The sequence below is a fragment of the Abramis brama genome (assembly GCF_963993115.1).
Source record: "Abramis brama genome assembly, chromosome: 4".
Taxonomy (NCBI): domain Eukaryota; kingdom Metazoa; phylum Chordata; class Actinopteri; order Cypriniformes; family Leuciscidae; genus Abramis; species Abramis brama.
The window spans coordinates 27,757,029-27,808,804 of NC_139966.1; the positions used below are offsets into that span (position 1 = coordinate 27,757,029).

The following is a 51,776-nucleotide window of genomic DNA, read 5'->3' on the forward strand; positions in this document are numbered from 1 at the left end:
ATTGTAAAACCTGCCAGGCTTCACCACCTTTTGAAGTCCACCTGACTTCAAGGGGAACAGCATGTGTCATCCAATGGGTAATAAAATAAATGCATAACAATAATTCTGTATATTAGCATACGAACTTATGAACTTAGGAAAAAAAATATATTTTAATAGGTGCATTTCACGCAAAACATGTTGTTTTCGTTATAAAAAAGATGTATATCATAGTCTCAAAGTCTCTATTCAGCTTAGTGAACCTACACACACAAGTGTAATTATTTGAATTGGCAGGTGTTCAAGATACATTTTCAATGGTGTATACATAGTTCCCACATGACGTCACAACATACGGGCATTTGCCGACCCGGCGCCATGCTGTGGGCAGAACATTAGACGAAGAAGCTGAAACGAGTTAATTTTGTGATAAAAAGTGAAAATGGTCATCTCCTGCTGGGTCAATGGATGTTCAAATTGTGCCGGAGATTCAGTTAAATTTGGATTTTACAGTATACCCGTCATTAGACTTCATGAATGTGACAAGACAAAGCTTTTGTCAGAACAACGATGGAGGTTATGGCTGGCGAGGATAAACAGGAAAGAAACTCCCTCAAAACACGCAAGAATTTGTTGTTTTTTATTGCGAGTGTACACAAATATAAGTTAACACTTCGCAGTTTGAATGATGTCCTGTATGTACAAAATGATGAGGTATTAAAAACATACAAAAACAACATTGTTTCCACTGTTCGATCGCGCCCGCGACTCTCTCTCTCACTCACACACACAGACACAGACTGACGCACACACACACATTCCAGCCTTGCAATCTCAGATTATGTCCCTAAAGAACCCGCGTATAAAGTAGTTCCGCATTAACTGTTACATTAATTTGCACGCGAGTTTTATTTATTTTCATACCGTGTATATTCATATTCATGCACATATTTCCAGGCTCGGAATTGCTTACATGTGTTAAAACTCCTAGCCAATACCAGATAATGGTACACATGGATAATACAGTATCTGAGCCAAAGCTGCAAAATCAGTGCTCAGTTTAGCGCATACGGATCAATACCATTTATGACTGAAATTTTCGCATTGTACCTCTCGCTGTCTTGTGTTAATAGAGTGTCTTTATAATCTCTGTCACTTTGTCTCTTCATGATTTTCGTAACATTATAAATAGGAAGAAATCTTCGAAATTTGCTTGTAAAACCTTGTAAACACAGCAGCTTATGCCCTCAAAGATGGCGTCTCCTGGGAGGTCACGTGACATTAATTGGCCTGTGGGAACTATGTATAGTATATTATGTATAGCTGAATACACAGTTTCAAATTCCAAACAAGACTTTAAAAGTAGTTTTTAATTGTAATCCATATACATTTTAATTCAATGCAAATACATTTTGAAAATTCGTTGTTTGTATGCATTGCAAACAATCCTGTGTATTTTATCTTATAGATATGTTCAAATGGGCACAAAGTGTGGACTTGGAATTCGCAGCCTACACTGAAATTTGGAATGCAAGCAGGAGACTTCATGATGGCCACTAACATTCTGCTCTCGGGAAATAACTACTACAAAGTGGCACACCTGTGTAATTACATGAACATGGGCTTTGTAGGAAAGAACACTTTTTTTTAATATCCAGGATACTTACTGCTTAGGAGCAATAAAGGACATGTGGGAGGACAAAAGATGTGCTGCAATTCAACGTATGAAGAGTAAGGATGGTGTAGTTGTATTAGGTATGTTCTATGGCATTTTTTTAAAATCTATGCAATACCTACATGTCATTCTATGTGCTGAAAAGTGTTATGCGTAATATTTTAAACATTTTTTAAACTATTATTACATTTATATCATTCTTCAGCCTCTTGTTTAATTTTTTTTTTGTGTGTATTTTTCTGGAATATGAAATCAAATCTCATTTATCGATTTATTGTGCACTACACAGCAGATAGACGAATGGATAGCCCCGGATACTGTGCCCAGTATTGCTCGTACACAGCAATGGAGAATGATTCTAAGGAAATCATCTCTGTTGTCACTATCGATAAAAGGCAGACCAGCCGTAATTCTGTCATAATGGAGAAAGAGGCTTTTGTAACCACAATGGACAAGCTTCTTAGCGAAGTGCGGATTTCAGAAATATGCACCGATGCTCATGCACAAATCGCATCTATTATGAGTAAGTTGGTAGTTCTTGCCATATTATGTACAAGGAAAATATAAATTTGATATTCAGCAAGTGTGTATGAATAGTCTGTTGTTTTGTTTTTCATTACAAGATCAAACAACTGGGCGATATAAGGACACTGGAGTTGTGCACTCATGGGACATATGGCATGGAGCAAAGAATTTAGCCAAGATGATTACTGCAGTATGTTTACTTTTTTAATTTTTATAAAATACTTGAACCTATATCTTTTTGCAGATTTGTTATAAAAATGTTTTTATTCTAAAATGTATTGAACCACATCTGTTATATGCATACTTAGGAGGCACAGCAATCTGGACAAAAGATCCTGCTGCACTGGGTCAAGCACATTGTGAATCACTTCTGGTTCTGTTGTAAGAAGGCAGACACGGTACAGCAGTTCATTGTAAGTAATATATCTCCCAGTAGTCATCTCTTCCTGTGACTAAATACAACAACATTTCCATGTAGCAAACTTGCATGCATCAAGTACAATGCTTCTATGTGCAGTGAGATTCAGTGTTTTAGGATAAGATTCTATTTGTGCACAGCATACTCATTATAAAACACATTACAATACCGACAATATCTAGGCTTTGTTTGTTCTTTGACTGTATAGTCTGATTACAAGATTTGTATTTTAGAAACTATGGAGCAGTGTGCTGCACCACGTTACAAATGAGCACGAATGGTATCTTGGTCACTGCCTGCACGGTAGCCTGCCAGAAATACAAGACAAGCAATGGCTGGAGAGTGGTTCCAAAGCTCACAAGGCACTGGAAGCGATAGTTCTAAAAAAGAGGTGGCTCAGAAATGTCCACCGATATCTACCTTTCAGGTAACTTATGGAAGCACCTTCATGTCTGTTTCAAAATGGAATTAGTCACCAGTAGTCATCACTGTGATCAATGTTTTGAATACTACTCGAAATATGAACATAGGCTAATTTATTTCTCCAGATCAACCTGTGAGCTGGAATCATTCCACAATCACTTGTTGATGTACGTCAGCAAGCGGTTCAGCTTCTCACCACTGGTCTACGAGGCAAGAACTCTCCTCGCAGCCCTGGATTATAACCACCATAGAAATCGACCGCCAATGCTCAACAACAATGGCCAAAAGATGTAAGATTTAAAAATATATTTTCAATCACTCAGAACTTTCTGTAGAACTTGATATTTCGTCCTTCGAATGTGAATTTTTGTCTAAAATACAAATTATTTTTCATTACAGCTTTCGCAGACAGTTCCAGAAGAAAACTGGTAGATGGACTGTATATGCCTTGAAGGTGGCAAAAGACTACAGTTACATTCCTGATCTGCAAGCGGAAATTGTGCGCACAAGACTCCAGGCTGATGTGGGGTTCGTAGGGTTCCAAGGCCTGAGGACCCCAGGACACTAGGCCTCCTTCCAAGTGTCCAACCTTCTTCGATTGACAGCATACTGGAGTCACATGTCAGTAGAGGCATAGGTATGTACAGCAAAGATTCTTAGCTAAGATGTCTGTCTTGGGATAATTTATGCAAATCTATATATACATTTAAAATAGAAGTTATTTATCGTAAGTTAGGACAGATTGTATGATAACTCTCTATTTTATTTACTAGTGTTATCGATCAGTGCAATGTTAGGCTTCATTTATAAATTGCACTTATTACTTTTCATCTAATTTCAAATCTAATTGCAAGCTCTACACTAGCAGAGTCAAGAGACGAGCACTGAGCTAAAACCTCAGCAATCTGAACCCCCAAGTTCAGAAGTCTACCTTCAACTGAGTCAGCCAAACTATTTTTGTAGTTTAATTTTATACTGAAACTTGATGCATATACCTAAAAATGTTTGTAACTATTACACCTTAGAAAAGTTATCAAATATGTAAATAAATTGTAAATCATTTCACACAATTTATTTTTATTTGTTGTTATAAATAAATCTTACAAAAAAACAAAAACAATTGTTTTATTTACACTATCACTCTTCTAAACAGGTTCTTATCAAGAAGGCAGCAAATAAAGAATAACATTCTTTATATTTGTAATACATTTTAAATTGTAGAGTGGCAAACCAATTTTTTACCAAACAGGTAAGACAACATATAAATAAAAATTACAATGTAACATTGAATAAATAAATAACAAAAAAATAAATAAACAAGTCCTTTAAACATAAATACCCGTTTATAGGAGAACATGACTAAGCAGCATGTTTCTACAACACAGCAGCGATGAATCCAGTGTACTGCCCATTTGGGTCAGGGAATTTCTCACGTACTCTGCGCACACAACAGCTAGGGATGACAATGCGGTTTCCCGCCCCAAGTGAACCACACTGCCACAAGACAAAATTTCTGTAAGCAGCATAGCGGTATTCCCGGTTGTCATCCCCAGGCTCCTGTGTGTCATGAATGGCATAAATGTCATTTCTTAAACGGCGTGACAAGCGCAATACCTGCGCATCCAATATGTATAACGACATGTGGGGCAACATGCTTACACATGTGCTGTCTGTCATGCCACAACATTTTTTTTCAATATCAGATGGCATTTCAATGCATCTTGTACAAGAACACCATCGAGGTACATCCTGTAATTGTTGTTCCTCTTGATGAGCAGGTGGTTGGAGGACATCAAAGATGAGGCCTGGTTCTCTATTCATGACTCTAAGCAAGAGTCCTTGAGCTTCAGCCACGTTCATATTTCCTATAAGATTCTGAAATTGCACATTACAAAAGTTAATGCCAAACGCTGAAACTATTTTGGATACTTGAAGTATGTCCATACTCACCTGTGTCATCAACATCCTGTCCTCTTGCAGCCTAGACACCCTCAATCTGTCCTCTTCACACAGTCCAGATGATGCAGTGTTTCCTCTTCCTCTTGCTGCCTGTCTTCCCCCTGTAGACCTTCTACGTCTACTTGCTGTTCTTCCTCTTGTTACACTGCTGAGTTCAACAGCTCTCGTTTTTTTCTTCCACTCTGTAAGCTCTTCCCATCCCTTTTCTTTTTCCTCTGTCCCCACCTTTTGTTCTTCCATGTGATGCTTCATGGCAGCTGCTCTGGGGAGGACTCCAAGTCTCATCAGTATTTGACATGGATACATCCAATGAGGATATATCTGTGTCTTCCTGCAACATAACAAATAAGCAAATATAAATAATTGTACAAACAGATATGACATGGCAGCTGACAATACATAGATATACATAAAAATAAACTTGAAAATGTATATAATGTATAATTTCACTTTTACATAGTTATGTGGAGTGCATAATCCTAAGTCACATAGAAGTTGCAATTCAGCATGCTTAATTTTATATATTTCAAATGTAGCATTCGGTAATAGTTATGTTTATGTAAGGAAAGTATTATTGCTTTAGGTTTGTGTTTAGTTTATTGATATTGTTTAGCACGTCTGGTGTTTATAGCCATGTAAATAAATATAGCATGTGTTATACATAAAGATTAATCAGTATTTTGGCAAATGATGTGGGTATGTTAGAATGTACTTTTACAACAATTGTTTAGAACACGTAAAACTGCGCAGCGTTATCACAACAATGAATTCAACAAATACAGTAACATCTATGATAACCAATTTAGAATTAAACCTTACTTTTCTTGCGGTTAATTCATTTGAATGAAACAAAAGCATGTCATTAAACGCAACATTTATAAAAATAGAACTTTACCTCATCCATGAATGATTTTTCGATTCCTGTCTGACTCAATATACATGGTGGATTTGAAAACGACAGTTCCCATCATTCCACGATCCTACACATCGTCATCAAACTACGCCCTTGTTGTTGTTTGGAATGTAGCGCCCTCTAGCGGCCAAAAAAAGTTGCATATTGTACCTTTAACCAAAGCTAACGACTGTGGTTACATACATCTTCCTAAACTCCATTTTAAAGGTTTAAGAGCTATAAGTGAAGCAGAACAAAAATCGATGAGCTGACTACTAGGCGGAAATTAGCCAAATCTGCACGCAAATTTACCTTCGTGGCTCATGGGCTTCCTTCTGCACCGAAGCATTACAGCTATTGAATATGAACAAAACAAGCCTATTCAAATGTATCTAACCTAACTATTTTCACTCGTTATTGTCTAAAAAACAGATCCAAAGATAGGCTTACTTGGCGCCAGTAGACAGCCCTTTTCTCCCATAAATAAAACCTGCTACTTGGGGTATTTTACATGCACAGTGCCAACTTCGAGTCAGTAAAATAATAATAAAAACAATTTAATGCTGGTATCCAAAAGATTTAATTCAGTATTATATTAGATACATTTTAAAACTTCATTGCACACATATAATAAGCCTAGTAATAATAAGCCTAATAATAAGTTGACATTTAAAATACATCACTAACTGATATCATAGTTTAACACAGATAAAATCAGAGTTAAGGCTTGCTTTACGTGTTGCTCGACAAGGATTTCTTAATCATTGCGACTTTCAATCTTGAGGAGACAAAATGCCGCGGAGTGAAGAAGAGGTGGAGTTACGAGGATTCTCAGACAGTTGAAGTGTCCAATGGAGTTAAGAGATTTGCTCTCAAGCTATTCACACTGTGCAAGTGATTTTTTTATATTTTATTACAAAAATCTTACATATTGTACCTTTAAGGCCAGTTGCAGTAGAGATAACTTCTGTTTCTGTTGCAGTAGATTTAACTTCTGTTTTAGAATTGAATCATTGTGAACTACTTTTAAATATACCTTATTAATTTATTAGCCTATTAATTTAAATATTAACTAACTGTTGATATTTTGCTTTATTGTTTCATTATAGACAGTCAGCAAGTGAGAAAAAAAGGTTTTAGCAAAGGCCAGGTTGACAAAGTTCAGGAAAAAAATTATACAGCAACCCAGAACTGCTCGAGGAGTACAGAAGGAAGGAGAGAGAGAGGTTTGTGTAACAAGTGTCTAAAGAATTTAACTATTTATTAATTAAATGAATTGCTGTTGGTGCAAATAGATTTATCATAAGATTTTAAAATTCGTAAAGGAGGTAGCGGGTTGTGGTGAGAAACAACAGACAACACAAGTTAGATGCGAACTGGTATGTAATTTGATTTCCAGTGAAAATAATAAACAGGTTAATTACAATATCAGGCAATAATACACAAAGTTCAAGCATGAAAACCTCCCCTTGAGTGCACTCTTCTTTTATCCCCCCAAACATTTTTTACAGACCGGTAAATGCAATGACAAAAGGAAATAAAATAAAATAAAATAAAATAAAATAAACAAAAAATAATGAATAAAGGAGTGGTTTCTTTTTTTTTTAAAACACTTCTCAAAATATCAATTGTTTAATTGAACAAGGACCTCAAGATGTCAATCAAATTTATGGCTATGAGTAACCATACACCATCAAGAGTGTTCAATGCTCTTCAAAGCACGGATCAGTTTCCTATCAGTCCCTGTATTTGTCAGTCAATCTCGAAAGGGAACTTAATAGTCTCTAATAGGAATTGTCTTTCTTAACAAAGCAAGACTGGAGAATGAAAGAAAGGATATTGTCCTCTTCTTTATGAATTGTTGTCCTTTCGCTGTAGCAGATTCGGGTGGCTCGGCATCAAACGTGAAATTTCACAGGATATCGCAGAAGATCACAATCCGTAGAACCAAGGAAAAAATAGAAATACAAAGAAGAAGAAGAAGAAGAAGAAGAAAGAGAAAGAGAAAAGAAAAGAAAAAACCTGGCCTGATCACAGACCAGAGCATTCATTTAGTGATTTCAGAAATAATTTCACATCAAAGATCGAAACAATCAAAATAATCAATTAAACATACAAATATAATGTTTTCAAGAAATGATATATTACACTAATTTACCTCTAGAACAATCCTATTCGTCTTTCTCACACAGGCGCATGTGACCAATAATGGCGCCGGTGAACTGAAATGGAGGAATAACCACGCGGTTCACTATGACCACACTTATAATAATTTAGAATGAAATAGTAAAATTAAACAATAGAACATAGCAATATTTTTTTTTTTCACAATAACTTTTAATCCTATATTAATCATTTCCCTCTATATAATAATCTCTTTTGCTTTCACCCAGGCGCGTCTCACAGGCACGCATGGCCAGCAATGGCGTCGGTGAAAGAGGAATACCCACGCGATTCACTATAAGCCTGGAGTAAAATGTGACTCAACAACATTTACTCAGCTTCTCCATACACTGCACGGCATGAAATGAATCAAATTAAGATTTTCTACTTTTCTTTTAACTATATACTTTTAACTTACTATACTTAACTATACTTTTCAACTCACGTCTTCTCTCCTCTATGCTCAGCTCTCTCTCTCTTCGTTACGCAGGCGTGTGATGACGGAGCGCTCTCATTGGTCAATCACAAATCAACTAATAATAACTTAAAACTTCAACCGTTTTACTTAAATCGCTTTTACACGTCACTTTTCAATCTTTATTAGGGAAATTAGATGTTAATAAATTGTGAATAAATTAAACTTGATTTCCTTTATTTAACCAGGGTTACATTTGGTTTGCAGATGTTACAGCAGGTGTACTCAGCTATAAACACCCTACAGAGCCTTTTAGCCACTACTATAACAGGGTAATATATTGATTATGTAAATTATATAACAAATAATTTTGTAATAATTATAACTGGTAGAATGGTAGTTCTGTAATGCATGTTCCTGAAAACTTCTGTTAGATCTACCTGAAAAACTTGAAGCACTCTTTATTTCAAACTGGCAAAAAAACGAAAACTGAAGAGCTGACTAAGAAGCAACATGAAAAAAAAAAAAAAAAAAAAAAAACAGTGGCGGGAGAACTCAGTGTTATTATAAAAGAAAGAAACAGCTTTACTAGACACAACACCATCTAGTGAGGAAGATGATTCACTTCAGCTTATTCAAGAAGCAAATGAAGTTCAAGAAAATCTTCAAGTAGCCGCCAACTTAAAATGTCAGGTTTTGTGGTCAGGCCCAACTAACAGGCTGCTGAGCATGCTCAGATTGTCACAGATGATGCTCCTGAATAACCTTTTTGTATTCATTCAGTTGTTACTAAGAATTAACACATTTTAGCTCTTTAGTGTTTTTTTAATTATATTACATTTTAAAGGTGAACTGAATTCTCAAGTTAGAGAAACTAAGGAAGTTCCACATCATTCTAATGTGATGTTAATGCAAGATTGAATACTTATAATTTTAATAATAGTAATTAAATTCAACTAATTCTCATAATTCTCAACATACACTATTATCAAAAGGTCTAAAGCTCTCTTTTTAAAAGTTTTTGAATCCTCAACTTGTGATTTATTTTTTTACAGTGTAATTCCATCAGCTCAACTCCTAAAAAAAATTTGATTTATATTCAGTCTCCAAGACAAATAAATCTACCCCAAAAGAATCACCTAAAATAAAAAAATAAAAATAAAAAAAACGATAAAAATTGAAGGGAAAGTTGCACCTCACAGAAGAGAAGCTTCTGGACAGGACTGAAGAGATTGTAAACCTAAAGAAAAAACTGAGAAGACTTGAGAAGAGGGAGAGCAAGCAGGTACTTTTGTGAACATGGAAAGCAGAGAGGTCCATAAAAAAACTAGAAAGAGAGGTCACCAGAAAATATTACCCAACAGCCAGAGAAGATTAATGTGCAGAATTGTTATTCTTTCACCAAGATAAAGTTTATTCTGTAATAAATAGCAAATCTGGTGAAATTCGGAAAAAGGGACAGATATTTTGCAAGAGAGCCTTGACAGACAATATGTGACCCTGGACCACAAAACCAGTCACATGGGTCAATTTTATGAAATTGCGATTTACACACCATCCGAAAGCTGGATAAATAAGCTTTCCATTGATGTATGGTTTGTTAGGATAGGACAATATTTGGCCGAGATACAACTATTTGAACATCTGGAATCTGAGGGTGCAAAAAAATCGAAACATTGAGAAAATCACCTTTAAAATTGTCCATTTATGTTCACGATTGTGCTGCATTTGCCCACAAAAAAATAATTTTTATATATATTTACAGCAGGAAATTTACAAAATATCTTCATGGAACATGATCTTTACTTAATATCCTAATGATTTTTGACATAAAAGAAAAATCGATAATTTTGACCCATACAATATATTGTTGGCTATTGCCACAAATATACCCGTGCTACTTGTGACTCGTTTTGTGATCCAGGGTCACATATGGCAAACCTTCATAGAATCTTCATAGGCACAAACTTTCCATGTCTCAGTTCTGTAAACTTAAGCCATTTTGGATTGTCCACCGTAGAGTAAAAGACAGAGAAACATGTGCATGTAAAACACATGAGAATTTTGGCCTGAAGATAAAAAAGCTGCACCAGCTTGGATTCATAGCCACATCCTCTCCAAATGACATTGTGCAGGCCAGTGTGTGTGTAGTGACAATGACATGTCCTGCATGTACAGGACATGAAGCAATTGCAAGTATAAGAAATTTCCCACAACACAGATCCTTCACTGACAGGAAACATCATAATATGGGAGGGGTGGGTTACAAAATCTGTACCAAGAAAAGGTACAGATGGGTCCACTGAAGAGAAGGAAGTGAGGAATGTTTTTCTTCAGAAGAGACATACTTCCATCGAAAAGCTTGTAGAACTGACCCAGGACCACCTCTCAAACTTCTCAAGACACATTTACAATATCAAACATCAGTATGAAAGAATGAGGAAATTGAGAGAGTTCCTTACCCAGAATGAAGCAGTAGTTCATGTTGACTACAGTGAGAACTACGCCTGTAAATATACCAGAGAAATAAAAGAAACTCACTTTGGAGGAGGCAACCAGCAGGAAACCCTCCATACTGGAGTTATTTATCTCAGTGGGGTGAAGGTGCAGTCCTTTGCATCGCTTTCAGCCTGTCTTCAGCACAATGCCATAGCCACATGGGCTCACCTTGACCCAGTACTGAGGAGCATACAAGAGGAGCATCCAACTGCAAGGAACATCCACTTCATTTCAGATTGCCCATGGGACAATGAGAATTCGTCAGGTGAGTAAACATACTGAACAACATTTTCAAACTAAATGCAAACAGGCTAAAGTAACTGTACCTAAAAAGAGAAACATTTTCTTTATATCAGGTTGCTGGATGAAATATCCTTAAAACTGTAAATAGGAGATGGTTTAAAACTAAGGTAAACTGAGTACTGAAATGTAGTTAATTACTGTATATGCTAGGAGTATGGATGCAACTAAAAAGAAACACAGTTATGTGGGTTCATTGAGGTAATCTCCTGCAAACTCTAAAAGAGAGATGTTTAATTTTAAAAGGTATGTTTAACATACACAATCTGTCATTTGATATTAGCATGTCTGTATTTAATATATGAGTTTTAATCCATCTAAAATTAACATTATTTTCTGCAATCCCGAATTCAGTTCTCTTTCACAGTTTATTGTGCTTGAATGGTCAAATACAAATTATTTATTCACATAAAGTAGATAAACAGTCTGTTATGCCTACGTGAGTGTAAACTGTTGGGAGCAACTCAGATGTGTAACAGTATATTAGATCTGTGGATTTGTTCTTAAAGGGAATAATGTTAATCCAAAAAACAAAACAAAAAATCAGAAAATCACTCTCTGCTTTTAACTGAATCACTTTGTATCTTTATTATTAATCCATTTATATTTAATTCATACAGTGAAGACTATAGTGTTTTTTTGTTTTGTTTTTACATTTGATTTTTTCAATTGCTGTAGTATTTAAAACATGTTAAATAAACCTATGCTATTGTACCAGAAAAACTTAGTTTATTTAATTTGTATATTTTTTCTATTGTAGTTCTCCTATTTATTTAACAGTTTTATATTTGCAAAATGTTTTTTTTTTTTTTTTTTTTGTATCAAGGAATTTTATGTACTAAGTAGTTTTTCTGTTTGTCTCTGGGCTGCCTTGCTTTATTACAGAAGTAACTAACTAAAATGGAAAGGAAAAAAATACATTTTCAAGGTTTACAATTAAATTAATTTTAATAAAAAAATCTACTATTAAACTATCTACTGTAGTCAAATAACTCTAGTGAAAATAAATGTACTAAAATGTATTTGAAATACATTTATTTTATGCTAAGTATAATACAAATATGTTAACATATGTACAGACCCTTTCCAAAAAATTCGAATATCATGGAAAAGTTTATTTATTTCCATAATTCCATTCAAAACGTTAAACTTCCATAGATTATAGATTCAGGGCCCACAACTTAAACGATTTCAAGTATTTAGTTGTTTATTTGTACATAATTTGGGTTTCCAGCTCATAAAACCCACGAAAACAGGATTTCAAAAAATTAGAATATTACATGAAATCACACAGTAATTACACAGTGATACCATGGTCATTGAACCAGGTTTTGGTTATTTTGGCAGTGTGGGCAGGTGCAAATGATATTCTATGATATTCAAATTTTTTGGAAAGGGTCTGTTGCAAGTATACTTTAGGTAGATTTGAAATATCTGATATTTAAAGGCACACTGTGTAGAAATTGTGTTTTTGTCAAACAGCGACCCCTAGAGTCGCTGTGGAATACTTGCACTGTCGTAAACACACACAAAAAAACTTGGACAAAAACTACGATAAAACCTGTTGGAAAGCATCTTTTGCAGTGATTTTTGTGTGAGCATATCAGTGAACACCCCTGACCACTCGGTGAGTTTCACGTCTTTGTAAACGAAAGTTTAATGCGTTTTTAGGAAGGATTGTTCCAGTGCCCATAGGCTGCCATTCTGTAGGTGGGGGGGAGAAGCGAAAGAAACCTAAAATTCTCGGGACAGCAGCATGTGTCCAAATTTTAATCTTAACCGTTCTATTTCATCAGAAACGATCTGTAAACAGGGCTTTAAGTGTAAAATACCGAACTTGTCCTTTAACAGCTCTGATAATCGAAAGCTAGCTAGACATATGTGGAAATTATTGGACTGGTCTAATTATCAGCAATGGATGAATGAACAGCATGTAAAAAAAATGACATACTACAAGCAAGCGCAACAACATACAACAGAATGCAAACAAGTTTACAAAGAGATTTATTTACTGGCCACTTCATGCGTTTTCTCAGATCGGATAGCTATCTGATTTATCAAAACGATTCCATTTACACCTGGTCACATAAATGTGTTTTTGCGAAACGGATTTAAATCCGATCTTCAATTCCCACACGATATGCAGATTTAATGGAGTGCACGTCACCGAAAAGCAACAGATATGAGCTGCATTTTATTGATCATCAGCTAAAATTTCAAAATCAAAGACCGCAATAAGAGAGAGCGGCAACAGCCCTGGTAAGATCATTTCATTTCTTTACTTTTAATGATGATGATTGTGTGTTAAGCGTCTGCGACTTACTTTCACTTTGATTTGCGATAGTTTGCACGTTGGCTTGATGAATATGCTCAGTTGCTCATCTGCGGTGATGCGTGTTCCAGTAGCGTCGTCATATCTGGCTATAACATATAGCATATAACACGCTCTCACACGTTTTTTTTTTTTTTGCATTTTTGGGAGGAGTACAATTTACATATGTGGATTCAACAACCAGATGCATTTGCACTTGTCCAGTTTCGTCTGGAATGCGGCACAGACCTCCTCCTGAAGTGGTTTGAGCGATCAGATTCAAATCCGTCTCGAATGCGTTTCGGAGGGCATTTACATCGGATAGCTATCCGATCTGAGAAAACGCATGAAGTGGCCAGGTGTAAACAGCCCCCATGACAAAAAAATACGCACGAAAGCCGAAAACAAACGCTGGTTGGCCTCTCACATCCAAATTTGAGGAAGTGGTGGGGGAAGTGACGTATGCCGTAAAGCAGTCAAATTTTGTAGTTCTTCTTGTGCTCGGGTTACTACCCGAACCCCGAAGTTACATAGTGCCAGTAAAAGCGATACAGACCCCGTCAGGCTCTGGCAAACGTGTCATTCAACCTATTGTAAGTCGATGTACCATCACAAGGGTCTTGGAAATATATTATGAAGGTTGAAAAGCTACATAGTGTTCCTTTAATGAGATATTATACAGAGATCATACCATTCTTACTAATAAGATAATATTAAAGTAATATTAAAACACATTTTTTGCTTAATATAAAGAAATGTGTATTGTGCATTAAAGAAGTACTCCAAATAAAGTTTAATTATAATATTTATATCAGGAAGTTTCAAGCAATATGTCAGTAAATATGTTAATGGATTTGTAGTGTACCTATAAAACAAATGTATTTTAAATAAAAAAATAAAAAAATCACTAGGGAAGTAACACAAAACAGTAAACTACAATCAAATTTATGCATATTTTGAATTGAGAATCAATTTTTAATTAAATCGTGACCTCAAGAAATTATATGAATCGAATCGTGAGGTACCAAAAGATTCCGACCCCTACCAGAAAATATACTAGAATTGACAGTATTTATTGAGCCTTTTAAAGAGGGGGTTCATGAGTTTTTCAAACATTGTAAAATTGCTCTTTAAAGAAAATTGCACTCGTTTACCTGTCAGCACTGCAGCTTGTGAGCAAAGTTTTTCTGTCCTTAAGCGCACTAAAACCTGCCTAAGAAACACCATGAGTGATGAAAGACTGAGTCATTTTTAAGGGGTATTGAGTGTAGAGTCAGAAAGAGCTTGAGGCACAAAATCCTGGCCGCCATTCTCCTGGAGGATTGTGTTGCTGTATTTGCCGCAACAGGAGAATAAAGTTGTTTTGACCTTGTTGAGCTGTGATGTAGTACAAATATGTGACCAAGTACAGATTACAATTTACATTAACAGTATAATCATAACTAATGTTTATTTATTTAATTAAGGTTTTTTTTGTGAAACTATGCAATATAATAACTAATGTGAGTTGTTCTTTTGATGTTAACTGTAAAATTGTGCACCCATGAGTTTGTACTATTAATTTTCATTTGAATTGAAGTAGCGTTGCTTGCATCCTTTATTTTCTTTGGATACATACTGCAACAGTATAATGATTGTTTTGATTAAATGAAGAGTTAATCCATGTTTTCACTTTGCACTTTGAATAATTTGCAGTTGACTTGTGTAGTCCCTTTTGTCTATTTGACTTGAACTCCCTCAGCTCTATACAGTGTATAGTAATAGCAATGTATAGTAATATTAATGCTAACGTTTCGAATTAGCTCATTAGCTGCTTGTTCTGAACTTCACCCTGTTCACTTGCTTAAAAACACTACGGTTAATTTCACATTTATGTTCTCTTCTTTTAGAAACCAAGACTGGCACTGGCAAATTTGAGTTTACCAAGCACTGCTCTGGCAATCAGTTGCCTATTTTGTATTTATCTTTTGTCTTCGATGATAGATGTTTGTAAGAGGAAGTGTTTTTTTGTTGCCACACTCTGATGCTGTAGAAACTGAAAATCAAGTTTTTAATGTTGTTTATATGTCTATGTGGTGTTTTTAATATGCTGTACATTCATGTCAACACCATTGCTGAGTATTTTCACCTTAAAACTGCAGTGAACCAAAGACAGTCTCAAAAACGCAGTCTGAAATCGCTGTTGTTTCTGACGTCACAAACTACCTTGTAACCAACCAGATCAACGTGTGATCGTCAACAAGGGGAATATTCATAGAACCACGTATACTAAATGAGGCAAGCTTGTAGAGTTACATTCAAGCTATTTTAAGGCATGCAGATATTTGTTTTCCATGGAAAAAACGCTTAAATGTGTTATTTTGGTGATCAAAGATGAGTTTTAAGGGATAAAATGATTGACTAAAGGGGGGCTTTTATAATAACGTTCAGTGAACGATTGCTGCACTGCTGCTCCTGGAACGTCTTGACGGACTGCATCCGGACTCCAACCTGTTAACATGGGCACGGAAAAACAAACACCGTATACACACTGCAAACGGATTATGTGTGAACCTGGCGTGAAGAATTTTCCCTGCCATTCATGCCATTTAATAACTGCTAGGTGGTCCACCAGTAATTCTTCCACACATTCTCCTCATAGGTTCTCCAGGCCCTCTCTATGTGTTAGGTATGAGCTCCTGTCTAGGCATCAACAAATGCTACACTGTGGTTCACAGTATAAAGCCTGTAACCTAGCTGGGGCAGAGCATGTCTGTAAGCCCTCCACTCATCACTGATGATGATGATGATACCTCTTGCCATGGTGAGCTATGACTGGAATCAGTTCTCCTCTGTTCCTCATTTCAACTGGAGAACTGGTTTTTATGATTTGTCTCCTTGGTGTGTCACTCCCAGTTTGCCAAACACCCACTTCCTCCTTTTCCATCCACCATCTATTCTACTGCCACGCACATACTGAAAACAAAAACAATGTCCAAAGAAAGAAAGAACACGTAATTTAAATAATTTTTAATAGATCATAGTTAAGTAGTAAAGCACATATTTCAATGAGCAGCCAAACGTAAGCCGTCCGCCATATTGGAACAGTCAACGCCGGTCCATGACACTTGAGAGCAATTTGACTGAGCATCTGCAACCGTAGTTGACACATGTATGAATATTTATATCTGCAATAGACTTCAGTAGATGATTTTGCTAAACTAACACAAAACAACAAGACTAAGGCGTCAGCTAACATGATATGAAACAGTTACCATAGTAAAAGTAAAAACATTAAATGTACGCTATTTGCGCAATGTTGTGGCGTCATTGATGCTTCCTGTGAGTGACGACACACTGACCGCTCCAAGATGGCGGACCGCAGACGTGTCTGGAGCGATTGAATTTGGCATCTACAAATACATATCTATGAGTGCAGCCTTATGATGTTACACCACCTGACCGTTCACATGCTGCTGAATTATGTAAATATATATTTTTTATTATATAAACATTTAAGGGCAAAACTGTAATGTTTGTGTGCAGAAATCATTTATAAAAGTTATCACAGTATTAATATTCAAAAAGATACATGTTAAAAACAGTGTATGACTTAATAAAGCAGAGTTCATATTATGTATCATTTTGGGGAAGGCGATATGACAAATCTTATTTCAAGATAAAAGACATTTTAATTTAAAATAACGCTAACAATATATCACAATAAAGATATTTTGGTTATTTTATTTTTTTGTTTCTAAAAATAAGAACAAAATGCAAATTACAAACAATAGGACAAATACAACAGATCAAAAACAGAAATATTTTTTTTTGTTTTACAGAAGGTTTCTTTAACAGAAATATTGGCTCATCTTTCAGGAAGGTCAAAGGTCATCGTATAGATCACATGTCGCTCGTCGATGAATGCTAGATGCAGAAGAAGCCTTCTTTCATACCTCATATATTTCTGAGTTATCTGGATTTAACTGATGATGATGATTTGACTCAGTCCTTGTTTTGATCTTATCTCAGATTTGGCAAAGTATCATATCTGAAATTTCAGTCCTGTTCAGGAGGAGATTTATTTAAAGTAAACTGGATTAGATTAGAATAATTGTGCTCATACTTTCACTGATCAAGGTGTAACAGGCTCAGGCCTGTGTACTACTACTACACTCCACCAGAGGCGATAGGGTGCTTTAGTGGATGGTATATAACCAGATGGGTAGTAGAACAAGTCAGATTTGTTGGGCAGAGGAAGCATGGCTTACCTGTTGTGATGCCACAAACCACTTTAAGTCCTGATTGGGAACCTTTGGTTTCAAGCTCAATCAAAGTAAGATTTATTTATTCTACATATTTTTTGGGTGTGGTTTCTGTATTAGTTTGTAGCCATTGCACATACTTTTTCTGTGTTCTTTACGATTGTTTGCTAACTGGGTGCACTGCTAATGTCAAGTTTGTATCTTTTTGTTGTTGTTGTAGAAGGACTCTTTGTAGCCACTAACCCTTATAGTACTGTTGTTCATCCATTGGAGATCAAAAGAGGATTTCCGTTCACAAACTGTTTCGTTACTTCACCTTGTGGATCGCTTGGATCTTATGCACAAGGATTGTAACGAGACCACCATCTTCATCTTCAACAGGCTATATTGTGTATCCATGGACTATACCAGATAAGGCTTTCACGTAACTTTGGACTTATGCTATGTGGTTGCACTGACTTCAGATCCATACCCCATGCTGTTGAGCCTGTTTACATCAAAACAGCTGGTTTTATTTCTTCTATACTCATTGTTTGTTTTGTTTTCCACATTCACCCAGGTCTACTGTATTTTTGGGTGGTTTACATAAACTGACAAAAACATATTTTACTGCCTGACTTGTTCATGTAATTTATACCTGGTTTAGTTTAGTACTATGTAAAAGTAAGTTGGTGGTTCCCTTCCTAAAAATCAGATTTATAGCAGTCCTAAACTTAATGTGGTTGAGGCAGTTATAAAGGGTTTACAGTACGATCAGATAATCTGGGTTTATATATTTTACATTTATTAATACAGAAAAGAGAAAAGCACAGATACACACCGTGACTCATCATGACTCACGAACACACACTGATCTGACTGTCTATATGAGGATTCATTACACATTTATTCTGAAATGTTATTTCAAAGACAGAAGTTCAGCTGTAGTATTAATGTAATGAAGAGAAAATAAGAGACTCTATAACATCTCACTGTTACTGATTTGTCATGCAGCTCAAAGCATTATGGGTAGAATCTCTCTACAGTCTGTTCTCATTCATCAACACAGTTTCACTGATGATCCAGGATAAACCCTAAACCCAGGATAGAGCGGTTGAGTGAATGTGGTCTGGACTGTGTGGATGAGGCTCATTGTGTCAGAGATGCTGTAGAAGGACAGAGTTCCTGCACTGTGATCCACATACACTCCTACTCTCCTGCTGATGGACTTTACAGGGAGTTCAGTCTTTATCTTATTGTGTCTGAATGAGGAACTGGAGGAAGAGGAGAACAAACTCCAGGACTGATCATTATATCCAAACCCACACTCAGTACCCGATCCCTTCCTGCTGATGCTCTTATATGACACTGATATACACACACCAAACAAACCATCACTCCACTCAATCTCCCAGTAACAGCGTCCACACACACTCTCTCTACACAACACCTGATACACATCAAATCTGTCTGGATGATCAGGATACGGCTGCTCTGTGTAAGTGTTAGTAATCACTCTGTTCCTCTCAGACAGACTGAGGAGTTTATTCACTGTGTTCAGATCCAGAGTGAGCTGATGGGAATCTGATGGAGAGAAAACACATCAGAATCAGGAATTATGAATCTGTCTGATCTTTTATTATAGCTGAACTCTTCATGTTCAGTATATCAGCAGTGTCTCAGTAGTCAAGTCACCTTTATCTATTTAGCGCTTTGATCAATACAGATTGTTTCAAAGCAGTTTTACAGTGATAACAGGAAAATAATGCAATAAAGTTTGTTTCGTCTGTACAGCAGATCTAGAGGAAAATAGTCATTGTCCAGCTTAAGTAAGTTCAGTGTTGATTAATTTCTGATGTAAAAAAGTTATTCATTTAGTTCATTTATCTATACAGCCGCTCTGGAGAAAACAGTGATGTCATCGTCCAGCTCAGTTCAGTTCTCATATAATGGTGTCAATGCAGGAAGAGCAATAATATGGTTTACTAGTTTACCAGATATCCTGTGCAAATCATCATTTACATCAGTGTATCATTTACTGTATATTAATGGTTATTATTCTGTGTTTATTATAATTATGCCTAATATATACACCACTCAAATATTTGGGGTCAGTATGATTCTTTTGTAATAATTTGATCTACAATGTTTTTAAGTATTCTAGGCCTATTGTTGGTGATTTTCAGTGCTGTAGCCTTTGGCAATCTTGAGCTTTCTTTAAATTTCTGTCTGTTTCCTCAAAGGTTAAAGAGATTTGTTACAAAATCCTGTTTAGGATAAATCCATAGAGGAATTTTTACAGAAGATATTTCAGTTTGTTCTTACTTTCCTGAAGCTTTTTACTACTGTGATTTTACCTCTAAATCTTGGATGAATGTTTCAGTGAAAAATAATTCTAGTTATTCATTAGTTTTAGAGGACATCCTGTTTTTGAAGAATATGTTGAATCCCCTGATTTACATCTTTGTTAAAGTCACGAGTCAACTGATTTTGCTTCCAGCGCCCCTCGATGTTCTCTCCGTTGAGAAACACTAATTTACATGATCAACTATAAAACTCTTCTGTCATGTTTTCTTTCACCTTCTACAGGAAGAACATGAAGACACTCAGTGAGTTTCTCTGCTGGTTTTCTTAGTGACTTACATTGTAGGAAGTCGTTCCTGGTTCTGGGAACAATGTTGGTGAAAGTGACTGTGGAAATCAACAGACATGAAGAGTTTGATTATCATGTCAAGAGAAAATGATCCCTGCATCCGTTCCTAAGACATTTCTAATATGATCTTCTACATGATATGAGATGATGGAGGATCATTTCTGAGAGCTGATGAATCTCCAGGACTTTACCTCTGTCAGAGATCTTCTTCAGCTCCTCTTGGCAGAAATCCTCCAGTTTGTCTCTCAGCTGACGGACAGATTCTCTCACGCCATCAAAAGAGGAGAGAGAACTGAAGGGATTGTCATTTACGTCTGTAGATTCAGGAGGAGCTGAGAGAGACTGGAAACTCTACAGAAAACAGAAATCAAAGCTCATCACCTCCACACTTCATCAATAACCTGCACTACTGTCAGATTTCAGCGGCTCTTGTTGATCTTTAGTAGTGAAACCGGTGCCATCAAGTTCATGGATTTCACATTGTTATAAAAAAAAGTGTTTAAATATTAATGAAGTTTTGAGCTGTTGCTGTCTGGAAGCTGGAAGAAACAGAAAAAAAGTTTCTTCTTCAGAAAAAGAGATTTCCAGACCTGAACTGCATTTGTAAGTGCGCCTCTTTCAATAGAAAATGATCAGATGAGAGTCATGAAAATGATCATGATGATTGTGGCGAGCGCCTGTTCCTCTCTTGATCACCACTGTCGTCGCTCCTTTTATGCTTCCGCTCCTCCGTGAGAGATACGAGACCGGTGCGTTGCGCACGTGTCACTCATTATCAATCATCAGGGTTCCAGATTGCGACCAAAATGGTCGCATATGCAACCATTTTTTGAGAATGTGCGAGTTAAAATTTTATGTGGTCGCATTTGTGCGAGTGCATGGTCATGTAGCCTACTAACATTACTCAGTTAAACGCATGAATTTTCCTACATTGAACTTGTTTTAGCGCCCGCCAAAGTGAATTTTTGTCCCGCCAAAGTCTTATTTGATCGGTGAGTAATGTAGATGAACTGCCGCGCTTGTGACAGGGTGCATGTTTAACTGAAAGAACGAGCAGAGAGAGAGAGAGCCGGTCGCGCGCGCACTATCTCTCTTCGGAGCCAGGCGAAAGTGTAAACAAGACTTAACCGTCTCCAAATTAAGCGCTGTCTTGCTCTCTCTCCCTTGCACATATTAATCAAAATAAATCGACACGGTGGTAAAAGGTCGGAAGACTGCAGTTTCATGTGGAGCATTAGGAGATTTTTTTTTTTCTGAATTACGGCTGGGTGTGAATTGTGCTAAATACGTTGCCTTATCTTCTCTGAAAAGCGTTCCGGACATTCAGCTGACATAAAACAACACTTTAATTAAACGAAAAAACTATCCAGTGATGAAATGTTTTCTGTGTTGACAGAAATCTTGGATGTCCATCATGTCCTAACTGCTGGGATAATCACACAACGCGCATGACACGTCCAATTCGCAAACCTTTGAACCGATTCATTTTAATGAATGGTTAAAACAACTGATCTTTCCAACAGTGAACTCAGGAGACGTCTGAATCGGTGTATAACTAATCAGTAACACTTTACAATAAGGTTCTATTTATTACAAAAGTTAGGCTACATAAAAAGTTTGCTTACTCAAGCTTAAAGTGTAAGTTGCAGGTTAACCACCACAGCCAATTAATGCGTAAATTAAAGTGCTCTATATGTATATATTTAATTATTTCTGTCTTAAAATGCGTTAAAATAACATTTATTGGGGTTTCTTCAAAGGTAGCGTGTTTTTTCAGTTACTGGGTGATGACGTCATAAGAGGAACTCGCAACCCATACTCTGCTAGATTCTTACTGTATTATGGCTATTTGGAGACCGACTGAGGATGTGGGAAACCATCAAATTCTTTATGGACCACAGCCCTACAATTTTTAACCGATCAGGCGTGAGAGAGGGGAGGAAATTGCCAGGACCCATGGCACTCAAAGAGTTATTAATGCTTGGTGTGAGGAGAATGAGTGGAGGGTTGGCCAGGTGTCCTGGTGAGTAGCTACGTTAGAGCTAGTCTAGGCTAGCCTGGTGCAAACTTAACCCGGGTAATATAACGGAACAAGCCAGTCTTTTCAAAATCTTGCCGTCATGTAGAATAGCAAGGAGGGGCAACGACTGAAGACATTATTTACTTACATGGTGTCAGTCCAAATCAGAGCTGTAGAGATGCACACACTGCACAGGCACCAATCGCTAGTCTCATCAACGCCTCAAACGTCATGTAATACCCTTCCTCAATCCACGCTTTATCAATTTCTCACGATTTAATTAGCGATGTTTATTGTCAGAAAAGAAAAAGAGAGATCGATGTCCCCATCACTGTGTTTGTGTGGGCTATGCCACCCAGTTGAATCAGCAGTGGAGAGTATGTGCTGCAGTGAGGTGAACGCGTTTTGGAGTTTAGTGGAACAGCTCGACCTGCGACCGGCTGATCTGACGTGCCTGAACCCGGTGCCTGAACCCGTTTGTTTTGCGAATAGCTTATTCTCATTTCAGGCAGGATCACGGCCCCCTTGAAGTCAGCACACACGAGTATGTTTACAGTTGAGGTATTTTATCCATAATTTTTTTATCAAATAAAACATACAACCAACTTTTCTGTAGTTATGTATAAGGCATCTATAGCTTTCAAAGAAATACAACATTGAAGAGTACCATACTTAATGCATGAGTAATTACATTTAGCTGCTAGCGTACTATTGACTATGCCGGTAACTCTACTAGTGAGTTCCTCTTATGACGTCACGCCTCATCTAGTGGAAGGGAGCGGGAGCGGTTAAAACCACTGTTAAAAGTGCCAACTTTTCATATTATATTCAGCATTTTGGTATAAAAAACAATGGTGGGCGGTTCTTATCTTTATGTTTAATAAACACATTACATTATCTTCGTGAAAAATTTAACCTGCAATCGACACTTTAAGCTTTAAAATAAATAAAACCACTTGTTTTTTTGAAAAGCATATGACTACATTTTTCCAGACAGTGCTATCAAGAATCGATAAGAGAATCGTTAAAGAATCGGATCGATAAGCAGAATCGTCAGTGGCATTGATATTGATAAAATCTTATCAATTCCCATCCCTATGTGAAGACAGTAAAATTATAATCAAACATTAAAGAACATACATGTTTTTTTTATAGTTTTTTTGAGAGTTAAAAGATTAAAACATTTTGCTAACATGAGGTCTTGTGTCACTGTCAGTCTTTTTACATCAGTGCAAAACTAGGGTATGCAGATTAAGACTACTATTCATCAGCATGCATTGATTAATCCCATGGCATGTAGCAAAAAAAAAGAAAAAGTGCGACCAAATCATATGCTGGTGTGACCAACTGAGAAAGTTGGTAGCATCAGTGCAACCAGTGGAAAAGTTAGTCTGGAGCCCTGATCATGCCACCGGCCTCGCGCCGTCCTCCCACGGCCCTCGACCTCGTCGTGCTCGCCACAATGACATAATAACCGAACACACAGATCAACACTTCAGTCAACGGCTCATTCTGCTCTCATGAAATGTTTCTCTGTGAGTCTCTTGCTCAAGTCCACTATGACCCTGTTCTTCTAGATCTCTGTTACCTGCAGGAAATGGATGTGATCCTGTGTGTGTGAAAGCTGCTCCAGCTCAGCGTCTCTCCTCCTCAGATCATTGATCTCCTGCTCCAGTCGCTCCAGTCGTCCTTCAGCTCGACTCACTGCAGTCTTTTCCTGATTTCTGTGTCGCCTCAGAGCGGCTTCTCTCAATGGAGCGGATGAGCTCAGTGAAGATCCTCTCACTGTCCTCCACTGCTGTCTGTGCAGAGAGCTGTTAGGACACACATCACAATCACACAGTGGCTTCAGTGAGTCCTGACTGAGACGTCTCAAACTTCTCTTCTTCTCCAGACTCACCTTATGAGACGCCACAGCCTCTCTCAGCTGCTGAAGATCTTTCTCTCTCTGCTGGATCCTCTGCTGGAACGACCTCTGCGTCTCCTTCAGCTGGTGCTAAAGGACAAACCAATGACAGGAGAAACATCACATTAATCATCAACTAAAAATATATGAATCCAGTATCAGAGAAGTGGTGAGATTGAGGGGTTAAAGGTCTTGCATGAAAAGATTATAGGTTCAATCATAAGTGCCAACATTATTTCAAGTTTTATTGCCTAGCTTTATATAGATTCACCCAGAAATGTAAGTTCTTCATTGTTTACTCATCATCATGTCTTTCCAAACTTGTATGATTTCTCTTGCTGGATACAAAAGAAGATATTATGGAGAATGTCTTTGTTTCTAAAGCCCAAATCAAATATGGTGACACGTCAACAACCTCAAACCTAACTGGCTCATGGATGTCACATGACTTAACATGCCACCATATTTAATATATTTTCAGAAGACTTTGGGTGCTTCTCAATATCCATCCTTGTCCTCGCTCCTCCGTCCTATGACCCGGAAACCGATCGAGCTCAGCCATCTTGAAGGACATCTCAATCCTCTAATTACACCACAAGGAGACGAGAAATGAGGAGGCTTCCTGAGGAGTCATGAGTGAGGATACATGAGTGTATCCTTTGCGGAAGTGTTTTATCGACTAAACGTGACACACTTATCAATTCTCCTCCCCCTTCACATCGGTCACAATCATTGCAACCATTGGCAGGGCTCAATCCAAGGGGCGGGATAAACGGTTGTCTTTCAAATTCCCTCTGCATGCAATAGGATAGCGCTACAACCAACCAGAGAGTTTCCCACCAGTGGAGCTAGTTGATAGATTAAACTTTTGCCGTATCTGGCCGGCAAAACTATGAACACATCTTCCTTTTTTTAAGAATGACTTAAGTGCCGTTCTTTGTTCTTTTCTCAAAGAAAAGCTTAACTCCAAGTCCTCCAGAGTTGCGGCCAAAGCCGATTCGAAAGACCGCTGTTCGCCAGCAGCAGCCACTCTTTGGAACCGTCGCAACTCTGCCGTCATTATGTTAAGCCCGCCCGCTGACTCTATACACGATGTGATTGGCCTGAGTAGAGTTTGGTTTTTCCAGCTCGAAAGTCAACGGAGAGTTGCTAGACTACCCTGGCTGCAAAATAAAATTTGCTGCCGCTAGTGTGCGTCTAGATTTCTAGGCTACTTTACCTTTGCAGTTTATATAAATCACACATATTTCAACAGGGTATCTTGCTTTATTATTACTCATTATGAATTTCTTGAATAACCAAACTTCAACAACATAAGGGCAGATCTTTTGAGCACTAATGATGATGCTGTAAAGTGATGCTCGAGTGTTCAAGTATTCCAATGTATAAAAAAGCTTTCATTCGATTCCTCCGTCCTCCATTTTTTTCCCTTGCAGCCTTCCCTCGCACCCTGAAGCTGGAGCTGAGACGCGAGGAAAGGTAACGAGGATACACAAATAAGAAATGAGAAGCACCCTCTGATCACTCCCAATGGAGTTCTACTTTCAAAATATGGACAGATGAGAAATTCCTTAAAATACCTTCTTTTGTGTTACTCAGAAAAAGTGAGTCATGCCAGTTTGGAATAACATGAGTAAATGATGAATGTTAATTTTTTTGGGTAAAATACTGGTTTAAAGAGGTCCTATTATGCTTTTCCCCATGATAGGAGTCCAAGAGACACAGTTTTTACCACCCCGAATCTAAACCCTATTTTCTAATGCAGACTAACTTGATGGTTAAACTGTACTTTTAACACTATTCCTCAACAGTATACAACCTCAATCTTTTATTGTGTTCTCACTACTTTTATAATGACTGCTTTATGAACTATGCAGTTCAATGCTAGTCAGATGTTATAATTGAAGTTACAAATGTAGGTTGAGGAGCCTAATCATTCAGTCCTGTCAATCATCATTATGAGTGAATATAAGCAGCAGCATTGCGCCGTCCCAGCAACAATTCCTCTGTCATCCCATTGCTGTTTATGGTAAAGCGAATTACATTTCCGACATATGTGCTAATCACAACAGACTGGGACCGGCTGACCAATCGATTTTCAGAAGGCTGGTTTTAACCCCCTGAGGTCGGCAAATGCGCGGGTGCGTTTTGCTCGATTTTTTTCACATAGCAGCAAAATAAACTTAAAATACTCCGTCATTTATGGTCATACAGACTTATGAAGAAATATGAAAAAATAAACTGTTAAATGTCTACTTTTTTATGTGTCCACTTACAGGCGAAAAAAAACATTGTGTTTTTGTAAAATAAAGTAAATAAACAGGGTGTGCTTTCTGCCTGTCCGTCTCGGTGAACTTTTTTTTTCGAGCACGTCTCTAAACTTAAACAAAACTCAGCGAATACTATTCACCCAGGCATGAGCAATATATCTTTATAATCATTCAAGTGTGTACTTTTAAATTATCTAATTCAAAACTAAATCAAATATTCTCTGTTTATGTAATCTGTATGAAAAGAGAGAGATGTCAGTCGTTCTCATCTCAGCTCATTATTTTTAATGTGACCCCGCCCACGGAGAGCGCGCGCTATTCAAACGCAAATGACTGAGGCAATCCATGCAAACTGTGAACGCCCCCATATCAGCTCGAGAAAACACCAAGTTTAATCAGATCATTGTACTTGTTTACACTGTCTCGCAGCGCTGTGAGGAATAATACTATCGTAATAATAATAATGGAAAATGTACCTCAGAAGCGCAGGTATTTCGAGGAGCAACGGATCCTGAGCTATACTGTAGTAAGTTTTTTTCATTCTCAAGTGAATCGCGTTTCTCTGTGTGAATGAATGAACGGCAGAGATGCACGCTGTTTACCACAACTCACAAAAAGACGGTTTAAATTTGAATCACGTTTCTGTGTGTGAATGAATGATCCGCTTTTAGCGAACTATAGCCTATTCATACTTTGCACGTGACGTCACAAGTACTGGCTGGCGGGCAAGAACGTCGTTCTCCAGCAACAAAACCCAGTAAACTAATCAAGGATCTTGCCAGGACGTCGCCAGTTTTACTATACAGAATTTGGTGTTTTGAGGTGTAAATGACATGCCAGATAGTTGTTATGCGATTGGATGCACTAACCGCAGATGAGATAAGCAACCTTCACAGTATACACGTCTGTGCAGTGATCATTCCATCACTCCATCAAAGGTAATTTCAACATTTGTTTGAATACAATGGGTGTATGATCATGTAATTAATCGTGTCTTTAAGTTACCCTGTAGTTTCGTCAATCAACACCACCAGCTGGTTTGGCGAGTCAGTTGTTTGTGTTATGAGTCTAAGCTAGGCTAACAGTACGTTCACACCGCCGCCGGCGAGAGCGGCAAAATTCATTGAAAATGAATGACTTCCGGGCACTTTGACGCTCTCGCCGGTGGCGGTGTGAACGCACAGTAACAGCTATCGTCTTTTGCTAACAACAACAAAAGTGTGTGATAGGTTGTTTTGAGGTTTGTGATATCTATGGTTTTCATTGAGAACCAGAGATGACCCAACAGTAGAGCTAGATTATTTACGGAGGAATTATTACTGCTCGATTATCTTAAAAAACCTTGTCTGCTTTACACAATTTAGCTACCTTGGAGTTAATCCTAGTCCATAGTTATGCAGCTAGCTCGCTAACAGACTTGATAGCTACTAGAAAGACCTGGAACTACAGGACTCAACATTGAAAATACCCGTTTGTTGCCCGCCAGGTATCCATGGTAGTCACGTGACTGCAAAGTATGAATTGCTATACTGAGATGAGTAAAAATTGACTGAAATATGTTGAAATAAAATGTATTTGTATAAGCAACGTATTAAACTGCAAATTAACATATGAAAGACAACATTTCGTTGACTAGTTTTGGATAGATTATACATTTTTACTGTAAAATATCTGCCACCTCAAATAAGCTTTTGTTTGCCAATTTTTGCTCATATGTTAAATATAGTATGTTTTGTCAAAAATAAAGTAATCAAATAATATGTTATGTGTTTGTTCCAATGTAGGCTATATTCAAAGTAATGAATCCTTAACTTTGAAATATGTATGATAAAATGTATACTTTAGTTTTTACAAAGCAAGATTACACTTGAATTGTTGTTGTAATTGTAACCTTTTTAATAAAAAAATATATTTACAAGGTAGATGTAAACAAACTATTAAAAGGTAAATATAAGCCTTTTCTTTAAATAATTTTTATTGTGTTTTATTAGTGACAAATTTGGGGAGAGGATACATATTCCAAAACTGAAAATACAGTATGAGAATTAACTGCACAAATTACTAGACATGTTTTCCTTGGATATTATACAATTTGCAAGCATAATTTGTGGAAAAATAAAAAAAATTGAGATGCTTCCAACTGTGAACCAATTTGGTAGAATATATATATATATATATATATATATATACATATATATTGCTCTTGCATTCATTCTTGTGGCTCAGTGACACACCTGAATGAATGGCTCATTATGTATGCGGGCCCCATTGTCTCCTCAGGTGCGAACCACTCAATATGCATGATGGTGTTGGATCTGTGACGAAGGACGACCTTTTTCAGGCAGATAAAACTAGCTGCTTGAGAATCAGCCAATCAGGAGCGTCACTGCGCTCTGCGGCTCGCGGAAGCAGACAGCTTAAGTTTCAGTTTCGGAAAAGTTCGGAAGAGAGCGCTGGCGTTGAAAGACTGTGCAGTTTATATTTATATTTATATAGATAATCTAAGATAGTGTTGCTGTACTTATTTACAAGTTCCAAGTATTGTGTGCGTGCAACTACCAGTAAGTATACTGAAGTTTGTTGTTGTTTTTACCTCACAATAATGTTGTGACATGTTGCTGCTCGTTGTCGTATAATGGCGGAGCTTCGCACTGCTCGTGTGTTTAATTGAGAACGCTGTTAATTAATGGAGGTGTTGCTCTGCAAGCCTTACATGTCTCAATTGAAATAATGTTTGTTGTTATTGCACAATGTGTAACGTTGTTTATTTAAGGAGTAATTCTGCAGCTCATAATTATTATATGTTCAGCTGAATTTAGTATGTTGTATATTGTTGCAGTTAATGTGCAGCAAATTAATCACATCCGTATTACATTTTCAGTCTATAGTGTTTCATCGCCATCTAATGGCCTGGCAGCAGAATACACCGTTTTTAGTCGCTTTCACAGATCGTGTGAGTGGGGATTGTTTTGACAGTGGTGTTGTCTGTACATGGAAAAATCTAAGGAAAAACTTCTCTGTTTTCTGCATATCGTTGTCGTGTAAACATACCCTAAAACGAATTTAGAGTAAAACCATTAAATGATGTAAATGTAGTCTAGTTAGTAGACCCCATAAACAATATTATGAGCCTGTAAATTATCATAATGGGTTCTGTAAGTTCATACCTGTTTCTCTGTCCTCTGTGCTGCCACTGATACAGTGTCGTGGTTTTTATGTTCATCCATCACACACAGCACACATATACACTTCTGATCAGTGCGGCAGAAAACCTCGAGGAGCTTGTCGTGTTTCCGGCAGATCATCTCCTGCAGTCGTCCAGTGGCATCAGTCAGATTGTGTCTCTTTCCTTTAAACAAACTCTCATGTTGTTCAAGGTGATTCTGACAGTAAGAGTTCAGACACACCAGACAGGACTTGACGGCTTTGTGTTTTCTTCAAGTACAGACGTCACACTGCACATCTCCAGCTCCAGCGTAACAGTCAGCAGCAAGTTTAGTCTTCTTCAGTTTCTCCACCATTTCAGCCAGAATGGTGTTTTTAGCTAAAGCAGGTCTTGGCCTGAATGTCTATCTGCACTGAGGACAGCTGTAGACTCTCTTCTCATCCTCCTGATCCCAGCAGTCTGTAATACAGATCTTACAGTAACTGTGTCCACAGGGAATGGCCACTGGATCCTTCAGGAGATCCAGACACACTGGACACATGAACTCATCCTGAGAAAATCTGGCTTCTGCCATTTTACTGCATGAATACAGAGACACAAACACACAACAGCTCAACTACACTTCAGTTTTACTTTCCCTGAACTCTCGTGATTCCTGTTTCCTGGTTCTGTGTTTGAGTGCCGTGTGCAAAACAGGCGTATCTGTAAAGCAGCTTCCACATTCCTGATCCTGAAGAGCCTCATTACCTCATTATCATGCTAAGTTTTTAGTTTCCATGTGTTCACAAACACACATTTTGTTTAATAGGTCTCAGACACGCACTCAAAAATATAAGTTAGAGAGAAGCAAGACAACAACCTTAAAAGTTCAGTAATTCTGTATCCTAAATACTACACTGTTACTGGAGTCACCATGAAGTCAAAATCGCCAAATCTTAAATTTAATATTGCAGTATTTATTATACATTATTTACCTGTGCACATAGGACTGGGCAATACAACAATATTTATCAAAATATAATTTTCCTCAATGAAATTAGAACAAAAGTTCATAAAATGTTCCATATAAGAGGAACATAAACAGCGTTAACGACAACACGGTCCATTTATCAGCTCGGCTTAACGACACTGCAGCGCTCTAGATGCGTTCACTTGCTGATTGGTTTTGATCACGTGACCACTGATCCGCTTTTGGGGATAAGCATTGTTCCCTTTCGAAAGGCTGCTAGTAGTGACGTCATAGGCTGTCGCCGGTCAATATCGATTACCGTGTTTGGATAGCTTTTCAGACACCAGTTCATGTGGAGTACGGTTACAGTCATAACCCGAGACGTTTTTGCTTGCATATTTTTATAGTTCGCACACTCCACCAAAGACAAGAGAAGTCAAAAAGCCAGATAAAAAAATTCACCAAAGCAAAAAAATGGTTTATATATTTTTTCTTTCGATTTAGTGGTGTGAGTACCTAGACGTATTTTTGTGAGACATGTATTAAAAAAATAGTTTGTTTTTGAAGGACAAGACAGTGGCAGAAATTCTTGACTGGTCTTTTTGGCGTGAATCACGTTTTGCATTCACAGTTCTCAATTTGAGGCATTTTCGCTAGTCAGTGTTATCCAGCACACAGACGTTGATTTTTTTTGCTTGGTTAAAGAGGTAATAAATAATTAATACATTTCGAAATAAATTATTATATTTTCACTTGATATACATGTATTTCTGAGACAGTACACAACGCTAATCTTAGGTGAGTTTCACGACATGTATACTTGCAAACTTTGTGCACACACATGCAGTACAATCTGTGCATTTCTATTTGTAAGGCACATGCAAATTCAAAGGCATGTTTACAATTAAACTATAGTTACATTTTTTTGCTCTGCCTGGTTGCAACAAACCCTTTCGAAAGTTTGAAGCATTTTAGTCTCACAGCTATAGACATGGAGAGGGCAATGACCGTGCAGAAAGTGTTGATAAGGCACTGTTTTTGTAAGTCACTTTCAAGAAATTCATGACATGAGTAAGGAACACCTGCTTTAGACAAATTAGCTGCATTACAGCTTGCTGAAAGGGATATATGTGCTATCATCACGTCACCATATCCCTCTTGTGAACACTCTTATGAAAGTAGATTGGAAGCAATTATTATAGTTAATATAGTATTTTCAGATTTTCTTACACAAAAAGTTAAAATAATTAAAAATATTAGAATTTCTTACACACACCTATTGTTTTGCTTCAGAAGACATTGATTGAGTTCATATGAATTAGTGTCACGATCGTTGTGTGCTTTTTAAGCATCAAATGAGCGGCAGCCAATCATTCCCATTGCGGACTCACAGAGATGGATTATTTTGCAAAAAAAAATCCTGCTTTATGTTTAGTCATGCAATGGCATGAGGGTGAGTAAATGGGAATGTTTGGGGTGAATTATCACTCTAAGGACATTGTGTTTTGTCTACACTTGTGATTTTGATGAAGATCAGATGACATTTTTATGACCAATCAATGCAGAAAACCTACCAATTCCAAAGGGCTTTTCTTCCCACTAGTGCTTATGTACTTATTCTGCTTTAAACCTTTGTTCATGCACATACAAACTTAACAGATCTCTATATATATACACTCACCTATAATATACAGGACACACACTCAATCACTTAAAGGGGTCATGAACTGCAGTTTTATTATGTTTTGCTAGGGTGCACTTATAATGTTAGTATGATTTTTACATCAAAAATTGTCATAATTTAGAAATAAAAGGCATTTTTCCTACCCTGATTTTAGCCCTCTGATTTTAAATGATGTTTTATAAACAAAGTTCGGGAGGAGCACGTCCAAATAATCATTCCAATCTACTTGTCATCAAACAATTATGTCTACCCTAATCAGCATGACAAGAAGCATATATATATTCACTCTGTCAACTCACCTAACATTCCTTGACAGTTTTTCAGCATCCCTCCACCACCCCGACTCCTCACTCTTGGCTCATTCTTTTACAGCCAGGAATACGGGGGGAGTACTCTGGGTTCGGGCCGAATACCGAGCCCGGAGCCCTCTCCTCGGACAGCACGCCAAATACGCTTTTATTCTATATGACTTATTTGTAAGTGTGAACTCGTGAAAGCTCTGTTTGAGGGGGAATGTCTGCTGTGAGACTTCAGTGTAAACGCCCACTGCTGTGATTGGCCAACATCTTTTCATATGAAATACAGTAGCTGCATAATCATAAAGTGTTGATTATAACATTATTTCCAGATCTATGGCATTATATTTAGATCGTGGCATGAAAGGTTGCAGTGATGAACATTGTAGCCGATCACTGACATGTTGAGCGAATGAATGCAGTGATCTCGTCATTTCAACATAATTTCTGCAATCTCACAAATGCTTTAATCATAACTAACAGTGCAAACACAATGTAAATAAGAGATTCATTGATTATAACCAAAGACTATAGATAAAATGGACTTTGTTATAACAGGAGTTTTGGCACGAGTCCAGAACTCAGTCACAAAAAATGTGAAGTTGAACGCCAAAGTTGGATTGATGAAGTAGGCGTTGATTTTCTTCTACAGGTGCAGTCTTTCACTTATCTATATAAGGAGCCGTCTGCTCTCTAATCGCTCTCGTGGTACTTTGATGTCATAAACTGATCAGTCTGTGCAGCGCCAGTTCAAGTCGAACAAGCCTTATGACATAGACACATTCCACAACGAGTCGTTCTCTTGGCTTGTGGTCCGTTCTAGTCATGTCATAAAGATGGTGCCGTTGTGTCAAACACTTATGAACATTCAAGTGGCTGTTGAAACTGCTAGGTGTGACATTTGCCTGCCTCGTCCCTCTCCTTTGCCCCATACTTACCTTCCAGTATACCAATGTTGACCTGGAAAAGGAAGCGTCGGCAGAAAGCAGGGTGGAGTTGCTGTTCGGCTTAGATCTCCTGCGTGGTCGCCGTCTACTATGTCAATCCGGCTTGGGAAGGTCTGTGAAAGACGTGTTCGCCGGCACCTGCTGAGTACGGGTGCATGGTCGCCGTCTGCTGAAGAAAGGATGTCTCCTTTGTCTATCGGGCTAAGGATGGCCCGTGAACCCCATACAGAAGTCACATATATTGAAATTAGTGATGTGTCGTTCATGAACGATTCGTTCATTTTGAACGAATCTTTAATATGACTCGGGACTACCGAGTTGTCTCAGAGAGTGATTCGTTCATTTTGTGTTGACCGCGCATGCGCATTACGCAACATATGGGTCAGTGACTCGTCAGTGACTCGTCTGTGTCTGACTCTGATCTGTCTGCTGGGCCGGAAACAGAAACGATTAGTTCATCTTTCGAGTCTCGAGTTCGGGTTCGGACGGGTTAGAGTCTTTCGTTCTTCCTGTCAGTCCCATAGAGACTATGCTGTCAGGGCCGGAAAGAGAAATGATTAGTTCTACTTTCGAGTCTCGAGTTCGGGTTCGACCCCGGGTTCGACTGGGTCTGAGTCTTTCGTTCTTCCTGTCAGTCCCATAGAGGCTATGCTGTCAGTAACGGAAAGAGAAAAGATTAGTTCATCTCTCGAGTCTTCGGGTTCGAGTCGTTCGTTCTTTTGTCATGTGACTTGTCACCGTATTAAATACTAATTCACAACCTTTTTACAAACAAGCTGTTATTTTTTTATTTTATTTTTACTTTTACAGTTACGTGATGCGTTTCTGTTCTCAAATGTATAGGCTATATTTGTGAATTTCTGTCATGAAGATTATTTTCGGTAACACTGAATATTTAAGAGTTGGTTAATGCAAAGCATTATCCGTATGATAGGGGAAACCACTTTGATGAGACTTGTTTTCAGTGGATTATACTTTTCAGTTAATATCATAGACATATACAAATATGGGAAATATTTTTACTATTCAAGTATAACTTCACAAATTCAAGTCAATTAGACTATTACTAATTTTGAATCAACTGTAATTTATTTTTCTCTATTGAGTTGTTATATGATTTTTTTTTTTGTCCTTGTGTTATTAATGAATAAAAATCAGCTTAAAAAATTTAAATGAAGCGTTATGTATTTTGGATTCATGCCTATTTTTGAGTCATTCACTATGTTTTTTAGTGTTATTTTAGTGATTTTTTTAGTCACCTAAAGTTTGAAACCTACACCTTTGTAACATAGCTTATAGGCCTATAGCCTATATATATAAACAATGTGTGTTATTATTATAGTATATTATATATTATAATAACAGCAACAACAACAACAACAACAATAATAATAATAATAAAAAAACACACCACAGATGCACAGGAAACATTTAGAAAAGAGACGGACAGGGGCTTCATAAGATGGAACTTTTATTTTTCAGATACTGTTTATTGCACATATTTTGTAATTTAATTCCTAAATATAAAACAATATACATTCAGATGCAGTCAATAACACGAATCTAATGTTGTATTTGATGCGAGATACCAGCGGTCACGTGACAAAAGAACGAAGGACTCAAACCCAAAGACTCGAAAAAAATTAACTAATCATTTCTGTTTCTGCATAGTGCTATGGGTTTGTGGCTTGACGAATGAACGTCTCGAACCCGAAGACTCGAGAGATGAACTAATCTTTTCTCTTTCCGGTACTGACAGCATAGCCTCTATGGGACTGACAGGAAGACAGGATGTCTTTAGGGGGGATTGGGGGGATGTAAAAAAAATGATTGCATCACAATAAGTGTATTGTGATTGTCAAAACATTTTAGTGAGGAGACAAGAGACGGAGATGCGTCAAGTCAGCTTTACTCTCCACTTCAATATCACTAAAAACACTGTACAGCGAGTGAGGTCAAAAACAGACACACAACGTTAACCTGGAACAAAGAGTATAGAAGTACCAAGAGGCGAAACTCAATAGAACGTTCCATTGCAACAAACTCACCCATGCGCAGAGCTGCAGCTCCGCCATCTTGGACTGAACGCAACACAGCTGTCATAGAATTGAACGATACCGGTTCAAATTCAAAAGCGGTTAAATGAACTAAAAAGTAGTTTCTAGTTTTTAATATCTCTAGAGCAGACATCCCATGTCTCCCGGAAGATCCGGGAGTCTCCCGCATATTGATAGCGGCTTCCTGATGCCCACAAATTAGCTAAAATCACCCGGAATCTAGAGCGAGCGAGCAAGAGCGCGCAGCTCCAAACCGTGTAACGTTAGAGCACACGGCAGAAAGGGTGAGGAAGCGAAATATCAACATATCAACCTAAAATGTGGAACACAACTTGTTCAGATTTTTTGCTTTCATTTTCTTGCAGTTCTAGAGTAAAATATATTTTGTAATATATATATTTTATATAAAATATAAATAATTATATTTTAAATTTGTACATTTTAATAAACTCAAACTTATATAACTTTTTTCTGTTTCACTTTCATAATTTATTTCACTTCAACAATAATATGACAAATTAAAACAAGACCAACCATAGGTCTAAATTCCAAAGCATTCTTGAATTACAACCATTAAGTTTGGATAGTGATTTTCATGTTTATGCGAAAAAAAGTTAAAGGGTTAATTTAGTGATAACAATGAATTAATAAAGCGGTCATTTGCCAGGTTAGGTGTTCATATATCTCTGAAAGTATGCGATTTAAAAAGCCCATTTCGAGTCTTGACAATTTCGACCAAATACATAACATTAGCAAACTGTTACTGCGGTTATGGGATAGCTTAACTTACATTAACGTTACAGCACCTGTTATCGTTGACGTTAGCTCACTTTAAAGTTAATAAAAACCTTTTCTACTTTACCTCTCTGGATCTTTGGGGAATCTATGAAATGGTAGTTGATTGGTTGTACACTGGTAGTTGTTGCAGTTGATGGCAGAACACTGTTTTCTTTGTTTCCAATTATTTCCAGACATAATGTTAATGCTGTACAGTAGTTGTGCTAACGGTAAAGCCGTTGGTTCAGTCCAAAATGGCGGCCGCGCTACCGAAGCGCCACCTAGTGGCTGTTGTCAAAACTGCAACGGAGTTTCGCCTCTTGTTACTTCTATACTCTTTGCCTGGAACCCGTATATCAAAACAACTCTCCCTTAAAGGTACAGTCCCTTGGTGAATGTCTCTTTCAGTCTTACTTGTGGGTCACCACATCAGTAACTAAACTGAATTTGATTAGGTTTAGTGACAACATGTTACAATACAACGCTTTTTTATTATTTCAATTCAATTCAATTCAATTCAATTATTGTGATTTGATTTAATATTGACTCATTTGGATAAATATTAGGTAGGCTACACAAGATAGGCATTAATTTTTCTCAAGAAAAAAACAACTCACCTAATGCTGTAAACATACAGAGATATATAATGCGTTTTTATTATAATAACAACTTTATTTAATGATATAAGTAAAAATATAATAAATATGTAATATAGTACACATTTTTTCTAGCCAACTAACATGCTAGCCTATATATTATGGTCATCAAATGGCTTTCCTGAGGTAAATGTTGTGTGACATAATTGTTCTCCAGCTGTTTTATTGATCCCTTTGTTTGATTGATTGGTCGATATTATGTATGAGGAATATACATTTCGGTAAGTTGTACTGTATCTTTCAACATTGTTCATTCGTGTTTAATTTACTAGCTAGAGATGATCGGTTCACGTGCGCTAGGGATCTGTCGCGTCACATTTACAAGCGTCAAAGCGGTATTTATTGTTTGAATTTCGTAATAAAAGTGACAGAATCTGAGAGCTTATCTTATGTAACCTGCTCTGTCTAGTCGGTCGGACTCCGTGTCCTCTTTGCTTCGCGATTTTTCTGTGCGTGAGAAAATGGATGTGTGGCGTGAGAGCGTGTGAAAAGTGTCAATTGCGTGTGTCTCACGGTGAATGCGTGAGAGTTGGCAGCTCTGCCATTCCATTGACTGCACCAGAGCAATGTTTTTAGTTCTTCTTTCCGCTTTCGTCTGCGTTTTAAGTCGTTCGTGCTCACAATTCAGAGTCGTCGTCAGTCAGCTGCTCACAGATCACGCCTTTGTCGAAAGCTTTTGTGTAATTTCTCAAATAAGTTAAGTATCATTTGGCCAATACAATACCATTTTGATTTTTGGTAAGGAAAAAGTAATTTATTTGCTTGTAATATTACCATCAATAAATAAACATGAATGAATCAATAGTATGCATGTGTGTATCTCTGTTGATTCATTCATGGATGGCATAATCACATATGTAAAATACATACATACAAATATACATACAAAATCATGTATGTGTATATGGGTGATTCTTCAATTGGAGGCTATTTTGCCATCTTACATTTTGATGAATGAAATTTGGTTGAATTTTGTTAGAATTATGTCAAGACAATGTTTACATGCTTTGATGTAAAGATATAATAATGGCCACGACTGAGCTTAAATATAATTTGAGTATTTTATATCTATTTGCCAACTGGCACTGCAAAACGTCATTCCCATCACAACATCAAAAAGTCTCATAATGCAAAGAATGTATCAAGGAGATCATTTAAACTCATTTATCTTGCAAACATTGTTAACCTTCCACAATACGTATAAAAAACAAAATGTTTCCATTCAGCGAATTACATATATTTTCTTGTTCTTACCATCAAAATGTGTTTTTCTGTGTTCATCAAAGCACACTTTTGTTTAATTTCTGGAAAATAAATTTTAGATGTTTTTTCTTTGAATAGGTGGATGAGTATTTCATTAGGCTTTTCATGTAGCACCTCAAGATTGAACATAAAACAGTTTTAAAGGTATGTTTGCTGTAAATTAAGCAACGTGGCGATAATGACATACTGTTCTGGTAATGACATAGTGTTTTGGTAATGACATAAATGAAAAGTGCACTGATACATAAAGCAAATTTAAAGGCTTAAATAATGACTTCTGGTGAGTTTTGTTGAAAGAAATGGACAGATGTGAGGAGATATATATAAATATGACACAACCATCAACTTGAACATGTTTATTTCAATCATGAAGAAACCATACAATATTTTCTAGAGAATCAATTGTCATAATGGGATAAAACAGCATAAAAATATCCTTCATAAACATTTCATAACTATGACTATTACCATTATGTGAAATATTATATGTTTGGGTTAAAACTAACAATGCATAATGAAATGTGTTTGCTTTCAAACATGTATTTGAACATTCAAAATGTGAATTAGAGATGATAAAGGGAGATGGATGGGATGTGGAGAGAAAGAGATACTGGGCCCTAGTTTAAATGACAGGCATAGTGTATAGTCACTCAATGAGCAAAGTGTCCTGAAGATTAACTCCAGCCATGCCATTGTGTGTCATGTGGGAGTATTGTGGTGACCCACTGTTTTTGCTTAGGATCTTGCTCATGGTATTAAAATAAGCTAATTTAATTTCATAAAGAATTGTCCTTGTTAGAAAATTAGGTTTTATTTAGAATTTAGACTTTGCACTTTTCCTGCAATTTAAATTAGGGCCCACCTAGACCTTTCAGTTGATTTCTTGGGAGCCATTCTGGTTAAAAAATAAGAAAAAATAGTGTAGCGACAATGCCGGACATGCGGTCACATGCTGTTCCAATTAGTAAATCCTTGTCTCCAAACACATCCTTCGTTGTCTTTTCAGACAACGGGTCTGTGCATGGTGCCGCTAAGTCTACCATGAACAGTCAAAATTGCAATCTGTTGTTCCCCAGAGGAACATTTTAGTCACAAAAGGAACCCTGTTCTGCACAAACCATTCTAAAACCCCCATGTCAGCATGGACTCCCTGTGACTTTACAACCTCATGACCCCCACACACACAAAACCTCCTTTGAGTACCATTTCATGTAGAAATATGGCTCTTGAGTGTATACCTTCCGATATGTATGTGTGTGATTAGCTTTGCTTTATAATAGAAGTGTGGTTTGCTAGAGTATAAGTTTGAATTCTAAATGTTCACTGAAAGAAGTTCCTCAATAGTGTCTTGTGGTAACCCTACCTCAGACCATAAAACTTTACGTTCGTAAGACATTCCAGAACACACACTCTGGACTTTGAAACAGATATTCCCCCCCACATAACAAGCCACTGAAGGTGGATATGTATTCCTATGTTTCTCAAAGTGTCGTCGTTTGCCATAACGGAAACACTGACAATTTTATTGTGTGTTTAATCAAGCTTTATTTGTGTGTAATGATGCATATGAACGTAATGTTATGTGTGTCCAATATCTACCTGTAATTCTTGATATCTGTCGGACCGTCCTGTTTTAATTCAACTAGTCCCGCACATAGTATTACCGTAAGATGTATTATTCTGTATGTATAACCTTAAGAGGAAATATTAATTATTTCGCTTAGAAGACATATGATACAAGGGGGCGTGTTTTTCTTCACACAAAGAAGACATCTTCCCGCTACAGATCAGAAGTTTTGATTCGCTCTGTCACAAAACAGGGCGTAAAACAGATGTCTGTTAAAAGGACGAGACCCCCACTTCTCTCTCTCTTCCTTCTTCGACCCCGCTGATTCCACTTCCTCTCTTCTCCGGTCGCTCTCATCCCGGACCTCATCCACGTGTAGCGCAGCTCCATGGCAACCAGCTGAACAGGCCTCGCCGTGGCCTCTGGGACACAAACCCCCGCGCCATGTAAAAGTCTGCTGCCTTAGAAACCAAGATGTCTGGTCTCTTCCGCACGGAAGACGAACTTTCTCGGTAATGTTACATCCAGTGAGCCTTTAAACCTCGCGGCACCTGAAGACGCAACAGAAACAGGATCGACCTCTTGTCCTGCCTCAGCCTCGCGCCGAACAGAGAACAAACGTGCAAGTGACGGTAACCTTATCTGATAAAACTGCTTTCCAGGTTGTCTCGTGAATCTAGGTTTCTGTATGTAATAATTACTAGCTTTTCTTTCTTTCTTCCTTTCTTTCTTTCTTTCATTTCATGTTATCCTGATCACGTATTTTCTTGTTTGGTTAAATGTGTGTTTGTTTTATTGTTTTGTATTTTTACGTACGTTTATATTCGTAGCTCATATAATCTCTAGTTATGCATTTATTAAAATTCATAAATACTTTTCACTGTCTCCGTGTTTGAAAACCCACCATTCTAAAGTCAATGAAACAAAAGATCTTAAGCTACAAGCTCGATATTAGACTACATTCAGTAGTTTTAATTAATAAACTCAGAAGGTTTGATGTCCGTGGCCAGGAGATCAAACTTTCTTGGAGTTTGTAAAGAGATAACCCTTCTTAACTGTGATAATCTCACCTTTATTCGCTGGACGAATAACGATTAGATCAGTTACAGAACCAGTTAATCTCTATAATTGATAAAATAAATGTACATGCGACTTATGAATTATGACCATGAGTCATAATTATTAATATTTCCAAAATTCCCTATATTCTTGAGCTAATTCAAATTTACCCAAAGTCGTATTCGTTACAATAGTTTTAGGAAGTAATCTCACTTAAGTTTCATTGTAAAATCACACTATTATGCTTCTTTAACTTAATTTATAAACACATAATATGATATAGATAGTGACACAGAACATGTCATTACCACCATCACTTGTCATTACCATCACAACAAGTTGTGTGTTGGTAATGACGTGTTGCGGTAATGACATTTTTAATTTTTTAGGAAAAAAGATGCTAGGTCATGGATTTGCTAACATCACTCAACAGCTAGTACAAAAATAACTTTAAATACACATAAATCATGTGAATATATATATATATATATATATATATATATATATATATATATATATATATATATATATATATCAAAATATTGCTGCTACAGCATTTATGGTAATGACGCTGAATAAGTCTACTCCATGATCAGAAGGAATTCATGATTAAATTACTTACTTTTTCAGACATCAAATATCACTGTTCTTTCATGGCTGACATGTGCTCCACTGCTAGTCTTCATTTCCATGGTTACGGCATAAACAAGTCTTACCCTCAAAAATATCCTTGTTGTAATCATAGACTGTCGCGGTAATGACAGTATTGTTGTGGACGATACTAAATTGTTACAAATATTCACAAATTGCACAGATATGAACCCGAATTATGCATCAAGTGCCTTTTTAAGTTACTATTTAAACATATATTGTGATTTTTTTAATGAACTGATAACATTTTATCACATTTTCAGAGCAGATAAGTTTTAAAGTCTGGGTTGGGGACAAGGCCTGAGTAGCCAAATATTAGTGATGAAAACATTTTTAAAAATGGAAATCATACTGATTTTAGTGTATAACATTTTTTGGTGGTGCAATAAATATTATTTGAAATAACTAAACTATTTATTTTATAATATAGTATTTTTAACATGAATGTATAACCTGGGGACATAAAAGTTCCCCTAATTGAAGAATCACCCATATATATATATATATATATATATATATATATATATATACACACACACACACACACACACACACAGTGAACAGTAGGGTAACACACTGAGGTCAGATCCAATACACACATTCATATACATGTGTATATATGAAGACTTCAGATGTAAAAGAAAAAAAAAAATCTTTTAAAATGAGCATTTTTATCAAGCTTGTATATTTAGGTTCAGTAATTTCACTTTAACGACAATTAATAGCCATTAAAGTGAAATAACTGAACATAACCTGTGAAGGTTACCTTACTGAAGCTGCTGACATTAATTTTCTTCCCTCAAGATGACACTTTAATAAAAAAAGTTTTAAAACTTTTGCTTTTGGTGGTGCTTTAAGCTCTATTATACTACTTTGTGCCAAAGTTTTGTGATTTTGTTTTAAGCTTTGTATTCTGTATCCATTTAAAAGTTAAATAATATACAAAAATAAAGCATACATTTTAAAGGTGTCTGGAGTGTGTGGGTATTTCTCTATAGTGCAGCACTCATATTTTTCAGATATACCTGCAATTTGTTTGTTTCAAAAACCATCTAGAATTCCCTCGATTTACAATATTTAAACTTTTAACAAGTCAATTGTTTACTTATATGATGTTAAACAAATACAATTTAACCACAAAGAAACAAAGTGTTTTTTAAAGTACTTACACTTGAAAACAGCCGCGTCTCCGTTTTCCGCCATTTTCAAATATAACGACGACAACTCCTCTCCCGTGGCATCATGGGATAGTACAGTGTCCATCCTATGCGCACTTCAGAATCTCGCCGGAAGTAGTAGGTCATCCGGGTACTTTTCGCCTACTGTTTTTCGAATTCTATGATTTCGGACATACTACTCTGCTCGCGTACTGTTTTTCGCATACTATATAGTAGGGAAGTATTCGATTTCGGACGCAGCTTGAGAGTCGACAAACGTCTCGAGACACGAGAGGAGGAAAACAAACGTGATAAAATGAAGTTGCAAAGGAAAGAACGTCTCGGATCAGGAGGTGAGGTGAGGTGAACTAACAGAGTCAGACTGCAATAGCCTGAACTTAAGACCCAACAACTAATCAATTAATAAAACATTTCGGTTTCTTATAATTTGGCTTTGGCTGATCGAACTGACAAATGCGCTTCCAGAGTTTTCATTTGTGCTTCTGAAGTTTTCGTTTACGCTTCTGGAGTTTTGTTCGCCGTTCTGACACATTTCTCTCGTGGGGGCGGGGCTAGAGGCAGTGTGTTCTCATTGGCTACTGATTTTTTGATTGACAGCTTCTTCACCTGGAAGTGAAGACTTCAATGTTGTGTTTATGTGTGGATGTGAGCGTACTTTCTATTTCATTTTAGTGATATTAAGTTTATATCTGTATTTATTTGCTGCTACACTATATTTTTGAGATGATTTCTTATAGAAGGAATAGTACAGACGAATGATATCATTATCATTAGTCATTGTCGCTATCAGGATACTGGATAGCCTACTCGTGGTAAGTCTGAATTTTTTATTTTTTTATTAATACTATACTAATACTATTTATAATACAGTACTTGCTTTTTTCAGGTGGAGAGGCATTTTAGAGCTCAGTGAGAGCCCATAACATTATACAGCTGTGTTGTCTTGATTTAACTTAGCCCAATCATTACATGACTTGTTTATCTACATTCGGTTACAGTCTTCGATTAGATCATATTTCCCCCCAGCCCCCCCAAACATCATTGGGCTAGAGTACTGTACAGTATCTGTACTGTAGCCTACAGTACAAAAAGTACTGTATCAGTCAATGACCGCTGCCATAGGACCAGAGCGCTGTCAATCACTGCCTGATTCAACTTTGGCAATGTAAAGCCTTTTTTTTTACCATGCCAATAAAGCTATTTAAACCTGAATTTCTCAATTGCTGATTCATTTGCGATGCAGAGTGTTTGAAAGAGGAGAGACACGACTTGACCACAGACCACGTCTCTGTTCATAATATGTAAACACTCAATTATTTTGAAGTATCGCCCTGGTTGCAATATTTATTCTGATTGCTTTTGTGTGATAAAGATGACTGATAAAGCTATTATATGTAGCTAGTATGAGTAACAAAACGTTTTTTGTGTCCATATTTGACTAATAATAATGCAAAAAATTGCACTTTAAATGAACCTTTCTGAGAAAAATGTTTAATCTTTAATAGTCTTTAATAATAAATATATGTCCAAATTAAAAACTTAATACATGCAAGTAATTATGACTGAAAATATCCAGCAACTAGGGAATACACAGCCATGGATATATGTTTATATATAGGGCTATACAGCCATCTACTGGTTACACAACAGTATTAGATGATAAATGCTGCATGACTCCGAGGTAAATATTTAGTACTGTAAAATCCCTTAAAACATTTATATAATTTGTTTGAAATAAATATTTTAAGTCTGCAACTTGTTACTGTATGTGGGAGTCCAAATCAGTTTGTATTGTTAGATTATAATACATTTCCTCTCTCATTTTCCAGGGAGTGGAGCAACTTTTCCATAAACAAAATTCTGATGCTGACACAGAGGATGGAGTGATAGTACCAGAGATCCACTGTCCCTATCAGACAATAATCTTACTTTGTTCAGACACATCAGTTTTGAATGACTGGGATCTTGATCTTCAGACAACTGATTTATTTTATTTTAATATAAAATAGCAAATATTTTAATTTCCTCTAGATTAAAACAAACACAGTTCACAAGAGGTTGCACTTTATTCTTATTAGTCTATGCTGATCTTGGATTAGCATACCAACAGCATATGAATGTTAAGGGGAATGTTAAAGCGATATAAAGATGAGAAAACAGTTAGCAAAACATGCAGTGTATTAAAAACGAAGTCCAAAAATTTGCCTGCGATTTATTCTTTTTCAGTTTCAAAGATATGTTTTTCAGTTTCAATAGATATTTTCTTAAGTTTTTTGAAAAGTTACGTTCATTATTATTGGCCCATAAGTAATTCCATAAAAAATACGATCCGAACTTGTAAGAGTAGCAATCGTCCACACTGGAACAGGACTGAGAAACAACTGGGAGCTAGAACACAACGCATGAGAACCATCAAACTTCTGACAACACAAAACAGAAAAGGCACAGGTTAAGTAGAGTAGTGCTAATGAGGACCAGGTGATACAGATGACTCAATCAGCACTCACGAGCACAGAGAGAGAGAGAGAGAGAGAAATGAATCAGTGAACCTGAAAACCGTGACATTATGTAAATATTTTTTTTTATTATTTAAGCATTTAAGGGCAAAACTGTAATGTTTGTGTGCAGAAATCATTTATACCAGATATTACAGTATTAATATTCAAAAAGATACATGTTAAAAACAGTGTATGACTTAATAAAGCAGAGTTCATATTATGTATCATTTTGGGGAGGGCGATATGACAAATCTTATTTCAAGATAAAAGATAAAATCTTTTTAAAAATCAAAAAAAAAAAAGATATTTTGGATATTTTATTTTTTGTTTCTAAAAATAAGAACAAAGAAGCAAATTACAAACAATAGGACAAATACAACAGTTTTTTTTTTTTTTTACAGTAGGTTTCTTTAACATGTAGAAATATTGGCTTATCTTTCAGGAAGGTCAAAGGTCATCGTATAGATCACGTCGATGAATGCTAGATGCAGAAGAACCCTTCTTTCATACCTCATGTATTTCTGGATTTAACTGATGATGATGATTCAACTCAATCCTTGTTGTATTGATCTTATATCAGATTTGGCAAAGTATCAGGGCCCGGTTTCCCGATAACGCTCACTCTTAGCCTGCTAAGAAGACTCGAAAGATATATCTTACCAAATTTGTTTATTTTCCTAAGTGTGTTCCCCGAACTATACCTTAGAAAGCTGCTTAAGATATACCGTCTTACGTGCGACGTTACCCGGCGCTGTCCGTGGCCATGGTGCTGAATTGTTTGAAATCGATGGCTCGAGAATCAATTATTCTCTCGTGCAGGGGCTGTTTATGTGAAAAAGCGGTCATCTTTATAAAAGAAGCACTTCAGAAATAGTTGAAATTGCAATTTATTATGATTATTGGATATTATAAAAAATAATCCAAACTATAAATAGCCTATAATAGCCTATCCTACATATTTTAAAATTGTAACATATATTGCTGCCACAATAACCTTTTCAAAAATTTACGTGCCGCCTTTTCTTTCCCATTTTTGTTCGCTGAGGTGGAGCTGCGATGAAATATTGTTCTTGTAAATACTTTCCAGCATTTCAGTAATAAAAGTTTACATCTTGCGTACGGTGCTCGGCAGTGATCAAAAAGGATTTAAACCGTGAATTTTGAATCTCTTGTAAACTCAGAGATGTGGATTCAGACGGCAATTAAATTACCACACGACCTGTTTGTCACAAAAACAGAAGGTACTAATTTGGCCAGGGATTTTTACGCGGATTGGGTGAGAAAAACACTGATATTATGGATTCGGACGGCAATAAAATCACCGACTTACCCCTGTAAATGTTTAAAATACCGGACGAGCCCATGAGAAACAATATTAGCGTCCGAGTAGGACTTAACTGACAGTAGCCTATGCTTTCACTGGCCTTTAAAAGAGCGTTTTAATTCAATTCATAATATTGTATAATAATATAATTAAAAATCTAACAACAATCAGTGTAATGACAATTTTATTCTTTGCATGAAAACACTTGAATTAGCCTAATTTAATACTGTCTGTGTGTATTAAAACTTCAGAATTATATTCATTTAGACATGCAACAACGCTAAGAGAGAGCTACGAATGGTCCAGACCAACCTTACGAAAGTGTGACTTACAGAAGATATACTTAGCGTACGAACGTTTCGGGAACCGTCCCATAAGGTTAAGAGAGAGGTTAAGGAATAGGTTAAGAACTACTTAGAGATAAGAACGCTTTGGGAAACCGGGCCCAGATCTGTAAATTCAATCCTGTTCAGGAGGAGATTTATTTAAAGTAAACTGGATTAGATTAGAATAATTGTGCTCATACTTTCACTGATCAAGGGTTTACGGTACGATCAGATAATCTGGGTTTATATATTTTACATTTATTAATACAGAAAAGAGAAAAGCACAGATACACACCGTCACTCATCATGACTCACGAACACACACTGATCTGACTGTCTATATGAGGATTCATTACACATTTATTCTGAAATGTTATTTCACTGACAGAAGTTCAGCTGTAGTATTAATGTAATGAAGAGAAAATAAGAGACTATAACCTCTCACTGTTACTGATTTATCATGCAGCTCAAAGCATTATGGGTAGAATCTCTCTACAGTCTGTTCTCATTCATCAACACAGTTTCACTGATGATCTAGTATAAACTCTAAACCCAGGATAGAGCGGTTGAGTGAATGTGGTCTGGACTGTGTGGATGAGGCTCATTGTGTCAGAGACGCTGTAGAAGGACAGAGTTCCTGCACTGTGATCCACATACACTCCTATTCTCCTGCTGATGGGCTTTACAGGGAGTTTAGTCACTATCTTATTGTGTATGAATGAATATCTGGAGGAAGAGCAGAACAAACTCCAGGACTGATCATTATATCCAAACACACACTCACCACCCGATCCCTTCCTGCTGATGCTCTTATATGACACTGATATATACACACTAATATCTCCACTCCACTCAATCTCCCAGTAACAGCGTCCACACACACTCTCTCTACACAACACCTGATAACACACATCATCAAATCTGTCTGGATGATCAGGATACGGCTGAAGCTCTGGGTAAGTGTTAGTAATCATTCTGTTCCTCTCAGACAGACTGAGGTGTTTATGCACTGTGTTCAGATCCAGAGTGAACTGATGGGAATCTGATGGAGAGAAAACACATCAGAATCAGGAATTATGAATCTGTCTGATCTTTTATTATAGCTGATCTCTTCATGTTCAATATATCAGCAGTGTCTCAGTACAGTTTACCAGATATCCTGTGCAAATCATCATTTACATGATCAACTCTAAAACTATTCTATCATGTTTTCTTTCACCTTCTACAGGAAGAACATGAAGACACTCAGTGAGTTTCTCTGCTTGTTTTCTTAGTGACTTACATTGTAGGAAGTCGTTCCTGGTTCTGGGAACAATGTTGGTGAAAGTGACTGTGGAAATCAACAGACATGAAGAGTGTGATTATCATGTCGAGAGAAAATGATCCCTGCATCCATTCCTAAGACATTTCTAATATGATCTTCTACATGATATGAGATGATGGAGGATCATTTCTGAGAGCTGATGAATCTCCAGGACTTTACCTCTGTCAGAGATCTTCTTCAGCTCCTCTTGGCAGAAATCCTCCAGTTTGTCTCTCAGCTGAAGGACAGATTCTCTCACCCCATCAAAAAAGGAAAGAGAACTGAAGGGATTGTCATTTACGTCTGTAGATTCAGGAGGAGCTGAGAGAGACTGGAAACTCTTCAGAAAACAGAAATCAAAGCTCATCACCTCCACACTTCATCAATAACCTGCACTACTGTCAGATTTGAGCGGCTCTTGTTGATCTTGACATCTTTAGTAACTGAACTAAATCCAGCTCTTTCACAGCATCAGGTACATTTTTCTTCATATTCATTATATGACATTAGAGCAACAAATTATAGCATGTCACACACTATATGTGAACTGTCTAGTCAATCGTTGTGGTTTTTTGGATGATAAAACATTAGCTAAGAACATAAATGTTAAGTAGGGTTTGAGGGTTGAGTAGATTTGCTCAGGAAAAACAGTTCAAAGGCTACGAGTAGATTAGTGGTCAGGTTTTGTGGTTTCAAAGCGCTGCATTGCTATATTTTCATATTTTTTTACCTTGGATAATAAAATAATAATAATTGCAAAAAAGTTAAGTATTGCAAAAAAAAAGTATATGATTAAATAAGAACCATAAAATAAAAGAGTGAAAATATATATATATTTTTAAACTGCCTGACTGCTGTAAAAGAAGTTTGATCCAATTTTTTATCTCTGCAACAGATTTTTAGCAACATTGATTTTGCAACACATTTCTCATGTCAGTACCTAACAATTAATTAATTAATTAATTAATTTTAATCTGAGTTTAAGTTCAAGTCTGACGCCTGTTTCACACTGGACAAGCAAGAGCACATATTTTTTCTGCCATCAATGTTACCAGATTAGAGCAGCGGTTCTTAAACTGGTGGTCAACGTTTTATTAAGAACAACGTCTTATTCCAATGTACATATTACATTATTTTAACAACTAATTATTACACGGCTCTGTGGAATACTTGATCCTGATTGGTCAGTCACAACATTCCAAGGTGTGTTATTCCCCGATAACAACCACCAAAATGAATAACACACCGTTCATCCAGGTTACTACGAGTCATCTTGACCGGGACTACTTAAATGCTTAATGTGTCAGTGCGCTGTCTTTGACTGTCTGGCAAACAGCACGAGTTACAATGGAAGACTTCAGCGTTAATTTCAACATATATGGTAAAAACAATTATTTTCAGCAATGGATAGAATCAGACGACTCCACAGTTAAAAAAAAAAAAAAAAAACTTCACTCCGAAGAACAAACAACCACGAGACACAAAGAGCTGAATGAATCTGAACTTGACAGAATAGAAGATGACTGCTACGAAACTAACAGAAAATAATTTTATGGCCAATGAAAATTCTCAAAGATTGGCTAATTGAGAAAAAAATGCGACGGATTATGATAGGTATGAGGCAGAAGAGCTCAATAAGGTGCTACGCTCCTTTTATGCGTCTGTTCAGAATGCAAACGGCCAGACTTATTCGGTAGCCAGCTATATGGCCATCAGGACTGGTGTCGCCAGATATTTCAAAAAGTTTGACATCCTGAAGAGTGCTACCTTTAACTCCAGCCATGCAGTTTTTAAATCTACCATTAAACAAATTCGCAAGATTGGTAAGGACATTGGTCAGCATCATCCCCCGATCTCGACAGCAGACTTGCACCTAATAAAACATTTGGACGTGCTGTCACCACACACAGCCATTGGTCTTGTTCGGAAAGTTTGGTTTGATGTACAACTACATCTGGCAAGACGAGGCAGAGAAGGAAATCGACACCTAAGAAGGGACTCGTTTATCATAAAATGCACCGACAACGATACAAAGTACATTACTCTGTCACATTATGCAGAGACCAAGAACCATAAAGACCCGAAAGATCCATGTAAGAAATTACAGGGATTGCGTCTTTACTGAACCCAACAACCCACAGTGTCCCATTGCAAGTTTAAAAAAATACCTAGGGCTCTGTCCGCCGAACCACAGTTTGAGAAGCACAGCTGTGCAACTCCTCTCACGCGCCGGACTGGCAACCAGACAGATTATAATTTATATTTATAATAATTAATTAATAATTATTTTAAATTTGTTACAAATGAGCTAATAAAATCTTTTGCATTAATATTTCGTGTCCAATTGTTTATTGTTTTTAGTGATACAACTGCACATTATGCCTTAATTGTCAGTCTAAACTCAAAGCCGTTTGTTGCGAACTGTTTTTCTTCACGGATGCTTTAAGGAAGAGCTAATAAAATATTTCAACTCAAGTGAATATTTCGCGTCTAATTATTTACTTGTGGCAAGTAGCCATGTTAATAAGTGGGATAATTTACCTCCGCTTCGCATCGGGGTCCTCATCACCCTGTCGGGGGTTTATTCTGAGATGATAACCGGCTGGATGTACATTATCCCTTACATAAAATGTCCCATGAATGTTTTGATCTGGTTTTGTTTTCCAGTTTTGTTTTTCTCGTTTTACCTAACTTCCTTTTTTACCTAAGTACCTAAAGAAAACATACCTATTAAACTTTTTTTAAAAATTTTTGTTTAGGTGTGGTTTTAAAATATATATATATATTTTTAAAACCTATGTTTGTAAAAAAAAAAATAATAAAAAAAAGTTTAAATATTAGTGAAGTATTGAACTGTTGTTGTCTGGAAGCTCAAAACATCTTCCAGAAAAAAGAGATTTCCAGAGCTGAACTGCATTTATAAGTGCATCTCTTTCAAAAGAAGAAGATCAGATGAGAGTCTGACTGATGATGATATAATAACCGAACACACAGATCAACACTTCAGTCAACGGCTCATTCTGCTCTCATGAAATGTTTCTCTGTGAGTCTCTTGCTCAAGTCCACTATGACCCTGTTCTTCTAGATCTCTGTTACCTGCAGGAAATGGATGTGATCCTGTGTGTGTGAAAGCTGCTCCAGCTCAGCGTCTCTCCTCCTCAGATCATTGATCTCCTGCTCCAGTCGCTCCAGTCGTCCTTCAGCTCGACTCACTGCAGTCTTTTCCTGATCTCTGATCCGCTGTGTCGCCTCAGAGCGGCTTCTCTCAATGGAGCGGATGAGCTCAGTGAAGATCCTCTCACTGTCCTCCACTGCTGTCTGTGCAGAGCGCTGTTAGGACACACATCACAATCACACAGTGGCTTGAGTGAGTCCTGACTGAGACGTCTCAAACTTCTCTTCTTCTCCAGACTCACCTTATGAGACGCCACAGCCTCTCTCAGC

The 51,776-nt window shown here is 36.9% G+C and overlaps 1 protein-coding gene and 1 pseudogene across 2 annotated transcripts in view; both read right to left on the minus strand.

Annotated features, from left to right (window-relative positions):
* Window positions 1-18,842: 18,842 nt before the first annotated feature.
* LOC311080547 (tripartite motif-containing protein 16-like) lies at window positions 18,843-30,440 on the minus strand (annotated as a pseudogene). Its single transcript, XR_014609582.1, has 6 exons — window positions 29,799-30,440; window positions 24,356-24,451; window positions 24,044-24,269; window positions 20,627-20,786; window positions 20,426-20,473; window positions 18,843-19,366 (listed from the first exon to the last, which is right to left on the minus strand). The product of XR_014609582.1 is annotated as a tripartite motif-containing protein 16-like (transcript).
* A 15,032-nt stretch (window positions 30,441-45,472) lies between these two features.
* LOC311080546 (tripartite motif-containing protein 16-like) overlaps window positions 45,473-51,776 on the minus strand; it is a 9,458-nt gene continuing 3,154 nt past the window's right edge. Inside the window, exons 2-6 of the mRNA XM_084110537.1 lie at window positions 51,749-51,776; window positions 51,429-51,662; window positions 48,513-48,672; window positions 48,312-48,359; window positions 45,473-48,071 (exon numbers count right to left, since the gene is read on the minus strand). The exon at window positions 51,749-51,776 is cut by the window's right edge and continues 68 nt beyond it. Coding sequence (XP_083966663.1) covers window positions 47,542-48,071; window positions 48,312-48,359; window positions 48,513-48,672; window positions 51,429-51,662; window positions 51,749-51,776 — 1,000 coding nt within the window. The 3' untranslated portion in view covers window positions 45,473-47,541. The remainder of the gene's footprint in view (window positions 48,072-48,311; window positions 48,360-48,512; window positions 48,673-51,428; window positions 51,663-51,748) is intronic.